Raw genomic sequence first — 55,783 nt, 5'->3', positions numbered from 1 at the left:
GGATATTGGCTACTAGGATCACACATTAATAACAACTGTATTCCTCTACCTGTCAGTAAAAGCTGAAATTTGACCATAAGTTTCACTATAAAACTGCTAGATTGACATTGCAGATTCTGAATAACTAGGGCTGGATATGTTTATTCGTGAACATTACATTTTGTTGCTCAATACGTTCGTGGTAACATTGTGATTACATCATTATGGGTAAGGAAATGTGTTCTACCTTATTGTGTTCAACAAAAACAGCTTGTATTTATTTAGAGCCTCTAATGTAGAAAAACATCTCAAGGTCTTCACAGAGAAGTAAGCAACAGGGAACCAAAGGAGTTCTGAGGAGAGGTTACCAAAAGCCTGGTGAAAGAGGTGGGATTTGGAGAGGGGGTGGTCGGGGTAGGGATGGGATTCCTAGGGCTGTAGAGGGGTGAAGGCATGTTCATTGATGGGGCAATTGAAGGAGGTGGATGCACAATAGGCCAGAACCTGACTTGAGAGACCGGGGAGGTTTTAGGGCTGGAGGTGGTTACTGAGATGGGAAGAAATAAGATCATCAAGGGATTTCTGGGATGAGAATTTAAAATTGGAGGTGTTGGGCAATCCGGAACCAACATGGACAGGAGTGATAGGTGAGCAGGACTTTGTGCCAGACGGGGAGGAACGGTGATTAGAGAAAACAAGATCATGACATGAAGCTAAGGAACTGCTGCAGACCAATCCGGATTATTGTTGACAATGGTTTGTAGAACTGTGTGCCACAAGCTAGTTTTAATAAATAACTGCTAATGTAAAGGTTAGAGTGCAGGGCAATTTATTGTCATGCCACTGCAGTTCAAAAGATCAATTATACTGATTAATGCAAAGCTCTTCTCGAAGCCTCGTAAAGAGTAAGAGTGCCATCTGCTGACCGAGCTACACATTTTACCATTAATATCCTGAGACTCCATGAGGCAATAGCAATGCTTAATGCTGAATGTTATTTGTACAAAAATATTTTTTGTCTTTTATTTATAAATCAGCACATCACCCCTAGACCAGCCCCATAACCTTCAATTCTGTAATAAAAACACCTCGAGTGGCTGGTTTCTTTCAATTTATTAGTGTCTCCTAGGTTTGTATCTGGTCCGCGTGGCATTGGAGAACCAACATTCTGTCGAATGGAGAAATTCTGGCTTTCGCCTGAGTTCTCGATTTTAACAGTATTGCAATGGGGAAGCATCGAATGAGCGAAAGATAATGGTCTGGATTTTGCGGTCAGCAGCAAAGGGATGGCGGTCCGATGTCGGTTTCAATTTGGTACCATCTACAGTGGATGAGTAGCGTCCAGCAACAGGGCAGGTAGCAAGTAGGCTGATAAGCCAATCAGATTGAAGAATTCTCACAGACAGCAAAGCAGAAAGTAAAAAGCAGGGAATATAAATCATTTAAATCTGTACATAAAGAAAAATAAAGTTTAGAACATACATGAGATTCAGGGAGAAGCTTAAATATCATTAAACAATCTATAGAAAAATAAAATAAATATGTTTATTTTTAAATCTGCAATTTTTAAATGTTCTGAGGGAATGAGACTCCACACTTATAAAATTAATTTTTCAGGGAACAGAGGTTGTTCAGCAGTAATTATGACTTAGTATGCCATTAAACACTCATTTACCTCTGATTGAACAAGGCTTAACACTTTCATTAGATTTTACAGCAAGGATAGTGGGTAGTTGAAACACTGATTCTGTGCTGGCTCCATCTATGAAGAGTGCAACAGCGCACCCTGTGGAGGAGCAAGGTATCACTGACCGCACATTCCAGATTTCCGCATTGAACTGCGCATGTGCGGACGCAGAAGTTGCTGTCAGTTTTACCCTCTCATAACGGCGATGCTGACGGACTCCCTGTTATTACTACTGTAAATTCCTGGCCATTTTCCTTCAGGGGCTGGAATATCTGGGTGGAAATTTTCTTGCCCTTCAGTCTGAAAAACAACCATTCACCACTACTCTCTACTTTCTGCCCCTTAGCCAATTTTGTATCCTTGCTGCCACTGTCTTTTTAATCACAAATGGAAGCAAATATCTCTTTCATCTAGGCTGTGCGAAGACACCCATGTGTGCAGGAGGTGTCTCCCGATTCAACTGCTGGAGCTCCACATTTTGGAGCTGGAGCAGCGGGTGGAGTCAAAACGGTGCATCAGCGAGGCTGCGAGCTACGTGGATAGCACGTATCAGAAGATGGTCACCTCGCAACTTAAAGGTGTGCAGGTAGAGGGGAAGTAGGTGACCACCAAACATAGTAAGTGTGCTAGGCAGGTACTATGCAGGAGCCCGTCCCCCCGTGAGTCCATCTCACTTTCAAACCGATACTCACTTCTGAATATCGGTAAGGACGATGGTGCCTATGGGGAGTGCAGCCAGAGCCAATTCCAAGGCATTACAAGTGGCTCAGCTGCACAGGAGAGAGGGATGAAGAACAAAAGAGCCCTAGTGATAGGGAATTCTATAGTTAGGGGAACAGACGGGCATTTCTGCAGACGTAGACGTGACTCCCGAATAGTTTTGTGCCAGGATCAAGAATGTCACGGAGCGGACGCAGAGCATCCTTGGGGGGGGAGGGGGGAACAGCTGGAGGTCATAGTCCATATTGGGACCAATGACATAGGTAAATTCAGGGATGAGGTCCTACAGGAAGAATTCAGGGAGCTAGGAAGAAAATTAAAAGGTAGGACCTCAAAGGTAGCAATCTCTGGGTTACTACCAGTGCCACGTGCTAATGAGTATAAGAATAGAAGGATAGAGAGGATGAACACATGGCTGGAAAGTTGGTGTAGGGGGGAGAACTTTAAATTCTTGAGGCATTGGGACCGCTTCTGGGGGAGATGGGACCTGTACAAACCAGATGGATTGCACCTCAACAGTGCCAGGAACAATATCCTCGCAGGGTGTTTTGCTGGTGCTATTGGAGAGAGTTTAAACTAGCTCGGCAGGGGGATGGGAACCTGAGAACAAATTCAAAAGGAGAGGAAGTAAAGCAGAAATTAATAGCAAGAAACTAGAAAGCAAATCTGGAAGACAGAGGAAACAGGGCTTAGTATGTAGTAAGCAAGGAGGTCTTCCTGTGCTGAATGGTGTATACTTTAATACAAGGAGTATAGCGAATAAGGTGGATCAGCTGAGAGCATAGGTAGAAAGTTGGGAGTATGACATTATAGTCATTACAGAAACATGGCTGAAAGAGGGGCAGGTTTGGCAGATCAATATTCTTGGCTACAGGATTTTTAGACAAGATAGAGAGTGGGGTTAAAAGGGGGGGCTTGCGGTACTGATTAAAGAAACTATTACAGCGGTGGGGAGGGGTGATATGTTAGAGGGATCATCAAATGAGGCCATATGGGTCGAATTGAAAAATAAAAAATGGGCGATCACACTGCTGGGCGTGTATTATAGACCCCCAAACTGTGGGAGGGAGATAGAGGAGCAAATATGTAGGCAAATTGCTGTGAAGTCCAAAAACCATAGGGTAGTAATAGTAAGGGATTTTAACTATCCAAATATTGATTGGGACAAATTTAGTGTGAAGGGTATAGAGGGTGTGGAATTCTTGAACTGCATTCAAGAGAAATTTTTTTTCAGTATGTAGCAAGCCCATCATGAGAGGGGGCGGTATTGAATTTAGTTTTGGGGAATGAAACTGAGCAGGTTAAAGGGGTATTAGTGGGAGAGGACTTGGGTACCAGTGATCATAATTCAGTCAGATTCAAGTTATGGATAAGGACAAGAATAGGCCTGGAATAAAAGTTCCAAATTGGGGAAAAGCTAATTTTGTTAAGTTAAGGAGTGATTTGGCCATAGTGGATTGGAAGCTACTTGTGAGTAAATCAGTGTTGGAACAGTGAGAGGCATTCAAGGAGGAGATCTGGAAGGCTCAGGCCAAACATGTGCCCTTCAAGAATAAGGCTGGGGAAAATAATTCTAGAGCCCCCTGGATGTCTAGGAACTTACAGGGGAGGATTAAGAAAAAAAGGGACGCTTGTGTCTTATACCAATGGCTAAATACTTTGGATCATCAGAGGAATATCGGAAGTTAAGAGGCAAAATTAAAAAGGATTTTAGGAATGCTAAGAGCACAAGAAATTCTTGGCCAGTAAAATTAAGGAAAACCCTAAGATGTTCCCCAAATATATTAAGAGTAAGAGGGTAACTAAAGAAAGGGTAGGGCCTTTTAGAGACCATGAGAGTAAGTAATCTTTGTGTGGAGGCGTAAGATGTTGGTAGGGTTCTTAACGAATACTTTGCATCTGTTTTCACAAGAGAAAGGGGTAATGCAGATACTGCTATCGAGGAGGAGTGAGATAGTCTGGATGAAATAAATATAGTGAGAGAGGAACTATTAAGGGGTTTAGCAGCTTTGAAAGTAGATAAGTCCCCAGGCCCGGATGAAATGCATCCCAGGCTGTTGAGCGAAGTAAAAGAGGAAATAGCAGAGGCCTTGACCATCATTTTCCAGTCCTCTTTGGATCTGGGCATGGTGCCGGAGGATTGGAGAACTGCTAATGTAGTATGCTTATTTAAGAAGGGAAAAAGGGATAGGCCAAGTAATTACAGGCCTGTCAGCCTAACCTCAGTGGTGGGAAAATTATTGGAAAAAATCCTGAAAGACAGGATAAATCTGCATTTGGAAAGGCAAGGATTAATTAGGGACAGTCAGCACGGATTTATTAAGGGAAGATCGTGTTTGACTAACCTGATTGAATTTTTTGAGGAGGTAACCAAGAGGGTCGATGAAGGTAGTTCATACGATGTAGTATATATGGACTTTAGCAAGGCTTTTGATAAGGTCCAACATGTTCGACTGGTCATGAAGGTTAAAGCCCATGGGATCCAGGGCAAAGTGGCAAGTTGGATCCAAAATTGGCTTGGAGGTAGGAAGCAAAGGGTAATGATTGATGGATGTTTTTGTGACTGGAAGGATGTTTTCAGTGGGGTTCCGCAGAGCTCAGTACTGGGTTCCTTGCTTTTTGTGGTAATATATCAACGACTTAGATTTGAATATAGGGAGTATGTTTAAGTAGTTTGCAGACAACACTAAAATTGGCTGTGTGGTTGAAAATGAAGAGGAAAGTCATGGGCTGCAGGAGGATGTCAATCTACTGGTCAGATGGGTAGAGCAGTGGTAAATGGAATTTAATTCAGAGAAGTGTGAGGTAATGCACTTTTGGAGAGCTAATAAGGAAAGGGTATACACATTAAGCGGTAGGCCAGTTAATAGTGTAGATGAACAAAGGGACCTTGGAGTGCTTGTCCACAGATCCCTGAAAGTAGCAGGCCAGATGGATAAGCTGGTTAAGAAGGCATATGGAATGCTTGCCTTTATTGGTGGAGCCATAAAATATAAGAGCAGGGAGATTATGCTTAAATTGTATAATACTTTGGTTCGGCCACAGCTGGAGTACTGTGTGCAGTTCTGGTCGCCATATTATAGGAAGGGCTAGAGAGGGTGCAGAGGAGATTTACTAGGATGCTGCCTGGAATGGAGAAGCTTAGTTATGAGGGCAGATTGGATAGGCTGGGTTTGTTCTCATTGGAACAGAGGAGGTTGAGAGACCTCATTGAGGTGTACAAAATATTGAGGGGACATAGGGGATAGTAAGGGCCTACTTCCATTGGTGGAAGGGGTCTATTACGAGCAGGCATAGTTTTAAGTGGTTGGTGGAAGGTTTAGAGGGTATTTGAGGGGGGCTTCTTTACACAGAGGGTTGTGGGAATCTGGAACTCGCTACTTGGAAGAGTGGTGGCTGCAGAAACCCTCACCACTTTTAAGAAATGATTGGATGAGCACTTGACGTGCAGTAACCTGCAGGATTATGGTCTTAGAGCTGGTAATTGGGATTAGACTGGATGACCTTTTGGACGGCGCAGATATAATCCTAAGTACTGCAGGGAATAGAATACGGCCAGGGTGATCTCCTGGACTAGTTTTGATCACCTGGATGGGTCGGAGAGGAATTTTCCCAGTTTTTTTCCTCCCTAAATTGGCCTGGGTTTTTAATCTGGTTTTTGGCTCCGGTTGGGGTGGAGTGTAGAATGTTTCAGTGTAAGGGATGTCGCAGTTGTGTGAGGCGGACTGGTTGGTCTTTGCCTTTCCGTCATTGCTCATAGGTTTATATGTAACCTTTAGGACTGCTAACCAAGGGCCCTACGGCTCTTTGTCGGCCGGTGCAGACATGATGGGCCGAAATGGCCTCCTTCTGCGCTGTAAATTTCTATGTTTCTATATTCTATGTTTCGTCTCTATCACTATTTTCAATGCCTGGCTTTTATTGAATTGTGGACCTCCCAATGGACAGGCTCCTCTATTCTTCCAGTATTATGCCTGACGCCTTTATTGAGGATGGCTAGTTCAATTGGCACTGAAGCTGGAATTCAAAGCCAGGAACTCCAGTGCCTGGAGTTACACAGCCTTGAAACTAAGGTCAATTCAAAAGTAGCACATACATATTGAGAGGAGTAGGATTTAAAAGCCGGGCCAATAAATACCCACAATAAAACCAAGGTGCCGTAATGGATCTCAATAAAAAGCACAGCAAATGGGATAGTTAAAGAAAAACATTTTGAAAAATAAGGTAACTTTTTCTTGTTTAAAAATGGTGTAAGTGGAGAACACTGATTCTCTTTTGTTGGTTTGGAAACACACTGGCTTCTGGTCCAGACGGGTTGTAAATTTAAGCCAGTGGGTTTTCAAAATTAAACGTTGTGAAAGAAAACTGCAAATATATCGGCACACCATGTCCTAAATCACTCAAAAGATAGAACGATCTGCCTTGGGGGTCGTTGGCGCTATCACTGTAGTAAATGTATTATTGACCACAGAACACTGAGCTTATCAAGAGATAGAGGGGAAAGTAAAAATCGGCACTTTGCCTCAGATGTAGTCCTTACTACTAGGGGGATCAAGGGGTGTGGCGAGAAAGCAGGAATGGGGTACTGAAGTTGCATGTTCAGCCATGAACTCATTGAATGGCGGTGCAGGCTCGAAGGGCCGAATGGCCTACTCCTGCACATATTTTCTGTTTCTATGCTATTGGTATTAATATTGCGGGTATTCTTCCGACTAGCCCAACCATTTTCTTTTATTAGCGATGACAACTCCTTCCCAGCATAAAACTTATATATTTGATGTTTCTTGCCCTGCATTGTCATTGGCTATACATTTGAAGAACTGATGCACGTCACTCCAGCTGTCAAAAACCCTGAATTCAGACAGTGAATCAGTGAGCTGCGGTGCAGTGAGTACTTGGTGGCATGCTGCCCTCTAGTGATCTGCAACAAATCAGCAGCAGCGCTCACATTGTAACAGAATGCCCACCCCTATAACCTTATACGAGTAACCAGCCTGCGCCTCGAATTACAGGCTTGGTGAATTACAAATACGCCAACAGAAATGTTAGATTTCACGTTAGTACCTCACGGACCCCTTGATAAGCTCTCCGATTCCACAGGGGTCCATGGATTTCGACTTGAAAAACAAGCGAAAGCTTTGAGCTCTTACCTAGTAATGATACGGCCATGCAAAGGATGAGGTGTACTGCGGCCCCAGTGAGTTCCCTGGGCCGGCTGTGTAGCCGATGTCCGAAGTGTGCATGATAAAAGCCCTTTGCATCAAACAACTTGCATTTATGTAGCGCTCGCTAGGTAAACATGTCTGATCTCTTCGCCTTGGGAAGCAGAGAACACCGGCCAGAAAAAAAAGTGGGTATTTTCCGCGCAGAGACAAAAGCATGATCAAAGAAATGGGGTTTAATAAGGCTGGCGAAGCGAGGGTGAGGAAGGTACAGCGTTTAACATTAGAAACAGAAATAAGCCATTCGAACCTTATTAAATGCCGACATTTAAATAGATCGTCCCTACCTCAACTCCATTTACCCTCCTTAGCTGCATATCCTGATACCCTTATCTTAATAAAAGATGCTTGGAAGAAAATTGCGGGGAATTTGTCACAAATGCTGAAGCATTTAACTCACTCCAGAGATATCTGCCCTTGCCAATGACGCTTCAACCATCCAGCTCTTTAAATATCATTTCATTGAGGTATCTTGGGTTAAATATTTTCAACTAAAAGAGGGGATGGTTAAGTGAAGAGGGTTAGGAAAGCAAAATGAAGATGACCTCTATCCCCCTAGTAAAGAAGCCCCCTGGTAGTACAGTAGCTACATTGTTTGCCGGTTTGTGAATAAACTTGCTGCCCAGTGAGTAAAATAGTTTCTGAAGGTTCGGAACACTGGAATGTCCATCTATACAGACCTATGTCTGTATATGGAGCCCTAAAGGCTAAATGGAATATGTATGCATGAGCTCACCCCCTTCCTCTCTAACCTCCTCCAGCCCTACAATCCTCCAGAGATCGTTGCATTCCTCCAATTCTGGCGTGTTGCACAGCCCCGATTTTCATAGCGCCGCGAGCAGACACACCTTCATCAGCCTAGGCCCTAAGCTCTGGAATTCCCTCCCTAAACCTCTCCACCTCTTCTTTAAGATCTCCTTAAAGCGTATCTCTTTGACCAAGCTTTTGGTCACCTGTCCTAATATCTCATAACGTGGCTCCTTTGGGGCATTTTACTACGGTAAAAAACGCTATATAAATGCAAGTTGTATAAAATATATATAAAATCAGGGGAAAAAATAGCTGGGCAACATTACCCAATTTTTTAAAAAGCCATGGGGAGGACAAAATGACATGTTGACTGATGTGACCTGTAAAATTATATCTACTGTAAAGGAAGCGTGGCCTGACAGCAAAAGTCACCGGCATCTTGAGTTGAGCTTGTGCATTTAAATCATGAGCACCAGGTTGAAAAAGCCAAGTTGCATTTTACTTCACCAATCCACCAAAATATATTGGATGAACTGTTCCTCGTGTTTAAGGAATAATGGTCCCTATAGCAATGTTAATGATACGTCCAACTGTAAAAACGAAAAACACATGTTAAATAGTCCAAAAGGAAATGTAAGTAGCAGCAACAAAGAAAACAATGTCAATGCAAGAAACACAAAAGTATGCAGATACAGCAAGTGATCAGGAAGGCCAATGGAATCTTGGCCTTTATTGCAAGGTGGATGGAGTATAAAAGCAAGGAAGTTTTGCTACAGTTGTACCTGGTATTGGTGAGGCCACATGTCACACGTGGAATACTGTGTGCAGTTTTTGGTTTCCATATTTACAAAAGGATATACTTGCTTTGAAGACAGTTCAGAGAAGGTTTGCAAGGTTGATTCGGAGATGAGGATTGTCTTATGAGGAAAGGTTGAGTAAGGTTGGGCCTCTACTCATTAGAATTCAGAAGAATGAGGTGATCTTAATGAAACATACAAGATTATGAGAGACCTTGACAAGGTGGATTCAGAGAGGATGTTTCCACTGATGGGGGAGACTAGAACTAGAGGTCAAAATCTTAGAATAAGGAGTCACACATTTAAAACTGAGATGGAGAAATTTATTTTCTCAGAGGGTTGTGGATCTGTGGAACTCACTGCCTCAGAGAGCTGTGGGGGCTGGGACATTGACTAAATTTAAGACAAAAATAGACAAAGTTTCTTAAACGATAAGGGAATAATGGGTTATGGGGAGCGGGCAGGGAGGTGGACCCAAGTCCATGATTGGATCAGCCATGATCGTATTGAATGGGGGAAGCAGGCTCAAGGGACCGTATGGCCTACTCCTGCTCGTATTTCTTATGTATACTCTGGTCAAGCAATGCGATGGATGTCCTGCACGGTGTTTCATATGTTCACTTTGAATTGCCACAGTTCCTAGGGTATTTGCAAGAATTGTTGCAGCTTTCGGAGACTGAGCACTGAGTCCACTCTCGCTGAGCACATGCGGGTCATCCAGGATAGCAAGGTAACTACAGTAACTACGTTGATGGAAAAATAAATCCATGAAAGATGGGAGACAAAATACTGCAATCAAAAAGAAAAAATACTGCAAATATCCAACAGGTCATTCGCCACCTGCTGGAGAGATTTGACGTTGTGGGTAGAAGCTCTACCCCAAACGTCACTGAACTGTCTCTCAGCAGGTGCTGACCGTTCATGCTATTTCCAACATTTCGTGATTTTACTTCAAATTGCCAACTTTTTCATTATTTAAAAAAGATATGGAATATGCACTTTAGGTGCCTGTTAACTTGTTCACTCAGAAATTGTATGGGGGGGGGGGGGGGGGGGGGGAGGGAGAAGAGAGAAACGTGCAATAGTAGCCAACAGCTCATGCATTACTATCAAGATCAGTCCCTCTACCTATGAGAGTGCACAAGTGCATTCCAATCCCAGTAATATCTCAAACCCAACCTATACCAGAGCAACCCAACTGCACTAATACTAAAAAAAACAGGCTTTCATTTCTTGCAGCAGGTAGGGACTTAAGATTGCTCAAATTTATTGTGCGTTGGCCAGCAGACATTCTTCTCACTTAAAGAAAATGGAATCATTTCCCTAATTCACTGCATCACCCAAGCCCTTCAAATTGGAAGACGCGGCAATACTCCCTCCAATGAATCTTCACAAGGCATGGAATTATTCCGAAGACCATCATGTATAGAAACAAATTGGAACCCATTTTCAAACCTTTCCCTCTGCAATAATTTCAAGGGCTCAGCACTCTAGTGGCTGCAGCCATCACCTACTCATAACCCAAGGGTGAAGAAAGGCAAGAGCATCGCACACATAAGTGGTGACAAAAAACAAGTTTTACATACCCAAAATAAGCATAGAAGTTACTAGATTCATCAGCATCTGAAAAAAGATTAGCAGTCTGCACTGATGCTGAACATGTTTTCTGTTCCATCCCATTGTCCTCTATATCCCTAAATATATCTCATTGCCACATACATATTGCAACAGCTTAGAACTTTAATACACAATTGTGAAGTATTCCAAACCTGGCTTCAGTCAGTTTCACCAACTTCCAGAAATGGTGAAGAGTGCTTGCTATATTGTGTGTGGTATAGTGATAACATTTTATCTTATTTTAAGGCACGATCCATAATTTGCATGAGTACTTTTGCCAACTCCTAGCAAAAGCATATTAGAGATAGATAAATTAATTAATTAGAATTACAATACAGAAAGATTCCCCAATTGGCTCTGAGTTGCAGAGGTATGCTGACCAGGAAAGGGCCAGCTTTGATCCACACTCCATGGAGATCATGGATCTGAGGTACGGCAGCAACAAGAGCATTACAAGTAATCTCAGTGGTTTGGATTAGGGAAAGGAGAGTCACAAAAAAGACAAAACAGTCACAAACCCTATTCCTGAGCACAATCCAACAACCCTGCTGGAAGTCAGCTGTGTGCATTGTCAGAGGACATACATGCAGAACAGCCACTTGGGTGAGGTAGTGGAGGCCAATGGCACCAAACCCAGTGTGGAGCAGAAATAGAAAATATACAATAAATTACATCCTCCTATTCATTTATATACTGATTTGATAAACCTAAATTAATTGGACACAATATATTTACTTAGCATGGCTTCCTTAATAAAACTACATTATATAGCAAAATTCTAATCATCTAGGTATTACAAGTTTAAGAATTAGGTTGGTACGAATTAGCCAGTACTTAAATCCTTGGCTATGGATTATACACACAACTCTTAAGTGTCATTAGAATTTCTATTTGATTATTTTACCATAAATTCTGAATTTATGTATGTAATTGCTCTCTGTAACACAATATTTGTAATAGCAAAGTGGTTTATCATAACATAAGAATTAGGAACAGGAGTAGGCCATATAGCCCCTCGAGCCTGTTCCGCCATTCAACAAGATCATGGCTGATCTGGCCGTGGACTCAGCTCCACTTACCCGCCCGCTCCCCGTAACCCTTAATGGTTAAAAATCTGTCTGTGACTTGAATACATTCAATGAGCTAGCCTCAACTGCTTCCTTGGGCAGAGAATTCCACAGATTCACAACCCTCTGGGAGAAGAAATTCCTTCTCAACTCGGTTTTAAATTGGCTCCCCCGTAATTTGAGGCTGTGCCCCCTAGGTCTAGTCTCCCCAACCAGTGGAAACAACCTCTCTGCCTCTAGCTTGTCTATCCCTTTCATTATTTTAAATGTTTCTATAAGATCACCCCTCATCCTTCTGAACTCCAACAAGTAAAGACCCAGTCTACTCAATCTATCATAAGGTAACCCCCTCATATCGTTTATAAAGGAAAACACTCACTTCTAGTAAATCCATTAAGTCTAAGTTTTTAAGCCAAATTAAAATGTGAGCTTTTCCATGATGCTGATTCCTTGACCTCCCAATAGCTTTAATGTGACCCATAGAAAATTATTTACAGCTTCCTTGCTGATGACTTTAACTAAATTTAGTATTAGTTTGATATGGATTTTATAGGCAAGAGTCTGAAAAGGCTGTCACCAGTCCCTTTACATCATTCAAGTGAAGGAATTTTATTAACCCAGAAGCGCACATTGACAAGTAAAATAAAACACATGCACACCTAGGGGGGTTTGTTGCATACCTTTTTTGTGCAGATAGGTATAAAGAAAGAACCTTAGGGCTGCCCCAAGTGTTGCACAACCAATGAAGTACATTTGAATTGTAGGCACTGTTGTAATGTGGCAAGTTTGGTAGCTAATTTGCATACACAATCCCACAGACAACAATGGTTGGTTGAGGGATAAAGGTTGACCAGGGTACTGGAAGAACTCCCCTGCTCCTCTTCAAAATGGTGCAATGGGGTCTTTTACATTCACCGGAGGTGGCAGACTTGGCCTCAGTTTAACATCTCATCTGAAAGACGACCTCGGACAGTGCAGCATTCAGTACAGCAGTGGCGATAATGAAGATTATGCATTCAAATGTCTAGAGTAGGCTTGAACACATGATCAGTATCAAATTATCTTAAACAAAACTAGGTAGAATATAAAACAGAGAAAAAGCAGGCAATTTGGACTGGAAGCAAAAAATTACTACTTTCTACAGCTTAACACTAAAGGGTCTAAGCACAGTAAATTCCCCATCTACTTTTCTGATATCTGTATGTGCACATTAAAATTAATGTATAAACAGACATGTTAAATCTGACTTATGAATGATCAGTTACACAATTCATATCAGGCAGTAACAAACATTTGTGGCCATACTGCTAAGTAATTGCTGTTAGTTCAAACCCAATGTCAGACTGCATAGGTGTATATTATTGCAGCATACCACCCCAAGTTTTAGAACTAACTGATGACCAATAATAAAAAAATAAGTTTCATAATATCTTTCCGCTTGTGCTTTGAACTATAGCTGGTTGCATTTACAAAAAGTCCTCAGTGGCATTTCCTCTTAATATTCCGACCACAGGCCTATTAAGGGACTTATGCTATAGTACAGTCACAGATGCCTGCTATCTTGTGTTCTTAGTGGCCATTCCTCCTCAATGTATTGCAGCAGGCTACTCAACAATGAAGCATGGTTGGATGGGGAATTCCAACCAAGCTCCATCCTCCACTCTCCCAGCAGGAGTCATTGCTTAGCAGCCAGGAACAGTTATTTTCCCCTCCACTCTAACTAGGGACACAAACCAGTTATATCATACTGCCACTCTGGTTAGATTAGAGACTATAGATTAAACCTGAGCTCCCATTCTGTACAGTTCATTTCTAGTAAGCAATAGTTTTAATATCTCATGGCAACTTTCTATAATGCCAACATAAACCACTTGAAGGGATATATCCTTTTTCATAAATTTAGTACCAGGTTACATGAGTAAGATGCAACCTGTCAACACTCCTGATCACAGTACAGGTGACATAATACCCTTCACTACATGCTATCAGTAATTGAATGTGATTTTATTGACATTTTAAATCTAAAATTAACTGTTTTCCCCTGCTGCTCTCAACACAGACAACCACCTCTACTTACACAACTCATTTCAGACCATAAGGTAGTAAGTCTTGTGCAGCTTGAATACTGCAAGACACCTCAACTATTAAGGAGTCAATGTTTTAGTTCAAAACCCCACCTTAATGATGAAAAGGGTTAAAACAAAACATACATACAAACTCAGTTATATAAAAAAATAAAAGTGCATCGAGTGGGTTCAAGTAGGGTGTAGAGTTGAACAAGGTTGGTATATACATATGGCACAGGTCATCTTTTGAATGCTCTACGTGGGTCTCTTCCATTGCTAACAGTTGCTGATCCTTGAGCTAGAGACATCTGTGGCTGACTTATTGGTCCCCGTCCATTGCTTCTTCCACCACTTACAAAGTTAGGGTTCTGTTGCTGCTGATGGTTATTGCTTGATGGGGGAAGTCCCCCTGGCAATAGCGCACTTTGTGAGCCATTTCCTAAACAAAAATGATTAATAAAATCCTTGACATTAATGCTTTTATATAGAGCAAAACATTATACACTTTAAACAATTTAAGTCACAGCATTAAAAGAAACAAGAACTACAAGCTTCCAAGTGAAAGCCATACAAATAATAACATTCCATTCAGGTTGGTCACACACCACAAGAGTGAAGCAATGGCTGACTAATCCTTCTCACAATGAAATGTGAATCACATTTTTATGACCAAACAGTTCAACAATACGTTATGAAGATGACAATAGCAGCAGCAAAAAACATTGTGTTCACTCATTTGAAGTTAAATAAAGCTTACGACATTCAACCTGACTAACCAAAAGTTGCATAGAACAGATAAGATGACATTGTTTAAGAATGTGGGTAAACAAATTCCCTGCAGAATCTCACCAGCTTCAAGTTAAGCAAACTGGTGAAGAGCAGTTCCTGAATTAGTTGGTTTAAGGATTCTTCATATCAAGGGCAATAAAATAAATGATTGGATACACAATGTACATTTATGCTTCCATTATGGTTTTAAGAACAATCTGAATATTGGTTTGACATCATGATCAATGCTTTTCAAAGCAGGAGGAAGAAAAATGGGGCAAGCACACACCAGCTGGACAGCCTTGTACAGCAGTAAGGTTCATAAATATATGAGCACATGATAGATTGTTCTGCACTAACCATTATGGTCATGTCCTCATTCGAATTAAAGTAGATTTACAGTAGTCACTAACACACCAAATATCACTGTTCTACTTCAACAGTACTGAACAAGAGGCCTAGTCAAGGTCCACAAATATTTACCACCCAATTGCTGATTATAGGACAAGCTTGTGCTCGCCCTTCCCCATGACAGCAACACAATCTGAATACTTCTTTAACTCTCCTCCTGCTTAGACACTATCAAAAATTGCCAAACTTATTTTCCCGTAAATAGTCATTTACTTTACTCCTTTATAAAAGATTTATCAAAAACCGGTTTATTAAATTGCCACTCAGAATCTTCGATCTATTGAACAGTGAATTAAAAAAAAATGCATTCACAGGGTGTGGACATCGATGGCAAGGCCAGCATTTATTGCTCATCCCTATTTGCCAGAGAAGATGATGGTGAGCTGCCTTCTTGAATATAACTGAGTGGCTTGCTGGGCTATTTCAGGGGGCAGTTAAAGAGTCAACTACATTGCTGTGGGTCTGGAGTCACATATAGGGAAAGGACAACAGATTTCCTTCCCTAATGGACCTTAGTGAACCAGATGACATTTTAAGACAATCCAGTAATTGCATTACTGAAACTAGCTTTTTAAAATTCCAGATCTATTTTATTTAATTAACTGAATTTAAATTCCCCAACTGCCATGGTGGGGTTGCATCTCTGGATCATTAATCCAGGCCTCTGGATTACTAGTCCAGTAACATAACCACTACGCTATCAATCAACAGGTGGTGACTGACTACAGACCCCAAGGTTCAAGTGACCAAGACCATGATATCAGGGCTAGTTTATCTGAAATCTTAAGATAATCAGTAGACAAAATATTAAAGTATTTACCATACAATCAAAATTATGGGGTAGAACTTCCAGAGTTCTTGCTGTGACTTGGGTGGAAGCTGAATAGAAATAATTTGCCTTTGGGGTTTCTGTTCATCTTCCAACAAAGTTATGGCAGGAGATTGGAACAACCTTCTCCAATTATACTGTTGCAGCTTTACCATTAAACATTAATTGAGAGGTGGGGAGAGAATAATTCCTAGCATTTATCCCACGGCATCAAATTAGGGACAGGTGCAGAAATCATGTTATGACTAGTCATCTACTGTGGCTCCCAAAGTTCCAATGGACAATTAAAAAAATTTATATTTTAAAATTTAATGTTTAAAAAGTATTTAAGCTTTTCACACCTCAGGACAGTGAGCATTTGTCAACTGAATATCCACGGGATGCTCCAGCAGCCTGAATACAGTATTATTTATTTCCTTCCTATTTGCTGCATCAAAACCCCTCCATTTTGAATACCTCATCTCCACTTAACTTTTTCCAAGGAGAACAATCCCAGCTTCTCCACTCTCCCTACATAACTGAACTCCCTTACCCCGGTATCATCCTGGTAAACCTCCTCTGTACCCTCTCCAGGGCATTGACATCCTTCCTAAAGTGCGCTGTTTAGAATTGTACAAAATACTCCAGTTGAGGCCTAACTAGAGATTTGTAAATGTTTAGCACAACTTCCTTGTTTTTGTATTCAATGCCCCCATTTACAGAGCCAAGATCCCACACGCTTTAACATTTCTACTGCACTACAGTCATCAACCCTTTGTTACTTCCAAGAACTCAATCAGGTTAGTCAGACACGATTTGCTTTTAACAAATCCGTGCTGGCTGTCGCTTATTAGCCCATGTTTCAAGTGAGAATTAGTTTTGTCCTCAACAATTGTTTCTAGCAGTTTTTACACCACTGACATTAGACCACTGGCATGTAGTTACCTTATGTCCACACACACACAGGATTTATTGGATAGTGATCAGGAGCAGGAACCCTTGCTGTTTTTCCACTCCTACCCACCTGCCCAAGAGAAGGTGAAGCCAATTATAACACTCCTACCACCAAGATCTGAACACAACACAGACCAAGAATCAAAGCTGGGATTTTCTGAGCTGTATAGCTCAGTTACGGTCTTCAAATGGAGAAAAGAGCTACACATGGCAGTCTAGTGTTTCCTGGCAGCACAACATTGACAGTCAGCGGCACAGGCATCCTGATCAGGCAGACGGAAGATGGGGACGAATTTGAGAGAAAAAAAAGTTATGTTAAAAAGTATCTACTTTTCATTGCTTAATTTAGCTAGAAGAAATCTTTTAGGAGCAAAAATGCACATTTTAGCAGATGGCAAGCTTTCCTGCAGAATAGGTCACAAACAGCAGAGAGGCAATGACCGATTGGAATTTGGAGAACAACAGGCTGAAAAGAGAAAAGAAAGAGGGAGAGAAGGACAGAGGGAAACAAGCAGTGATCATACACAAGTGTGTCAGTTTTATTAAAACTAATCTGTATTACTGGCTTACCTGTTTGCATCTGTCCATTTGTAGCCAGCTGACTAGGAGGAGAATTGTTTCTATGTTCACTTTGTACCTTGATAAAACATTTAAATATTATTGAATGAAAGAGCAGCACCACATGGAGAACGAGGAATAAATGCTCCACAATAAAAACAATTGATTATAGACTGAATTAAATTAGTATGTTTTTTGAAATTTAAGTAAAGAGGACCATTATGACAACATAGCATGCTTTCAGCAGTCCTATTGTCACTTACAACTTTGTTTGTTTGGTTCATCTGGTTGAGGTAGTCTGGATTTGGTTCACTAAAGTTGGGTACTTCTGAATATACCATACAAAACCTAACAGCAAAATAAAGAATATTAAACGGTTACACTCAGCATAGCTGAAAAAGCCATATCCATCTTTAATATTTCTAAAATGTAGTTGTCAAAATAGATGAGGGGAAGAGAGTTGGAGGAGCTGCAGAACCAGTTTCTATAATTGCACTGTTATGCGACCTGCATTATAATGTATTGACCAGAAAGGGAATGAGGGGGGAAAAAAAAGTTTTCATCTCTAGGTTACTGTAACATGACTTGTGATCAGCGCACACTGGCACAGAATAGCACAGTAGTTTGGTACGCCCTCCACCACACCCCTCAGAGCTTTGCATTGCCAAACATACTGGGGATTACAAAAATGGCCGATTGTCACTTCATGCATCATCTCAGCAACACAGCCAAATATATTTAATGTACCAATTATCTGCTGCTCTTCACTCCTCCTTGTTTTTTTTCCCCCCAGCATCCAATCTCCTCCCACCACAAATTTGCTGGGGTACATTGGGAGCAGAAATATTTTTCTTCAGATTACCAAGATATACAACAAGTAATGACTTGCAACTATGTAAAAGCAGATGGAAATTCCTAGCTCAGTGATTATGCACCTTCTGCATTTTCATTTAATATCACATTTTGCAATGTCAAAGAATTCAACACTAAAAAGTAGAGCTTTATATCACCTCAAGAGGCTTCATCAATCAATACTCCTACAGCCAAAGCTTTGTGTCCCATAGGAAAAAAGCAGATGAAATCACAAACACGTCACCAAAACTTCAGTAAAAAGCCCACAGTATGTCAAATTCTATTATAGCTTTGTACATTATAAGCAAGGCAATTGGTTCAGTTTCCACAGAAAAAAAATTGAGTCATGTAATGCGATCCCAACACCATTGGAGAGAAAATCCCATTTAATTGATATTCTATAAGTAGCCTTTTCCACAAGAAATTCCAATAATTATGCTGCCCTACAGATCCACCAGAAGGGGATGTACTTCTAAAAAGGTCAAAGTCAAGTCAACTCCTTAAAAAGGAAGCGAGTCACAAATTTAGAATTGATCAAAACAATTGCCCTGTGCTGACCTGGCATAATCAGGATACATATTTAAACTCCTGCTTGTGGTGGATCTATTAATAGACCTCAGTTTGTTGCCTAAATTTTCCCTCAAATCTCAAATAGAAAATGAATCAGTGAGCAAGCTTATGTATTTCATCTAGCAACCAAGCTTATTTTCTTTTAGTCTTGTAAAGACTGAATTACAAAACTCAACAGCAGGAAGGCTGTGGGGCATAAAATGTGCTGAAACACTTTTTAAAGTAGCCTCACTTAATCCTCCCCATTCCCAATTTTCTCTGCCCTCCTGAAGGATACCAATTCTTTATTGTGGTATGACTCTAAAAAGGTACCAGATACCTTCAGGCATTCTGCCCAAGTGATTATTATACAGGTCAGAGCCATAAGTGAATGCTGTCAGGCTATCAGACTGTGGAAGCCATCATAAGATTGATCCTGTCCTCACCAGTCCACAAGGATGTACTCGAGTAGGGCTCCCAGAACTACTTTCCCTAGGATTTCCTTATGTTGTGTTGTCATACTTACTCTCCAATTTTTTGAAGATCGCCACCTCTCCCTGTATACAGCGTCAGGCAATTTTTCCATATTGAAGCATAACTGAACAAGGAAAGGTCATGGAGAAAGTCAGTGAATTAGTTGAATTATAAAACAGCAATTCCAATGTAAACAAAATAAAATTCAGGAGTCACTAAGCCTATAATACAAAAGGTTTTACTCTGAAACCAGTAACCAAAAGATGGCACAATTTGTGCAGTTACATAATCAAGCACATATTATTACCTCCTCCTGCCACAGGATGGCAGGATACTCTGATCCAAGGATTCCAAACATACATCAATGCCACTGCATACAGCAAAGGCATCGTCTTGCATTTTTTAATCCCCTTCTTTAGGATACAACTTCCAGAGCCACACAGGTGTGGCAAAATCCACCCAAGAATAAGGGAATCTGAATATCAGGTTGTACTTCAAACTTGGAAACCCTTTTCTGGGTCTGTAACCTCCATAGAATAAAAGGTGATGCTTTAAGGGCAGCATTCTGCATATAGAATGTTATTGTTCCTGTTTTAGCAGTCTCTAATTTCAACATTGCAGCTAAGTCGCACAACCTTCATAGAAAAGGAAATTTAAACTGAGACACCTTTTTGGAAAGATACTCCAGCTTTCAGTGGGAAATTATTAGCCCCTTCTACATTTTCTTTAAAATCTTCAACACTGCCAGAATATCTGCCGGCATATGCAACCAGAGACTCAAAATAGAAGACTCATTTTGGTTTCAATATCCTATATTCACAAAACCTATAAAGAGGCTTTTAAATGTGCATAGAGCACGTACACAGTCCATTGGGAGCAATGCTTCCCATTAGCAATTAATACAAATTGATGAGCAAACATGAGAGAGATTTTAAAACACCTATCAGAAAGTAACTGCAAATGGGTCTACAGGATCCATGCAAGTCAATAATTTCCCCACTTCAAACCCATTTATATTTATGTGCTGGTTAAGGAAAGGATGCAAGTTCTGGTAAAAGGGAACACCATTTTTGGCATCTAGTGTTGTAAAGAACAAATGATTAGGACAACATGGAATGCCTTACCACAAGTAGCTATTGAGAGAGTATTTAAAGGAATTGGATAAGCATTTGAAAAATATGAAAGGATACAGGGGCAGGTCATCATTTACAGAGTAAACAAGCTCTAGTTAAGGAACTATCACCAGCATCGTTACAAATGGGCCACATGACAGCCTCCTATGCTGCAATTTCTATTATTTCCCTTTTTATATGTCAAATCAAGAAGTTAATGTTCCAGGAGTACAGTTTCGCCAGCACCCTCAGATGGTCATTCTTCATGCATGCACCCAGGAGTCAGTGGGCAATTCCAATCATCGGGGTCACATTCAAGCCCCATCTTGTCCTTGCCCAATTATGGCATGCACCTTAATTTTGAAGAAATAAGCCTTCCCTTCAACTTTAAAATACCAAAGACATTTATATGGAGAACAAAAGCTATTTTCGCTTTCTAAAAAGGCATTTAGCTCTTTGCACTTTAGTCACCCAGTCATCAAATCAGAGAAATTATAGCCCATTTGTTTCAGCAGCTTCAAGAATTTTGTATGATATGTGGCAGTCTTACCATGTGCCAAATTTATAGGAGTTGATACCATAGTAAACTGCTAAATAGTAACAGTTTCACTCGGAATTCAAGGAAGCCAGATCATCCTTTGATATGGATCTGATCCACATCAAAGGATTCTCAAATGCAGCAAAATAATCAGAGCATTCTAAAACAATCCCAAATCCTAAATCAACTATGCACGTAGTATAAAATATGCACAATCTACCATTTTGGTTCTTGTTGTATATATGCATTACCTAGTTTTCCTTATACCTCATTATCTGCTAGATCCTCCAAAGTTAATTTATCCACAATTAGACCATAAACCCTCCCCAAATTATGAAAGATGTACCTCCGCCCTCATAGCAAGGATAGTTGGAGCACCTTCAAATCAGTGATGGTCACAGTACTGACCACTGAAGAGCCTTTGTCCACTTTTGAAGGAAGAACTTTGAAAATGAACAGCAGTAATACAAATATTTATTGGCAAGCAATCATCCATTTTACCACGTGTAGGAGATCCTTTTCCTTTCTGGGCTAGAAAAAAACTGCCAAACATCAGAAATAGACAAATGTGTCAAACTGAAGAGCAGCAAGATAGGAAACAGTGACTTGTAGCACCGAGCAGCATGCAAACCAAAGTGACGTCAGGAAGAATTATTTCCTGCTTCTCCTACACATCTTAGCACCGTGCTAAGAAGTCTGACTTCCCCTCTCTTTCCTCCCCGCGCGCCCCCCCGTCTCCCACCAGGTCGAAAGCAGAATTTTTACAAAAACCTTTACACCATTTTGCAGATTAGATGCAGGAGAACAGACTTGAATGCTATTATTTACACTGAAGACCTGCTTTGCAAAAGACACTAAAATACTGAAAGGGGGCCCCATTGCATTGGAATCTGCCAGACTTGTATTGAACAGTAGACTCAATGGCTCAAGAAAAGAAATCTGAACATACAGAGTTGGTTTAAAGTTGCTGTTTGCGACTGACTGATATACCTTCTCCATAAGTGGGGGGGTAAACCTCCAGTGACCGAGGAGAAATGCATCCCTGCAAGCAAAGACATTACTGGCTTATACATATAAACTTGCAACAATAGCAGACATGAAAAGACCCACTGGTCCATCCAGCTTGTCCTGCACAACACAATGTCTTGTGCATCACAATGGGCCAGAAATTGTGGTCGGAGGCTTCCCGCAGGCAGATGCCTACGACCAAAAACTTTTTTTTTTATTAAACGAAAGTACCTGGTGTTCCCAGAGGAATGCACATTTCGGCTCCAAGGCCTAGATGCACAGCCCAGCGCATCCTGGGATCATGTGGGCCTGGACCACTCATTGATAGTAATGGGTGCTCCGTACAAACGGAACTCACCATTACTATCAATGAGAATACTTCCCAAAAACACAAAACATAAATTTAAAAACCTCATTTAAAATTAATTGAAACTGAATTAAATTAAATGTTTTAGAATTTTTTTTTTGTTGAAATTTTTAAAAAAATGTTTTAATAGGGTTAATAAACTTACCTTAACACAGGGTTTTTAAATATAAAAATTTGTGATCAAATTTAATTGTTCTATCTTTTAAAATTCTTACTAAAGCCTGCTTTTACCAGGCGTATGAGTTTTAAGGACATTCACTTGGCAGGAGTTGGGCAAAGAGCCCAAATCTCTGCCCGTGAAGGCCCTTCTCCTGGGGAGGCATGCAATCTATCAAAAGAAATTGACAGATCGCAAGTGCAAGGTTTAGGCGCAGGCGCTTCGCGCGTCTAAACCCGGAACTTGCAGGGCCTCTTCAGGCATGCGCGCACATCGTACGCACGTGGAGGCCATTATACACACTCCCCATCCCACCCGAAAATAAGGTGATCTCCTGGGAAAAGCTTAAAAACCCAGGCAAAATAAGGGGAAAAAAATTACAGGTCTGTAATGCTGCTCAAATGGCAACCTCTGCAGCAGAGTACATCACCTGGGATACTATTACACCTAGAGAAAGAGATTTTTCACCATTTTTACAAAACGTGGACTACTGAATTAAACATTCTATATACAGAGAGCTCTGATTATCGTTGTAGTGATAGTTGGGGTTTCACATATTTATGCAAACAGCTGAAGTCTGTGAACTCATCTGCCAATATTTTGTATTAGAAAGAGAAGGTAGCCTGTTGAGAAGTAGAATTCTCATGCTGAAGTAAAACAAGGTCAGAACAAGTACACTGACAAATGTTTGTTTGATGGGCAATCATTCAACTTTAAGCTGCAACAAATTTGATTTGGAAACAGCCACATCCAGTGCTGCAAGTAAACCAGACAATGCAGATCAACTTTTGTAATTGAAATTATTTTGTTCGCTTCACTAATTTGACAGAGTATCTAAATGTATAGAGCAGATCCTGGTTTGATACCTCATATTGCAGTCATCTGAATTCACCTCAGAATAGAACAGATTTATATTCCGGCGTATGCTCATTCATGGCAGGTTTCAGGTATTTCAATTTCCGTAACATTTATTAGAGCATTTATTGTTGAATCCCAGAAGTCCCTATATCTGGGGACAAGCATTACATCGCAGCTTCTTCCACTCAACTTGTATTGTTCCATTTCCAAGAAATGCTTAAGCAGTGTTTTCAAAACAGGTTTGCTTTGAGTTTCAGGAATGGATGATGCAGTAGTTTGGCATTCTGTCCTTTCACCTCTGGATCCTGGGTTTGAATTGAACTCATTGATCATCTGAAAATCTCCTTTACGATACAAGAGCCTCATGTGAAATGAGTTTGCAGTCTCAACACTTAAATAGCCACATGACCCAGCACAAACCATGTACAGTTCAGTATAAATTGGCAATTTCTCAGGGTTATAAAGATTAGTGTTGTGTGAAGCCGAACACAGGGATTTTAGTCAAGTTCATTTTAAACACAATTTTGAATCGCCACTTATTTGAACTTAAGACTTCTATGGTGCCTTTCATGCAAGTCATTGCAAGATGCTTTATAGGAAACCAGAACACTGAGCAAGGAGAAGAAAAGTCATAGGTGGTCACAAGCACAGAAAATCAGGGCGAGCTGGGAAGGCAGGAGAGAGGGGCTTAAGAGTTCAGAGCGAAGGATATGACGAGTGAAGGCTCTGCCATAGATAGTGGAGTGGAAGGAAGAAACACCAGATGATCAGTTACAGGACCAAAAGATGCATGCTGAGACTTAAGTAAAGATTGAAAAGGCATGGTGAAAATTGGATGGCTTCCAACTTGCCAAAAGAAAGCTCTGGTTTGTCCAAGACTTGCTATCTGACAGGCAGAAATTCAACATGGCAACAGTTATGGGCCCAAATCTAGCTTGAAAAATAACAGTTCATACACACGCCGTTAATGCGTAAACCGGCCAGCGAGTTCAGGCAAAGAGGAGATAAGCCATGAGTTGCGAATTGCCACAGTTTGCTGGTTGTTTGTGTGAAGCAAACGGCTGAGCAACAATCAGCATCTCGCCCTTAGCCCCCCATTAAGAACTTGCTGGATTTGCACATTAAACTCACTAGAAAGTTAGAGCCGGTACTTAACAACACAAGTACACTTTTAACTACGTGAATTGTTAATGTAATGCCAATCGATCTCTGGCACAGAACGGAATCTATTTAAACAGTCGAGTCTCATTCTTCCATATAGTAAATTCTTCTTTGTGATTTAAAAATGTTTTTTAAAATTATTCTGTTACTTTTTCTTCGTCTCTTCTCTTGCAATCCAATCTTTCTTTCCCTCTCTATCTTTCTGTATCTGATTTGACTAACTCACCCTCCTCCTTTGGTCTTGTTTCTTTCTCAAATCATTAAATCTCATTGGTTGAGAGACTGTTGGTCCCATCATTCACTAATGTCCCAGATGCCCCATTGCCCTCGCCACACATCAGCTTACACTTCCAGCGCAATACCTTTAAGCAGAAGGGTGCAGGAAAAAGTCTAGCCATGCAGATGCCCCACTCCAGCAAGATTTGGGCCATTGAGTCAAGGGTAGTGGTGGAGAGGTAAAGTTATACATCCAAAAAACACCTGGAAGCTGTCGCAGAGTTTATAATACCAAGGGCAACATAAAGACAAGGAAAAATGAGAGGCATGGCAGCATACCAGAGATGAACAATAAGGGAGTGAAGGCTTATGGGGAGCAGGCAGGGAAGTGGAGCCGAGCCCTAGATCAGATCAGCCAGGATCTTATTAAATGGCGGAGCAGGCTCAAGGGGCCAATGGCCTACTCCTGCTCCTATTCATGTTCTTATGTTCATGTGATCATGCAATGGCAAGTAGTCATCTTTGGGCACACAACACAGGTGGACCGCAGAGGATAGTCATAGGATGAAAGTCATTAAGGTCAACAAACCATGGAGAAGTTGGACAATGAGGAACTGTAAACAATATATAGTATAGTAAAGGTTAACAGCCTAGAGCAGAAACCATATTGAAGGGATTCAATAACATACTGCAAGAGTTGGGCAAGAGCAAGTTCATGGTCTACAGGGCCGTAGTAATACTTGCCCTTCTGTATGGCTCAGAGACATGGGCTATTTACAGTAGACACCTCAAGTCGTTGAAGGAATACCACCAACGATGTCTCCGCAAGATCCTGCAAATCCCCTGGGAGGACAGACGCACCCACGTTAGCGTCCTCAACCAGGCCAACATCCCCAGCATCGAAGCACTGACCACACTTGATCAGCTCCGCTGGGCGGGCCACATTGTCCGCATGCCTGACACGAGACTCCCAAAGCAAGCGCTCTACTCAAAACTCCTTCACGGCAAACAAGCCAGAGGTGGGCAGAAGAAACATTTCAAGGACAACCTCAAAGCCTCCTTGGTAAAGTGCAACATCCCCACCGACACCTGGGAGTCCCTGGCCAAAGACCACCCTAAGTGGAGGAAGTGCATCCGGGAGGGCGCTGAGCACTTCGAGTCTCATTGCCAAGAGCGTGCAGAAACCAAGCGCAGGCAGCGGAAAGAGCGTGCAGCAAACCAGTCCCACCCACCCTTTCCCTCAATGACTGTCTGTCCCACCAGAGACAGAGACTGTGGTTCTCGTATTGGACTGTTCAGTCACCCAAGAACTAATTTTTAAGAGTGGAAGCAAGTCTTCCTCGATTCCAAGGGACTGCCTATGATGATGATGATGCAAGAGCTGGGCAAGGTGCTAGGTGATATGTTCCAAGAACCCAAGGGAAAGAGGAAATTGAGATGGCTAGCAGGTGGAGGACAGAGGTCAAAGATGAACTTTAAAGGAGCAGGACCCATAACAGCTAAAGGGCTGGTAAGCCACAGTTCAGCTCCCAAAATGGCTAAGCAAAACTATTCAGTGGGTAGCTAAATCACAGAACCTAACCCGAGTTGACAGATCTCAACCAGTGACAGTAAAAGCATAATCACCCTCAATACCCAAGTTAGGATAGGGGAGGTATGTTTCATTAATGATCATGGTCAAATTCCAACCATTTCGAAACCTACTTCATATTAGCATATGTATTTTACATCAGGGGCCATTCTAGAAAGAAACTCAGTTCTTAAATGAGTCGTCATTCACAGGGGTTATTACTCAACCAGCAATCGGACACCTCGCCCTATTCGATACAGATGAACCAGCACCACCTTTATTAAGGCAGGCAGGATGGATTTATTAAGGATCTCGTTGCCATTTTAAAGTCGTATGTTTTGCTGTTTCCCGAGTTACCATTGCGACCGAACCCCCTATCTACTAGTTCTCAACTGTTAAGTTTTTTTTAAATGTTATGTACACACACACATCTAACGATATTGACAGGCTGGATTACTCAGGCACGCGTTATACCAGTGGACGTTTGACCGCATTCGACGTACCCTCTCGTCAAGCGAATGATATCCCCAGGCTGTATTAGACCTCCAACTTCATCCCAAACTGAAATTGTGATGCTGCCAGTTTTATCGGCTACTTTGCACGACCTCACTTCATGTCCATCTTTAGTTTTGGTAACACGACCTGCAGAGAGTGAATAAAAACTTATAATTAGTTCCAGTAGCGTACATTCATAAACCTGTATAGAAGTGGATGCACTTTAATGGCACCAGAAGTAAAACTCAGATGAAAGAAAATTGAAGGTGCCGCTTTCACAGGAAGCTGACCTGTACCTTGCTAGCACTTTTAAAGGGGTTTTAAACTGGCTTGGGTCACTCCAGAGTGATTTTTTAAAACTCCGTGATCACATCGTGTCTTGGGATTTAAGTAAACTTTAACATATATATATTTTTGACCTTGTCATTACTCAAACGGTTAAATTATATTTATTCTGTTGTTTCAGGGCTGGAGCCCCTACCTAACTTACCTATTTCCAGAACAATAAAGATGACATTTAAATTTTTCATTGCTGGCTTAATGTCTTTTACAAACGCGTATGTATCGTTGGCCATGCTCATGATTATGAAAAATTTCGGGCAGACAGCGCAAAACAAAGCATCACTTGGGAGGGGAGAGCCTCACTGGCTGGAGCCCCGGCTTGGTGTGTGGGAAGGCGGCTGCTGCTGGCCAGCTTCTCAGAGAAAAAACACAACTTCCGCAGGTTAAAAGTCCCCTTGGTGACACTTCTAGTTAATGCTTCCTTCAGATTCAAAACCCCCTGTGGGTTCCGAAAATCAAGTCACATGGATTTGTATTTTAAAATAAAAGCGAAAACTAAACCTCTCGCTCGCTCCTGTTTTTTCCTAGTAACTCCCACGCTAAGATTTTTTTTGTTGCAGCGATGAAGCAAACACTCGCCCACACATATAGGAGTGTATATACACTTTAAATTTTCAGCTCTGTACTGTCAGCAGCTTATTTTTAATTAACTGCTTAAAGTCATGATTAAGCCCCGTGATCAGAATATAATCCGGGAGTTATTGAATGCCCTGTTCCCACTTTAGGTTCCCTTCCCGCCCACTTGCCAGCTTCACTCTCCCTAGGTCCTTACACAAAAGCCCATACTACGCAAACATGCGCTCCCAACGCCTTTTATAGTCCAATACGTGCGTTTACGGCTGTCGTGAAAGCACCCTGTCGCTACGTGACGCGGCAGTGTTCGGAAAAAAGATGGGGCGGGCTGTTCAATCATCACAATCTTATTTTAAGCATTATATTTTGTCATGAAATCAACTCCATTAGCATCGCGTTTTATTTTTTTTATATAAAAAAGACAATCTTTAGATTTAAACTTTGTTGCAAAAAAAATGTATCCAGTGTTTCCAAGAGTCGCCAATCAGAGGTGGAATGTGAGCGGGGCTGTTAATTGGTGGACGAGTGTCCGGATGTTCGAAGCCATTGTCCGAGGATTCCAATCGCGTTGGGTGGCGTTCCAGTGCCCGACACGTCCTTGGTCCGGAGACACGTGGCCTCTTGTTGTTGAGTGTCCCAACGTCCAGTCTGTTCATTACCGAACATGGGGTGGCGGGTGGCTCATCTGTAGGGCTGTTGTAAGAAATAGGCACACCAGCTGACAATAAAGTTCTCCAAACAGTCATCAGAAAATATTTCTCCCCCCTCCGTGTACTTAAAAAAAAATTACTAGGTCGTGCGCTCTCCGGGATAATAAGTGGGATAGATGTCGCTACCATACTGCACAGCACAAAAAGACCAACTCATAAGGATTAGGATTGGCAAGTGGCATCAGATACGTGGCACTTTCCCAAGGGATTTGTCCACCAGCCATTTTAAATCTTTTTGAGATATATGTACTTTTTCACAGTATGATTTTATTTAACAGCAGATTCATCAGTTTAACTCCCTTACCCTCTTTTTCTGAGGCATTAGGATAAATATTCTTTTTACCCCTTGGAAAATGTCTTATTTCTTGGGTACAAAGGTGTGGAAAATGGGGCAGAGACTCATTTTGCTTCATAACTGCCACTTTTACATTATCTGTGGATTTCTGGGACTTACCCCAGGGGGGCATTGGGTCTGCATCAGCAGGAAGCGCAAGCCCATTGTAGGCATGTAAATGAGTGAGGAGGGAGCTTTCTTGACCTCTCAATTTACTTTCCTTTACATCAATCCCATTGGGTGCTCAGTCAGAGGGACGCATGATGAAGCCAAGAGTTCGATGTAGCACTATGACCCCCATGAAAAGGAGGGTCCTGGAAGCAGTGTAAAAGATAACTGCAGGCAGCTTATTTAGTTCAAACCACTCCCTAAAAGGGCGCTTTCAGATCCTCTGCCTGCTGCTTTCTAACAAAAGAAAGAACTTGCATTTCATTTTTAAAATTTGTTCCTGGGATGTGGGCGTCGTTGGCAATGCCAACACTTATTGCCCATCCCTAATTGCCCTTGAGAAGGTGATGGTGAGCTGCCTCCTTTAACCGCTGCAGTCCACATAGTGAAGATACTCTCATAATGCTGTTAGAGAGGGAGTTCCATGATTTTGACCCAGCAATGATGAAGAAATGGTGATACATTTCCAAGTCAGAATGGTGTGTGACTTGGAGCGGAACTTGGAGGTGATATTGTCACCTAGTATCATGTCCACCTCTCCTGCAACTCCCTTCAGTTTGGTTTCTCTGAAACACTGCACTGAGATCACACTTCTTAAACAGTAACATACTTTGCCAGAGTTTCACAAAACCCCTTTCTCTGTTTTCTCAGCAACCTTCGGCATGGTCCTTCATTCCATGTTCCTCCTCTTGTATGAAGCATGTTTGCAACATCGTCATCTCACGGTTTTACTCCTACCTGTCCTAATGTAACCAGTACATCTGCAGTGACTTTGCCCTCACCTCTGCAGAGTCACCTATAGCTTGCCCTGAGATTACATCCTTTGCCCCCTCTTATTCTTTGCCTACATATTGTTCCTTAGCAACACTTCATAAGATCACTTTCCACATGTATGCTGATGAATTGCAATTTTAGCACTCTACCAGCATCCTTGCTACCTGCTTGTCCAACATGAATTTGCGGAAGAGCCTGATAATTCTCCAATATTGGCAAGATTGAAACCATCCTATTCAGGTCTTACTGAAAATTCCAAAATCTACTCTCCAATGCCATTCTTACCCCAGCTGCTCACTCAAGTTGAGCCCAATGGTGCACAATCTTGTCTCCTGTTTGACCTTGAGTTGTTTTTCAAACTCCACAGCTCATCTATCACCAAGACTGCTTATTTTCACCTCCGTAACGCTGTCCTTGTCTCCACGTTAGTCCCACCCTGCCGAAACTCATCCAAATCTTTATCACTTCCAGCTTGACTTTTCCAACACTCTCCTTGCTAGCCTTCCAATCTCCAACCTACACAAACACCAACTCAACCAAAACTCCACTGCTGCATCCTATCCCTTACAAAGTCCCTGCCCACTGCCACCTGTCCTGAGCACATTCATTCCAAATCCCCATTGTTATTGGCCTTGGCCTCCGCAACCTCCTCCAGCCTTACATCCCAGCTGGCACCCGCCACTGACTTACTGTGATTCCCTTGCTTGTTCCACTTCATCAGTGACAAAACCTTCAGCCATCATGCCCTTGCATTCTTAATTTTCTTTCTAAACCTCCTGTTTCTGCAGGCACAGTAAGTTTATCCAGCAAATAACTGAGCCATACAGACAAAGAAGATGCCAATTTGTGTTGAGTTAGTTGATCTCAGTGAGGAGGCAGCAGGGGCATTATAGTAGGCCTCAGGTTATGGAGGGTCTAAAGATTCCACTCATGATTGCTACTCATTGACTCCAGTTGGGAGGTGTGCATGTGTGAGTGTTGGAATGAGGGCAGTATCAGGTTTAGCTGTGATTCACCCTGTGGTCAAATAGCATGCCAATACTCACAGTTAATAGCTATTTGGGCAAGAGACTCATCATCATCATGGGCAGTCGCTCGAAGTGAGGATGACTTGGTTCCACGCCAAAAAAGGATGACTTCACAGGTGTTTTAACTAATATTCCAGGTCAAGAACTACATGTTGGAGGGTGGAAGATGCCTGTGCGTGGATTTTTTTAACGTGTGGTGGCTGTTGCACACCAGCCACCACACAGGCTTGACAGAGCTACGTCTTAGTCCAGTGGCAAGGATTAACCAAGACGACTGGAGACCTGCTCTGCTGCACGGACCTAGTGTGCACACATATCGCAGTGTGGGCTGACCCATGCTGCCCCTGGGCCCACGCCTCTTCTGGCCCCAAACTTACGCCTCTCCTGGACTCCGATCATGTCGTTCCACGATCACTCGCCGCTCCTTCGCCCCAACCTCGCCACTCCTGCTGTACCTGCCCACGCTCCAATCAGCTACCTGGACCTTGATGATGTCCAATCCAGTTGTCCTCTTCGCTGCCATCGCCCTCCTGCAGCAGCTCGCACTGTACCTTGCAGTGGCATAGCCACCACGCTGTCCATGGCCGCTGCTCACCGCTCCTTTTATGGCCCCGACCTGCCGCTGGTGGTCTCGCAGGTCAGGGCCGCAAGAGACTAGAGGCCAACAGGCACCCAAGGAGATGTACTCCAGCAAGGAGTTTACATATTTGGGAAAGAAGGTGAAGGAAAAATTGGCGTGTAAAAAAGACTCTAATTGAGATGACTGGGTAAATGTGGCCCACAAAATAAAGCTGTCCACAATTTGACAAAATGTGCACTAAACTTTACCCTGCATCAGGTGTCTATAGTAGGAAACTCCATTCCCAAGCATCAATATCTCTCGCCTCAGAAAATCACTAACCAAGAAAGCAAAGCATGGAGATAAAATTAATGAATGGGAGACCTTTAAATCCATTTTATTGATTCCATGCTTTGTACCAACCATCTATTCTGTTGCAACCTGATGTTTCACACTCAACAATGCCCACTGATGTCCATTTACACGTAAAATTTGGTGCTGTACAACAAAGTATATGTATATATATGAAGTCAGTGGTATATATATATAATATATATAAAGAACCATTGGCTTCATGGTGCTGCAGCAAAGTAACAGGTCTTAAGTTCATGCCTGCAATTCCAAATGTAGACAGTTATTAGTCTCGATTCAAATTATTATTTAAATGGGGAGAGATTACAAAATGAGGTGGTACAGAGAGATTTGGGAGTCTTTGTACATGAAACTCAAAAAGTTAGCATGTAGGTATAGCAGCTAATTAGGAAAGCAAATGGAATGTTGGCCATTATTGCAAACATAGAAACATAGACATAGAAAATAGGTGCAGGAGTAGGCCATTCGGCCCTTCTAGCCTGCACCGCCATTCAATGAGTTCATGGCTGAACATTCAACTTCAGTACCCCATTCCTGCTTTCTCGCCATACCCCTTGATCCCCCTAGCAGTAAGGACCTCATCTAACTCCTTTTTGAATATATTTAGTGAATTGGCCTCAACAACTTTCTGTGGTAGAGAATTCCACAGGTTCACCACTCTCTGGGTGAAGAAGTTCCTCCTCATCTCGGTCCTAAATGGCTTACCCCTTATCCTTAGACTGTGACCCCTGGTTCTGGACTTCCCCAACATTGGGAACATTCTTCCTGCATCTAACCTGTCTAACCCCGTCAGAATTTTATATGTTTCTATGAGGTCCCCTCTCATTCTTCTGAACTCCAGTGAATACAAGCCCAGTTGATCCAGTCTTTCTTGATAGGTCAGTCCCGCCATCCCGGGAATCAGTCTGGTGAACCTTCGCTGCACTCCCTCAATAGCAAGAATGTCCTTCCTCAGGTTAGGAGACCAAAACTGTACACAATACTCCAGGTGTGGCCTCACCAATGCCCTGTACAACTGTAGCAACACCTCCCTGCCCCTGTACTCAAATCCCCTTGCTATGAAGGCCAACATGCCATTTGCTTTCTTAACCGCCTGCTGCACCTGCATGCCAACCTTCAATGACTGATGTACCATGACACCCAGGTCTCTTTGCACCTCCCCTTTTCCTAATCTGTCACCATTCAGATAATAGTCTGTCTCTCTGTTTTTACCACCAAAGTGGATAACCTCACATTTATCCACATTATACTTCATCTGCCATGCATTTGCCCACTCACCTAACCTATCCAAGTCGCTCTGCAGCCTCACAGCATCCTCCTCGCAGCTCACACTGCCACCCAACTTAGTGTCATCCGCAAATTTGGAGATACTACATTTAATCCCCTCATCTAAATCATTAATGTACAGTGTAAACAGCTGGGGCCCCAGCACAGAACCTTGCGGTACCCCACTAGTCACTGCCTGCCATTCTGAAAAGTACCCATTTACTCCTACTCTTTGCTTCCTGTCTGACAACCAGTTCTCAATCCATGTCAGTACACTACCCCCAATCCCATGTGCTCTAACTTTGCACATCAATCTCTTGTGTGGGACCTTGTCGAACGCCTTCTGAAAGTCCAAATATACCACATCAACTGGTTCTCCCTTATCCACTCTACTGGAAACATCCTCAAAAAATTCCAGAAGATTTGTCAAGCATGATTTCCCTTTCACAAATCCATGCTGACTTGGACCTATCATGTCACCTCTTTCCAAATGCACTGCTATGACATCCTTAATAATTGATTCCATCATTTTACCCACTACCGATGTCAGGCTGACCGGTCTATAATTCCCTGTTTTCTCTCTCCCTCCTTTTTTAAAAAGTGGGGTTACATTGGCTACCCTCCACTCCATAGGAACTGATCCAGAGTCAATGGAATGTTGGAAAATGACTGTCAACGCATCCACTATTTCCAAGGCCACCTCCTTAAGTACTCTGGGATGCAGTCCATCAGGCCCTGGGGATTTATCGGCCTTCAATCCCATCAATTTCCCCAACACAATTTCCCGGCTAATAAGGATTTCCCTCAGTTCCTCCTCCTTACTAGACCCCCCGACCCCTTTTATAACCGGAAGGTTGTTCGTGTCCTCCTTCGTGAATACCGATACCAAAGGGGATGGAGTAATTGAGTAAGTAAAAGTAAGTAAGTCCTGCTCCAACTATATAGGGCATTGGTGAAACCGCACCTGGAGTACTGCGTACAGTATTGGTCTCCTTATTTAAGGAAGGATATATTTGCATTGGAGGCAGTTCATAGAAAATTCACGAGGTTGATTCCTGGGATGAAGGGGTTATATGAGAAAAGGTTGAGCAGGTTGGGCCTATACTCATTGGAGTTTAGAAGACTGAGAGGTGATCTTATTGAAGCATATAAGTGTAACGTATGTATGCCTGGGTTTACCTGCCACCAGGGGGAGTGACCATCGGAGGCCATTGGGCCACAGACACACACGTGCAGCCCTTGTATATAAAGAAAGCCGCCATGTTTAATCCTCACTTTGAGAGCTAATAAAGTAGAGTCAGGTCGCACCTAATTGAGTTAATGGTACTAAGCCTATTGAGTTATTGCATATGCAACATTTGGCGACGAGGCACAATACGAACTTTCACACACAAAACAAAAAAATAAGCACCATTGGAATCCTGGAGTGATTTGTGGAGGGAGAAGAATGGGAGGATTTTACAGATCGCCTCGACCAGTACTTTGTGGCCAACAAGATGGATGAAGACGCTGATGCAGTTAGGCGCAGGGCAGTTTGCCTCACAGTTTGTGGTCCAAATATCTATGGCCTCATAAAGAATCTGCTCTCACCTGCACGTCCAATGGAAAAGACCTATGAGGAATTGTGTGCTCTGATTCGGGACCATCTCAAACCTAAAGAAGACATCATTATCTCGAGATACCACTTTTACAAACATGTTCGTTCTGAGGACCAGGGCGTGGCGGAATTTGTTGCCGACCTGACACGTCTTGCTGGGCCATGTAAGTTTGGAACCGCCTTGGAAGACATGCTGCGCGATGTCTTTGTAATAGGCATAAACCACGAGGTGATCCTGCAGAAGCTGCTGGTTGCGGAGATGCTGGATCTGAGCAGGGCCATCATGATCGCCCAGGCTTTCCTGACCAGTCGATAGTACAAAGCAGATATCCTCGTAGAGTCGGAACTCCACGGCAAGTACTGTGCACCAGATTGTGTCGTCGGTCTCATCAGTGCCATTTCAGACAGTATATTTGTAGAGGCTGTGTGAAAATGGGGCACCTTCAGCGGATGTATCTGCAGCTCAGCAAGCGTGCTGTGACACATCACGTGGATGATGATGACCGATCCGGAGCGGATCTGGCAATGCAACCCGAGATACCCAAGGAGGAAGTGTATAGTGTACACTAGTTCCTGACAAAGAGCCAACCGATAATGATTGAAATAAAATTGAACGGTGTGCCAGTATTTATGGAATTAGACACGGGTGCGAGTCAGTCAATTATGAGCCAGCGGACTTTCGAAAAGCTGTGGACACCAAGACCGTGAAACCCAAGTTGAGTCCAGTAAATGTAATATTGCGTACCTACACCAAAGAGCTCATACCAGTAATTGGCAGTGCAGCAGTCAAGGGATCGTATGATGGGGCGGTTCATGATCTATCCAGGCAATGGTCCAACACTGTTCGGCAGGAGTTGGCTCAAAAAAATAAAGTGGAACTGGAACGATATTAAAGCTTTGTCATCAGTGGATGATGCTTCATGTGCACAAGTGCTGAGCAAATTTCCTTCGCTGTTTGAACTGGGCATCGGCAACTTCACAGGAGCCAAGGTGCAGATCCAACTGGACTCGGATGCAAGACCCGTCCATCACAAAGCCCGGGCGGTCCCGTACATGATGAGGGAGAAGGTCAAAATTGAACTGGACAGACTCCAACGTGAAGGGTTCATTTCACTGGTCAAATTTAACGAATGGGCTAGTCCCATTGTTCTTATGCTAAAGAGTGATGGTACTGTCAGGATTTGTGGAGACTACAACGTTACGATCAACCGAGTTTCGAAACAGGATCAGTACCTGTTACAAAAGGCTGATGACCTGTTTGCAACGCTAGCCAGGGAAAAGTCATTCACCAAATTGGATCCGATGTCAGCCTTTATAACACAGGAGCTTGTCGAATCATCGAAGAAACTTATGTGCATCAAAACGCATAAAGGGCTGTTCATTTACAACAGGTGTCCTTTTGGAATTCGCTCGGCTGCAGCCATATTTCAGAGAAACATGGAGAGTTTATTGAAGTCCGTCCCTAGAACTGTAGTGTTCCAAGACAACATTCTGATCACAAGTTGTGACACTGCCAAACACCTGCACAACCTGGAAGAGGTTCTATGTCATCTGGACAAAGTGGGGCTCAGGCTGAAATGTTCAAATTGCGTCTTTATGGCACTGGAAGTCAAATTCCTGGGAAGGAAGATTGCTGCAGACGGCATCAGGCCTACAGACTCAAAAACAGAGGCCATCAAAAATGCACCCAGACCCCAGAATGTGACGGAGTTGCGTTCGTTCCTTAGTCTTCTCAACTACTTCGGTAATTTCTTACCTAAATTGAACACATTATTAGAGCCACTGCACATGCTGCTCAGAAAAGGCGACAACTGGGTTTGGGGTGTATCTCAAGACAGGATCTTCAAGAAGACTAGAAATCTTCTTTGTTCCAACAAGTTGCTGGTACATTATGACCCATGCAAGCATTGAGTATTGGCCTGTGATGCTTCATCACATGGGGTTGTTGCGTGCTCCAACAATTCAAGTGAGTCGGGCAAACTACAACCCATTGTGTATGCATCGAGAAGCATGTCTAAAGCGGAAAGAACCTACGGCATGGTAGAGAAAGAAGCTTTAGCCTGCATATATGGGGTTAAAAAGATGCACCAGTATCTGTTTGGGCTTCGTTTTGAGCTTGAAATTGATCACAAGCTGCTCATATCTTTGTTTTCAGAGCATAGAGGTATCAATACCAAAACATCGTCCCACATCCAGAGGCGGGCGCTGACATTATCTGCCTATGATTATGTCATTCGCCATAGACTTGGCAACGAGAATTGTGCCGATGCATTGAACCGTTTACCATTGCCCACGCCGGAGGTGGAAACGCCACAGCCCGCAGACCTACTGTTGGTCATGGATGCCTTTGAGAGTGAAGGGTCGCCTGTCACTGCTCAACAAGTTAGGACCTGGACCAGCCAGGATCCGATCTTATCGATTGTAAAACGTTGTGTCCTTAGTGGTGATTGGTCGGCCATTCCCAGGGAAGTGTGTGATGAGACCAAACCTTACAACTGTCGCATAGACGAACTATCCATTCAATCTGATTGTTTGCTATGGAGTAATCATGTTGTCAAGAAAGGCAGGAAGAGATTTGTATGGGATTTACACAGTACCCATCCCGGTATTGTGATGATGAAGGCCATTGCCAGGACTCACGTTTGGTCGAGGATCCACATCGATTATGCGGGTCCTTTCCTGGGCAAAATGTTTTTGGTGGTGGTGGATGCGTATATCAAATGGATAGAATGTGTAATCATGTCATCCAGCACGCCCACAGCCACTATTGAGTGCCTTTGTGCCATGTTCGCCACTCATGGTTTGCCCGACATCGTTGTGCGCGACAACGGATCGTGCTTCATGAGTTTGGAGTTTCAAGAGTTTATGATACTCAATGGTATCAAGCACGTAATGTCAGCACCATTCAAACCCGCGTCCAATGGTCAAGCGGAGTGGGCCATCCAAACCATCAAGGAGAGCCTGAAATACATAACTCATGGTTCTTTTCAGACTCGCTTGTCACGCATACTGCTTAGTTACAGAGCGAGACCTCACACGCTTACCGGGGTCCCCACTGCTGAACTGTTGATGAAGAGAGGTCTCAAGATCAGGCTCTCGCTTGTCCACCCTGATCTTAACGATCACGTCGAAAACAGACGTCATCATCAGCAGTGGTATCATGATCACCCTGCCGTGTCACGTGACATCTCTATTAATGATCCTGTGCATGTGCACGTGCTAAATTATGGGCAAGGCCCCAAGTGGGTCACTGGCTTAGTTACGGCCAAGGAGGGTACAGGGTGCTTATTGTCAGGCTCACTAATGGGCAAACATGCAGGAGGCACATTGATCAGACGAAATTGCGGCACACAGACGAATTGGAACAACTTGAGGAAGACACCAACCGATTCATATTCAGCCATCAGAAGACCCCGCTGTTGTCAATTAATCTGGACCTTCAATCCCCGACATGGACACTGCCACTCCCATTAGATCGGCTACCCAGCCTCAAGTCATGAATGACTCGGAGAGCTCACCCTGATCTGGAATTGAACTGAGACGATCAACTAGGGAGCGGAAAACCCCGGACCGTCTCAATTTGTAAATAGGACTGATACCAAGATCTTGGGGGGTAATGATGTAATGTATGTATGTCTGGGTTTACCTGCTACCAGGGGGAGTGACTGTCGGAGGTCATTGGGCCACAGACACACACATGCAGCCCTTGTATATAAAGAAAGCCTCCATGTTTAATCCTCACTTTGAGAGCTAATAAAGTAGAGTCAGGTCGCACCTGATTGAGTTCACGGTACTAAGCCTATTGAGTTATTGCATATGCAACAATAAGATTCTGAGGTGGCTTGACAGGGTAGATGCAGAGAGGATGTTTCCTCTCGTGGGGGAATCTAGAATTAGGGGGCATAGGGAATCTAGAATTAGGGGGCATAGTCTCAGAATAAGAGGTCGCCTATTTAAAATGAAAATGAGGAGAAATTTTTTTCTTTCAGAGGGATATGAGTCTTTGGAATTCTCTACCGCAGAGAGCTGTGGAGGCTGGGTCATTGAATATATTTAAGATGGAGATAGACGTATTTTTGAATGATAAGCGAGGCAAGGGTTATGGGGAGCGGGCGGGGAAGTGGAGTTGAGGCCAAGATCAGATCAGCCTTGATCTTATTGAATGGCGGAGCAGGCTCGAGGGGTCAGATGGCCTACTTATTCTCCTATTTCTATTTCTTATGTTTCCATCTTTGTACAAAATGCTGAGCAGACTCTAGCCAGTTTCCTGTGGGAATTGCTGCAAAATTCCAGGGTAACCATCCCTGACTGCTTTTATATGCCTCCAAGTGGCTAGATGAAGATCATTACTGAAAAGGTCCTGGGAGTAGATCACCTAGTCTCCTCTTTCAGCCAGAGAATGTTAACATGGTCCTGAAATAAAAGAAATATTTTTGATGAGGACAGAAATAATTGTAAGGAAGTGGAACTGAGTCCATGATCATATCAGCCATGATCTTATTCAATGGCAGAGCAGGCTCGAGGGGACAGGTGGCCTACTCCTGCTCTCCTGCTCCTATTTCTTGTGTTCTTATAACAACAATGCACAATGAGACAGTATGGTGAGAGATATTGCTTCATGCAATCCGTGACACTGTTGGGTTGCTCTTCAAAGCAGTTTCACTGTGGTGAGGCTATGCAGCTCACCAGAGCAGGAGGTAATATTAGAGGGAGAGTCATCAATGAACACTTGTTCAAACCTGTTAGCTGCTGGTTCAGTGTGGCTTTGGCAAAAGCCTTGGAATGAGTCACCCATTTATGCTCTTGACTCCAGTTGGTACAGGCCCCAAGGAAAAGGAAAGAAAGAAAATATATCTATATTTACACAATATATTCTGCATACATTTCTTGTCAAGTTTTCCATTAAAAATTCCTATGCTCAAATTTATGGGACTGATTATTTGTACTGTGCTTTTTCTGCCCTTTCACGCATGCGTCTGTCGAGACTCCGCCCCCGATGCTTCCTGCCCGGACGGGAAGTGGCCCTGACCCGAGCGACCCTGAGCACCAAGCAGCACCGACCTGGCGGGCGGCTGTAAGGGAGCGAGTGAAGAGAGAGAGAGAAAGAGCCTGGGGGGAGGGAGAGGGAGAGAGAGAGGCGGGGGCGGGGGAGAGAGACTGGGAGGGGTGGGGTGGGGGAGAGAGAAAGTCTGGGAGGGGAGAAAGTGCCTGAGTGGGGGGCAGAGAGAGTCTGGCGTCAGAGGGAGGGAGAGAGAGTGTATGGGTGGGGGAAGAGAGAGCCTGGGGGCGGGGGGAAAGAGAGAGCCTGGGGATATGGGGAGAAAGCCTGGGGAGGGAGGGAGAGTCTGGGGGGTGGGGGTGGGGTGGGAAAGAAAGAGAGCTTGGGTAGGGAGGGAGAGAAAGAGGCTGGGGAAGAGAGAAGGGGGTGACGGGGGCGGGGGAGAGACATGGGTGAGGGAGGATCAGAGAGGTAACTCAGGGAAGACGGATCACGTTTTTACAACCCCCTACAAGGGACATAGTTGGATGAAATCCAGAAGTCACTACACTGTCACTATTCACTTCATACCCAATAAACCTGTTAACAATCTGTACACAATGCCGCTTCTATGGTGGGGGGGTGAGGGGCCGGGTAAAGTAAGGAGGGACTTCGGCTGGGGGATGTAGCACTAATGCTGAGGGGAGCAAGGAACTGTGGCTGGGGGGATGGATGAACTTGCACTAGGGTAAGGGACTTCGGCTGGCACTTGGTGGCTTCTGGGGAGATCTATCCTCTGTGGCTTCTTGAAGTCAAAGTGGATCGAGTTACAATTTGCGAAGTCAGTGAGAACTTGGGTTGGGCAGTTCAGTTACACATTCCAGAAAAACTTCAGGGTGTGGCTTATCCTCCAAGGGGACCAATCAGAGACAAAGGGCGGCCATTTTTACAATACAAATAAACACGTCCCAAATTTATAGTGGAAACTTTACTTGCTGTACTACACTCTCTGGCCAGTGGAGCACCATTGGGCAGAGGGTGTTTTACAGGATGGCATGTTTACATAGCCAGTTACCATTTTAAATTGGACATAGGAATTTATCATGGAAATATAAAAATAAGGACAGAATGTATGACTTTAAAATGAATTACATCTATGCACCCTGGTCTAAATATCACCCAACCTTCACCTGAACACTGCACTTAGACTTGAACCTCCATGTGCAATGCCAAGAAGGTATATGTAAAGAAAAACAGTATTAAGAGCACTTGGCGGTATATGGAGAAATATTTTGAAAGTAGGTATGTTTCTGAACGTAATGGAGAGACCAACATAGTTTCTAGTTTAGTTATTTCAAAATTACCCCAGCACAAATCATTAGCAAACAACATCCAGTAAACATTTGGTGTCACTGATAAGAAAATTCAGTGATAAACCCCTATTTGTGACGAGGGAGTTCATGTTAATACAGAAAAACACTTCTCCATGAAAGAGGAACTGAGCACTTTTTTAACAGAATGTTAGTTTTGATCTCAACTGTTGATATATTGCAAATAGAGTGGGGAGGGGAGGGAGAAAATAGGTGGGTAAGAATAACAACATCTGATTTGTAAGCCTCAGTCCTCTCTATTTTGTAACTTTCTCCAGGATTACAACTCTCCCATAACTCACTGTTCCTCTAACTCTGGCCTATTGTCCATCTCCTCTCTCTTCATCCCACATTGGTAATCATGCCTTCATCCCCCTAATCCCCTCTGCCACTGCATTTCCCTTGGCTCCTTTAAGTCCCTCCTTAAAACAACCTCTTTGACCAAGCTTCCTATCATTTCCTTCTTTGGCTCAGCACCATTTTTTTCCTATGCTTCTGTTAAGTGCTTTCAAACATTTTTCTACATTAAAGACGTGAGAAAAAATGTGTTCATTAGAAAAGAGATTTACAGAGGAGTTAATCCAGAAAAGAACTACAAAATACAGGGAAATGACCTGCTGGCTAAGATAGTAAATGCACTTTATGATGCATGGATGAGCCATATAGTTTAGAAAAGTCGAAGGTTTGATCTTTGACCTGCTCTGGGTTAGCTGATATCAGTGGGGTGGTGGTAGAGATTCTATAATGGATGCGCTTATTTGTACTGCCAAAATGGCCACCATGCTCCACCCTTTGTCTATGATTGGTCTTCTTGGAGGATAAGTCACATCCTGAAGTTTCACAGGAATGTGTAACTGGAACTGTCCATTCCAAGATCTCACTGACTTTGCGAATTGTAACTCAATCCACTTTGTCTTCCTGAAGTGAGAGGACAGAGCTCCCCAGAATACAGCAAGGGCCAGCCAAAGTACCTTACTCCAGTCCAAGGTCATGCCTCCCCCAGCCAAAGTGCCTTACTCCAATCCAAGTGCATGCATGCCTCCCCCAGCTGAAGTGCCTTACCTCAGTCCAAGTGCATGCTTCCTCCAGCTGAAGTGCCTTACACCAGCGCAAGTGCATCCTCCCACACACCCCCCCCCCCCCCCATCAGCATAGATGGGCCATTGTGTACGGATTATTAACAGGTTTATTGGGTATGAAGTGAATAGTGACAGTGTTGTGATTTCTGGATTTCATCCATTCCAACGATGTCCCTTGAAGGGGATTGTAAGAACGTGATCCGTCTTCCCTGAGTTACCTCTCTGATTCCCCCCCCTCCACCCATGTCTCCCCCCCCCCCAACCTCCGTCTCTCTCCCCCAGCTTCTCTCTCTCCCTCTCCCAGTCTCTCTCTCTTTTCCACCCCACTCTCAGCTCCCCACCGCTGCTCTCGGCCGCATGGAATGAGAGCGGGGCCGCACTTCCGGCCCGGCACTTTAGGTGGGAGGCATTGGGGGCAGAGCTTGACAGATGTATGTGCAGAAAACCGCAGGAAAAATAGTTACTCCCGTCTAGAATTTGCTTCAGCACCCATGGGGAAGGGAAGGAGAAAATGATCAGCGAGGCTATCAATGAGCCTGAAAAGTTTGCACCTATGATTTCAAACAGCCTCAGTTTGATGTTTTGTATAGTTCCCCACAAACTGATCATGTGTTTTTAATATAGTTACAGTTTAGGAACTGTTACAGAGCACAAAAGCATAAATACGCATTTAAGACCAGTGGTGAGAGGTCCATAGGCACCATTAGTGCAAATGGGCAACATGGGAGCAAATGGGTGTAAACTATGGATCACAAGGAAAAATGATGGGACACAGACTAATAGAAGAGCAGGGTAATTGACTCCAAGGAAGTGTGTGCAATTGTGAACACCAGGTATCTGTAAGTCGAAAAGCACTATCTCTGTTCCAGGCAATAAATTTTCTGGCTGAGTTATATACCATCCAATAGGTATTAACTTCTATCACCGCAGTCAATACCTACCACTGACTCATAATTTAGCTATGACAGCCATGCTGAAATATCTCATGATTTATCTTGTGCATAAAAATTACTCAAATCTCTACTGTGACTCCATTTGTGCATCTGGCATATCATTGTGAAGTATATAAGGAAAAGAGGTGGCTCAGTGAATAGCACCCTTATCTCTGAGTCAGAAGTTTGTGGGTTCAAGTCCCACTCCAGGAACTTTAGCATGTGATCTAGGGTGACACTGGCAGAGTGCTACATTGCTGAAGGTGCCATCTTTCACTTGAAACATTAAACTGAAGCTGCATCTATCCTCTCAGGTGGGCATAAAATATTGCGTCTTCAGACCCTGCAGAGATATTTGTATGTCAAGTACCCTCCTAGATGGTGTGCGCTGGCAATGTATTTCTTACGCCAGCAGTACTGGGAGGCGTCCGTACTGCCATGTGGGGGCTGCCTGACTTTTACCAGGAACTCATCAGGGTCTGGAACAGAGTCACCACCAAGCGCAGTTCTCCCCCATCTGGAGTGGCAGCTGTCCTTCGGGAGCCACTGCTCAGGAATCCGTACCTCCACTGTGATGGATTTGCAGCCATACTCTGTACCATGCATTGTACCATGTAATTACATGTAATAGCCAACAGATGGGAAAAGCCCGGGAGGCACACATTACTGCATCTCATGCTGCCTCCCTATATAAAGCAGGCTCACCCTGCAGTGTTCACTTTTGGAGTTTACATTAAACCTGAAGGTCACAAGGTGATCAGCTCCAGCATGGGTTACGTGTGATTTATTACAGTGATAAGCATACATGTCAACTGGCGACGAGAATAGGATATTAACACGCAGCTATGGCCACCGTTGACTACATCAAGCGATATTGCGTCAGGGAAGATTGGGATGACTTAATTGACCGGCTGGATCAATTCTTTGTCGCGAAAGACTTAGAAGGAGCCACGAATGCCAGCAACGCAGGGCCATCCTCCTCACGGTCTGCGGATCACGGACATACGCACTGATCAAGGACCTACTGGCCCCGATGAAACCCGCTGAGAAAAGTTCCGAAGAACTCTGCGAGCTAGTTCGAAATTGCCTAAAGCTGAAACGCAGTGAGCTCGTGGCGAGGTACCGTTTCTACACCCACCGGCGCTGAGTAGGCCAAGACGTGGCAGCGTCATCGCTGAGCTAAGGCATCTTGCTGGGCCATGCAAATTCGGGACAGATCTTGAAGACATGTTAAGAGACTGCTTTGTTTTGGGAATCGGGCACGAAGGAATTTTCCACAAATTGCTAGCGGAGGAAGACTTGGACCTAGCCAAAGCCATCCTAATTGCTCAAGCATACATGGCCAGAGAGGAAGAAACAAAGCTACTCTACTCACAACTTCGGAATCATTCGGGGCCAAACACCATGAATAAGCTAAATTTGTCGGTAGACAGGAAAAGTGTCCCCAGCTGGGCTAATGCGATCTCTGCTCGTCCTGAGATGACTCATTCACCATAACAATGGACTAATGCGAAGAGATCAGTACCTGTGAATGCAAGTCCATCAGCAAGCTGTTGGCGCTGTGGAGGGGCTCATCGAGCAAACCTATGTAGATTCAAACACTGTGTCTGCAAGAATTGCTCAATGATGGGGCACCTGCAACGAATGTGTAAACGTGCTACAACTCGATACATAGCGGAGGATGGGAGGTCAAGCGTAGATCCTGAGGATCGCGAAGAGATGACCGAGGAGGGAGAGGTACATGGGGTGCATGTGCATGAAGTGCACATCTTTACCAACAAGAGTCCCCCGATAATGATGAACGTTAAACTGAACGGCATACCGGTACCGATGGAGCTGGACACATGAGCCAGAAGGCCTTCGAGAAGTTATTGGCAAACAAGGCACACAGGCCCAAGCTGAGCCTGATCGACATGAAGCTTTGCACCTACACTAAAGAGATTATCTCGGTCCTCGGAAGTGCAATGGTTCAGGTGCTGTATGATGGTTCTGTGCATAAATTGCCACTATGGATTGTTCCTGGTAACAGGCCCACGCTACTTGGCAAAAGCTGGCTACGGAATTTTACCTGGAAATGGGGCGATGTAAAAGTATTATCGTCAGTAGAGAAAGCTACGTGTGCGTAGGTCTTAGACAAGTTTCTGTCATTGTTCCAGCCTGGCATCGGCAGCTTCACAGGGGCCAAGGTGACAATTTACCTCAGCCCAGACGGGAGACCTATTCACCACAAGGCCAGGCCAGTCCCTTACATGATGCGGGAGAAAGTAGAAGTCGAGCTAGATCGGCTTCAGCGTGAAGGCATCATATCGCCAGTGGAATTTAATGACTGGGCCAGTCCCATTGTCCCCGTTCTTAAAATTGATGGAACAATTAGAATCTGTGGAGATTATAAAGTAACCATAAACCAAGTATCGTTACAGGACCAGTACCCTCTACCCAAGGTGGAGGATTTGTTCGCGACCCTGTTGGGTGGACAGCTGTTTTCGAAATTGGAACTCACCTCGGCGTACAAGACCCAGGAGCTGGCAGAATCGTCCAAGAAGCTGACGTGCATAAACACACACAAGGGGCTGTTCGTATACAACCAGTGCCCCTTCGGGATCCATTCAGCGATGGTGATCTTCCAACGAAACATGGAGAGCCTGCTGAAATCTATCCTAGGAACAGTCGTCTTCCAAGATGACATCTTGATCACCGGACACGACACCGATGAACACCTCCATAACCTGGAAGAGGTGCTACGCCGACTAAATCGAGTAGGTCTAAGGTTGAAACGAGCCAAATGCGTCTTCTTGGCACCAGAGGTGGAATTCCTGAGAAGAAGAATCGCAGCAGATGGCATCAGACCCTCAGACTCCAAGACGGAGGCGATCCACAAGGCCCTGAGAGCACACAACATGACGGAGCTGCGCTCGTTCCTAGGACTACTGAACTACTTTGGTAACTTTCCGCCTGGGCTGAGCACTTTGCTTGAACCATTGCATGTACTGCTCTGTAAGGGTGATGACTGGGTCTGGGGTAAAAATCAAGAAACTGCCTTTGAGAAGGCCAGAAACTTATTGTGCTCAAACAAACTACTGGCGCTGTATGATCCCTGTAGGCATCTTGTTTTAGCGTGCAATGCATCATCCTACGGGAGCGGGTGTGTGCTTCAGCAAGCGAATGTGTCAGGTAAGCTCCAACCTGTAGCGTATGCATCTCACAGCCTTTCCAAGGCCGAAAGGGGGTACAGCATAGTCGAAAAGGAGACCCTAGCTTGTGTGTACACGGTAAAAAAGATGCACCAGTACCTATTTGGCCGGTGGTTCAAACTAGAAACCGACCACAAGCCGCTCACGTCATTATTCTCTGAGAGCAAAGGCGTTAATACTAATGCCTCAGCTCGCATTCAGAGGTGGGCATTAACGCTGTCCAATTACGACTACACGATCCACCACAGATCAGGCACCGATAACTGCGCAGATGCATTCAGCCGGCTCCCGCTCGCCACGACCGAGGGTGAAGCGGAGCAGCCCGCGGAATTGGTCATGGCCATGGAAGCCTTTGAGGGCGAAGGGTCACCCGTCATGGCGCGCCAGATAAGAATCTGGACCAGCCTAGACCCACTGCTGTCCCAGGTGAAAAACTGTATATTAAGTGGAAACTGGGCAACCATGTATGGAGAGATGCATGGTGATTTTAAGCTGTTTCACCGGCGCAAGGACGAACTATCCATCCAGCCAACTGCATTTTGTGGGGAAATCACGTAGTCCTGTCCAAGAAGGGCAGAGATTTATTTGTCAAGGATCTCCATAACACACACCCCGGCCTAATGATGAAAGCCGTTGAGAGATTGCACGTGTGGTGGCCCGGCATCGATTCAGACTTACGTCGGTGCATACGTCGGTGCAACACGTGCGCGCAACTCAGTAACGCACCCAGGGAAAACCCCCTCTGAGCCTGTGATCCTGGCTCTCCAAACCCTGGTCCCATATCCATGTAGACAATGCTGGTCCCTTTCGAGGAAAAATGTTCCTAGTTGTAATTGATGCTTATCCGAAATGGATCGAAATAATAAATGTTGTCCAGCACATCCACAGCCACAATAGAAAGCCTTCGGATGATGATCACCACCCATGGCCTGCCCGACGTCTTTGTTAGTGACAATGGACCATGCTTTACGAGTTCCGAATTTCGCGAATTTATGTGCTGTCACGGCATAAAGCATGTCAGGTCGGCGCCGTTCAAACAAGCCTCCAATGGCCAAGCTGAATGGGCAGTACAGATCATAAAGAAGGGCATGCAGCGAGTGACGGAAGGTCCCTTGCAGACCCGTCTGTCTCGCGTGCTGCTTGCATATCGGACGCCCAAAGCTGAATACAATATTCCAGGTGTGGCCTCACCAAGGCTCTGTGCAACGGCAGTAAGACCTCCCTGCTCCTATACTCAAATCCTCTAGCTATGAAGGCCAACATGCCATTTGCCTTCTTCAGCGCCTGCTGTACCTGCATGCCAAACTTCAATGACTGATGTACCATGACACCCAGGTCTCATTGCACCTCCCCTTTTCCTAATCTGCTGCCATTCAGATAATATTCTTCCTTTGTGTTTTTACCCCAAAGTGGATAACCTCACATTTATCCACATTATACTGCATCTGCCATGCATTTGCCCACTCACCTAACCTGTCCAAGTCACCCTGTAGCCTCTTAGCATCCTCCTCACAGCTCACACCACCACCCAGCTTAGTGTCATCTGCAAACTTGGAAATATTACATTCAATTCCTTCATCGAAATCATTGATGTATATTGTAAATAGCTGGGGTCCCAGCACTGAACCCTGCCTACCATTCTGAAAAGGACCCGTTTATTCTGATTCTCTGCTTCCTGTCTGCCAACCAGTTCTCTAAACACGTCAGTACATTATCCCCAATACCATGTGCTTTAATTTTGCACACTAATCTCTTGTGTAGGACATTGTCAAAAGTCTTTTGAAAGTCCAAATACACCACATCCACTGGTTCTCCCTTGTCCACTCTACTCGTTACATCCTCAAAAAATTCTAGGAGATTTGTCAAGCATGATTTCCATTTCATAAATCCATGCTGACTTAGTCCGATCCTGTCACTGCTTTCCAAATGCGCTGCTATTTCATAGAAACATAGAAACATAGAAACATAGAAACATAGAAACTAGGTGCAGGAGTAGGCCATTTGGCCCTTCTAGCCTGCACCGCCATTCAATGAGTTCATGGCTGAACATGCAACTTCAGTACCCCATTCCTGCTTTCTGGTGTGGGTGAGTTGGTTGGTTCTTCGCTGGGCTGCTGGGCAGCTGGCCTTGCCGGGCTGCTGGGGATGGTGAGTTCAGCTTCGTGGTCGACCGTGATGTCAGTTGCCACTTGTGTGTGTGTTGGAGGGTCGAAGTTGGTGGTGTCCTCTTCGGGTTGTTCGTGGCTGTTTGTGAATCGCAGTTTGGTTTGGTCCAAATGCTTTCTGCAAGTTAGTCCATTAGCAAGCTTGACCTGAAACAACCTACTCCCTTCTTTGGCTATGAAGGTGCCAGCAAGCCATTTGGGACCATTTCCATAGTTGAGCAAAAATACAGGGTCATCGACTTCAATATCGCGTGACAAGTTTGCGCGATCATGGTACATGCTTTGTTGATGCCGCCTGCCCTCAACGTGATCATGGAGATCAGGGTGGACAAGAGAGAGCCTTGTTTTGAGCGCCCTTTTCATGAGCAGCTCGGCTGGGGGAACCCTGGTGAGAGAGTGGGGTCTGGTGCAGTAGCTGAGCAGGACTCGGGATAGGCGGGTCTGCAGGGAGCCTTCCGACACACATTTCAAGCTTTGCTTGATGGTTTGGACTGCCCGTTCTGCCTGGCCGTTGGATGCAGGCTTGAACGGGGCAGATGTGACGTGTTTGATCCCATTGCGGGTCATGAATTCTTTGAATTCAGCACTGGTGAAACATGGCCCATTGTCGCTGACAAGGACATCAGGAAGGCCGTGCGTGGCAAACATGGCTCGTAGGCTTTCGATGGTGGCAGTGGACGTGCTTACAGACATTATTACACATTCAATGCATTTTGAATAAGCATCCACAACAACCAAAAACATTTTGCCTAGAAACGGTCCCGCAAAGTCCACGTGGATCCTAGACCACGGGTGTTAAGTCCTGACTCTAATGTACTGACTTACACGAGACACATGCTGAAGTCAAGGTCACTCAGGACCTGCACCTTTAATTGCAGCTCTCCAGTGCTGCACTTGCCTGAGACCTCCCTTTATATACCACAGTGGGACAGGTATGGAGTGTCCCCTGCAAGTGCACCCCTGGTGGTAAGGTATGCTTATTGTTACAGGTTATATCCAGTTACAGTCATGTATAGCATGGTAAGATACAGTTATATATAGTAATGTGAGATATATGACATCACCCTCCCCCAAGGTCTTATTGCCTTTCTAGATTCAGTCTCTCAGGTGGTCTGCGCTCTCGCATGGAGCGTCTTAGTTGTGGTTCAGTTGTTTGCCTTGGTGCCTGTTTTTCGTTCGGTGTGATTGCTGGTATCATGCCTGGGCTGTCTGTTTCGATCGGTGTGATTGCTGGTATCTCGCCTGGGCTGTCTGTTGAGACTGCTCTTTCCTCAGGTTGTTCCACCTGTCTGTCCACCAGGTGTGGTGTGAGTTCCACATTGTAGTCTGCCTCTGGTTCTTCAGTGTATCAGTGAATCTACTTTTTACTTGGTCTACATGCCTCCGGCAGGTTTGGCCATTGTCCATTTGGACAACCAGTAGCCTGTTTCCCTCTTTGTCTGTTACTGTCCCTGCAAGCCATTTGGGACCCCGGCCATAGTTTAGCACAAACACTTTGTCCCCTATCTCATTCCACCTCTTCCTCGAATTTCGGTCATGGTAATCAGTTAGCTTTTGACGCTTCGCCTCAACAATTTCATGTATGTCTGGGAGGATTAACGAGAGCCTGGTCTTTAAGGTTCGTTTCATCAATAGTTGCACGGGGGGGACCCCAGTCAACGAATGCGGACGAGATCTGTATGCCAGCAGCAGTCGTGACAGGCGGCTCTGCAGCGTGGGACCTTGGATTCTGAGCATGCCTTGTTTAATGATCTGCACTGCTCGCTTCGCTTGGCCTTGGAGGCCAGCTTGAAGGGTGCCGTCTTAATGTGATTTATACCATGGTCAACTATAAAATCGTGAAATTCTGCGCTGGTGAAGCACGGACCATTATCACTGACCAATATGTCAGGAATGCCGTGCATTGCAAATATGGTTCTAAGGCTCTCCACAGTGGTGGAGGTGGTGCTCGAGTTTAAAATGGTGCACTCGATCCATTTTGAAAACGCATCAACGACTACGAGGAACATTTTGCCCATGAATGGGCCCGCATAGTCTACATGCACCCGCGACCACGGTTTGGTGGGCCTGGGCCAGGGGCTTAGGGGGGCCTCCCTGGGGGCATTACTGAGTTGGGCACAAATGGTGCACCTACGGACGCAGAGCTCCAAGTCCGTGTCAATGCCAGGCCAACAGACATGAGATCTGGCTATGGCCTTCATAAGGACGATCCCCGGGTGCTTGCGATGGAGCTCCCGGACAAACGCCTCCTTGTCTCGTAAGGGCATAACTACTCGGCTGCCCCACATCAGGCAGTCTCTGCCTGTAGTGAAAGTTCATGCATGCGCCAATGGAAGGGTTTGACCTCCTCGGGGCAGGCATCGCGAGCCTCTGCCCAGTCACCGGTTAAAACGCATCTTTTAACTAGAGATAACGTGGGGTCGCTGGTCGTCCAGGCTCTGATTTGGCGAGCCTTCATGGGCGAACCTGTGAATTCAAAGGCATTGATTGCCATGACCATCTCACAGTCCTGTTCGTTGGACCCTTCTGTGGTTGCAAGGGGTAGCCTGCTAAGCGCGTCGGCACAGTTGTCTGTGCCTGGTCTGTGCCTTATCGTGTAGTCGTAAACCGCCAGCATGAGTATCCACCGCTGAATGCACGCCGAGGCATTGCCGTTGATTGCCTTGCACTCGGATAGTAGGGACGTGAGGGGTTTGTGGTCAGTTTCTAATGCAAATTTGGCCCCGAAAAGGTATTGGTGCATCTTTTTGACACCGTACATGCATGCGAGCGCCTCCTTCTCAACCATACCGTACCCGCGCTCCGCCCGCGAAAGTGACCTGGAGGCATAAGCAATGGGCTGCAATTTACCTGCATCATTGACGTGCTGTAAAACGCACCCGACCCCGTACGCTGACGCATCACACGTAAGGACTAACTTTTTACCTGGGTCAAAAAAGACTAAAACACTCTTGGAACATAGAAGGTTGCGTGCCTTATTGAAGGCGCGTTCTTGGACGTCCCCCCAAAACCAATCGCACCCCTTTCTGAGTAGCACGTGGAGAGGCTCCAGCAGCGTGCTCAAGTTCTGCATAAAGTTCCCAAAGTAATTGAGTAGCCCGAGAAAGGCGCGCAGTTCCGAGACATTCCGGAGCCTGGGTGCCAGGCGAATCACTTCGGTTTTGGATTCGGTTGGGCAGATTCCATCAGCGGCAATCCTTCTGCCCAAAAATTCAACCTCAGGCGCGAGAAACAGACACTTGGATTTCTTAACTCTTAGGCCTACCCGATCCAATCGACTTAGTACTTCCTCAAGATTGCGGAGATGAGAGTCGGTGTCCCTGCCCGTGATGAGTATGTCATCTTGAAACACAACCGTCCCCGGGATGGACTTGAGCAGACTTTCCATGTTGTGCTGAAATATAGCAGCTGCTGACCTGATGCCGAATGGGCATCGATTGTACACAAAAAGGCCTCGATGTGTGTTGATGGTGGTGAGTAGCTTAGACTCTTCAGTCAGTTCTTGCGTCATATACGCAGATGTGAGGTCAAGTTTCGAGAAAAGTTTTCCTCCAGCCAACGTGGCAAATAGGTCCTCCGCTCTGGGCAGCGGGTATTGGTCCTGTAGGGAGACTGTGTTTATGGTAGACTTGTAATTCCCACAGATTCGCACGGATCCATCAGGCTTCATGACAGGGACGATGGGGCTTGCCCAGTCGTTGAATTCCATGGGAGAAATTATGCCTTCCCGCAGAAGCCGGTCCAGTTCGTTTTCAACCTTTTCCCTCATCACATAAGGCACAGCTCTAGCCTTGTGATAGACCGGTCTGGCATTCTATGTGATGTAGATTCTAACTTTAGCCCCTTTGAAGGTGCCCACACCTGGCTGAAAGAGAGGTTCAAAACGGCTTAGAACTGTTGAGCAGGAGGTCCGTTCTTCTGACGACATGGCGTGAATATCATCCCATTTCCAAGTAAATTCTGCTAGCCAGCTTCTCCCCAACAGGGCTGGGAGATCCCCAGGGACAATCCACAGGGAAAGTCAGTGCACCATCCCTTTGTGTGTGTCTGAGAGCATGGCGCTGCCAAGGACTGGGACGATTTCTTTAGTATAGTTCCTTAGTTTGGTGTCGATCTTTGTGAGTTTTGGTCTGTTGCTTTTGTGCGGCCACAGCTGTTCAAATTGTTGAACGCTCATGAGGGATTGACTGGCCCCCGTGTCCAGTTCCATGTTGACGGGTATCCCGTTGAGTAGAACCCTCATCATAATTGGCGGCGTCTTGGTGTAAGAACAGTGGACATTGATCGTGTTAACCCGCTGTACCTTGGCGCCCCGTGCACTGTTCCAACCGTCTTCTGGTTCGCTTTCCGACCCTTCCGATTCGTATACCAGCCGAGCTGCTGTTTTGCTGCACATGCGAGCCAGATGCCGTGTGTAGTTGCAGTTTCTGCAAACGGCATGCTGAAATCGACACACCCTGGTTGAGTGCCTTCCCCCACATATCCAACACAGATCATTTCCATTGTTTCCGAAGGATGAGCTGCGTCTGGCTGATCTCCCTTGAGCTTCTCTCAATCTGTTGTTGATTGCTCGCATTGTGGGTTGATGAGGTGTGATCGGCCATTCATGTAGACCTTGATTTTGATGGCTTCTGGCGCCACTGTCTGCTGTTGAAGGCCTGCTCTCCTGCCTTTGTCTGTGTGTAGGGGTAGCGGTTTGTTTCACAATGTGAACCCCTTGTTCCGATGCCTCGCTGGTTGTCGTACCCGAAGTATAGATCAGCCTCGTTTCTTCTTCGCCTGCCAAGAACGTCTGTGCAACCAGTGCTGCTGCCTCTAGAGTCAAGTTCTCAGTCTCTATAAGCTTTCGGAATATGCCTGCATGGCCTATTCCTTCAATAAAAAAGTCTCTAGGTACTTCTCTACTTCGTTCATCCGGGAACTCACATGAACTAGCCAGCCTCCGAAGTTCCGTCATGAAGTCGGATATGCTTTGACCCACACAGCGTCTGTAGTTGTAGAACCTGTGTCTGGCCATGTGTAGGCTGCTCACTGGCTTCAGGTGGTCTCTCGCCAGTGTGCTCAACTCCTCAAACGACTTGCTTGCTGGTTTCTCGGGTGCCAGCAGGTCGTTCATTAAAGCGTATATTTTCGAGCCACAGCTGGTCAAGAGATGGGCTCTTCTCTTGTCTGCCTTATCGTCGCCCAGCCAGTCTTTGGTCACAAAGCTTTGCTGGAGCCTTTCTGTAAAGTCATCCCAATTGTCTCCAGCATTGTATTTCTCATCTGAGCTGTTGGTAGCCATTCTGTGGATTCTGTGATCCCGTAACTCGTCGCCACTGTTAAGTCCTGACTCTAATGTACTGACTTACCACGAGACACATGCTGAAGTCAAGGTCACTCAGAACCTGCACCTTTAATTGCAGCTCTCCAGTCTTGCACTTGCCGGAAACCTCCCTTTATATACCACAGTGGGACAGGTATGGAGTGTCTCCTGCAAATGCACCCCTGGTGGTAAGGTATGCTTATTGTTACAGGTCATATCCAGTTACAGTCATGTATAGCATGGTAAGATACAGTTATATACAGTAATGTGAGATACATGACAACGGGTTGGAGGGCCATGACCAAAAACTTAGCGGTGCCTCTCTGAGTGCATTGCTTAGTTGAGAGCAAGTGTTGCATTGGTGCACGCATGACTCCAAATCTGAGTCGATGCCGGGCCACCACACATGGAATCATCATTATTATGCCTGGGTGGGTAATGTGTAGGTCGCGTATGAACGTTTCCCTGCCTTTCTTAGGCAAAACCACACGACTGCCCCACAAAAGACAGTCCGCCTGTATGGACATTTTGTCTTTGCGCCACTGGAACGGCTTGATCTCTTCATGTATCTCCACTGGGACACCAAACAGTACAGGATCCTGGCTGGTCCAGGGTGACTTTTCATTTTCAAATGCATCGATCACCAAGAGCTAGTCTGCAGGCTGTGCCATTTCCACCCCGGTGGTGGGCAATGGTAGCCGACTGAGCGCATCAGCGCAGTTCTCTGTGCCTGGTCTGTGGCGGATTACATAGTTGTGTGCAGACAGCGTGAGCGCCTATCTTTGGATGCTGGCAGAGGAATTGGTATTAGTCCCTTTGCTCTCTGAGAATAGCGATATGAGTGGCTTATGGTCAGTTTCTAACTCAAACTTAAGCCCAAACAGATACTGCTGCATTTTTTTTGCCCCGTAAACGCATGCCAGAGCTTCTTTTTCAATCAGGTTGTCGGCCCTTTCAGCCTTGGACAAACTTCTGAATGCATAGGCGACCAGTTGCAATGTTCCCGATTCGTTAGCTTGTTGTAACACACACCCGACCCCGTACGAAGACGCATTGCAAGCTAGCACTAAACGTTTACATGGGTTATACAGAACAAGCAGTTTGTTGGAACATAACAGATTTCTGGCTTTCTAAAAAGCAGCCTCTTGTGATTTCCCCCATATCCAGTTGTCTCCCTTGCGTAACAGCACATGTCGGGATTCTAGCAAGCTGCTTAACCCGGGTAGGAAATTATCAAAATAGTTGAGGAGTCCCAGGAACGACTGCAGCTCCATCACGTTCTGTGATCTCGGCGCGTTCTTAATGGCCTCCGTCTTGGCGTCGGTGGGTCTGATGCTGTCTGCCGCAATTCTTCTCCCTAAGAACTCGACCTCTGGCACCAGGAAAACACACTTTGAGCATTTCAACCTGAGTCCCATGCGATCTAGCCGACTTAGAACCTCTTCCCCGTTCTTCAAGTGTTCGATGGTGTCCCGACCTGTGACCAGTATATTGTCCTGGAAAACCACCTTGAGCGGAACCGACTTTAGCAGACTCTCCATGTTGCTTTGGAAAATTGCCACGGCCGATCGAATCCCAAACGGGCATCTATTATAGATGAACAGACCTTTGAGAGTGTTGATGCAGGTGAGGCCTTTCGAAGATTCCGCCAGCTCCTGTGTCCTGTGTCATGTAGGCCGAGGTCAGGTCCAACTTGGTGAACGTCTTTCCTCCAGCCAGGGTCGCAAATAGGTCATCTGCCTTGGGTAGCGGGTACTGGTCCTGTAGCGAAAAACGGTTAATCATTACTTTATAGTCCCCACAAATTCTGACCGTGCCATCGCCTTTGAGAACCGGAACAATCGGACTGGCCCACTCATTGAACTCCACCGGCGCGATGATGCCTTCTCGCTGCAGCCTGTCCAGCTCAATTTCCACTTTCTCTCGCATCATATATGGCTTGTGGTGGATGGGTCATGTACCGGGAACCAAGTGGATCTGCACCTTCGCCCCGAGAAACTTCCGATGCCTGGCTCAAACAACGACGGGAACTTGCTCAGAATCTGGGCACATGAGACGGACGAGAGCGCTCGGATGTCATCGCAGTTCCAACGAATTTTTCCCAGCCAGCTTCTGCTGAACAGTGTGGGGCCATCTCCTGGTACAATCCATAGTAGTAGTTCGTGCACTGCTCCATCATAGGAGACTTTTACTGCTGCGCTGCCAATAACAGGGATCAGCTCTTTAGTGTAAATTCTTAGCTTGGTATGAATGGGGCTCGGCTTTGGCCTGTGTGCCTT

General features: G+C 44.6%; 1 protein-coding gene across 1 annotated transcript; it reads right to left on the bottom strand.

Moving 5' to 3' along the window:
- Positions 1 to 13,828: 13,828 nt before the first annotated feature.
- LOC139259929 (SOSS complex subunit B2-like) lies at positions 13,829 to 27,895 on the bottom strand. The gene is made up of 6 exons (XM_070875889.1): positions 27,252 to 27,895; positions 26,770 to 26,908; positions 19,332 to 19,403; positions 17,668 to 17,752; positions 17,417 to 17,483; positions 13,829 to 14,344 (listed from the first exon to the last, which is right to left on the bottom strand). The coding sequence occupies exons 1-6, from the start codon at positions 27,340 to 27,342 to the stop codon at positions 14,145 to 14,147; spliced, it is 654 nt and encodes a 217-aa protein (XP_070731990.1). The 5' UTR covers positions 27,343 to 27,895; the 3' UTR covers positions 13,829 to 14,144.
- Positions 27,896 to 55,783: the final 27,888 nt, after the last annotated feature.

The sequence above is a fragment of the Pristiophorus japonicus genome, chromosome 3, assembly GCF_044704955.1.
Source record: "Pristiophorus japonicus isolate sPriJap1 chromosome 3, sPriJap1.hap1, whole genome shotgun sequence".
In the NCBI taxonomy this organism is placed as follows: domain Eukaryota; kingdom Metazoa; phylum Chordata; class Chondrichthyes; family Pristiophoridae; genus Pristiophorus; species Pristiophorus japonicus.
This window is presented reverse-complemented; position numbering and strand designations above follow the sequence as displayed.

Bases quoted from the DNA above. Each gene is read 5' to 3' on its own strand.
- LOC139259929 (XM_070875889.1), bottom strand. From the start codon at position 27,342: ATGAGCATGGCCAACGATACATACGCGTTTGTAAAAGACATTAAGCCA. The intron at 17,484-17,667 runs GTAAGTGACAAT...TGTTTTATCAAG, and splicing joins TGAACCAAACAAACAAAGTT to GTACAAAGTGAACATAGAAA. The intron at 14,345-17,416 runs GTAAGCCAGTAA...ATTTTTGTTTAG, and splicing joins AAATGGACAGATGCAAACAG to GAAATGGCTCACAAAGTGCG.